This window comes from Budorcas taxicolor, chromosome 14, assembly GCF_023091745.1.
Source record: "Budorcas taxicolor isolate Tak-1 chromosome 14, Takin1.1, whole genome shotgun sequence".
NCBI classification, from domain to species: Eukaryota; Metazoa; Chordata; class Mammalia; order Artiodactyla; family Bovidae; genus Budorcas; species Budorcas taxicolor.
The window spans coordinates 55159250-55223900 of record NC_068923.1 but is presented as its reverse complement, the minus strand read 5'-3'; the positions used below and the strand labels follow the sequence as shown (position 1 = coordinate 55223900).

Here is a 64651-nt window from a genome sequence, read left to right as displayed (position 1 = left end):
CACTTGAGGTTTTATGAAAGTTCTCTTCACCTCTAGATTATGAGGGTATTTGTTTACATGTTTTTCTGAGTGTAGCCAAACCTAATCCTAAGAAAATGGAGACAATTTAAATTCAGAGTAGAGAGGACAACAACATTTTTTTCTAGTGTCTTTTAAGTTATGAGGTAACTCTAAAAATTCAAATAGGAACCAATGCCCAGAACATTTTGAGACTTTGTGAATTTCAGCTTTATCCAGTTTTGCCCTTTGTTGCCAGGAAAGCAAAGTATTTTTAGATGCTCCTTTTCCCACCTGAAGGAAAAAAAAACAGAAGAAAAAGGAAATTTTGAGTTCTTTCCCCCTTCCTTTATTGTTAATCATAGCAGCTTCTCACAACCTTTAAAACAGTTTCCTTTAAGTGTTGTAAAGTATTACAAATAAATATTATATAATGATGATGATGTCAGGGTATTTATACTAAGAACAAAGAAGGAAAATTTTTAAATCACCTAAATGAATACCTTGGCACTCCTTTATGATTTTAAAAGCTTTATGGCTCTGTTTCTTAAAACAATTATTAGATCCTCCAGTTTCCACAGTTACCTTTTAATGGAAACAACTATTTATGAATTCACCCTATAAAAACATGCTAATTATTAATATAATTGATCACTTGGCTTTGCCTTAAGAATTAACAGGTAAAAGTAAAAAACTAAAGCTCTAATTTTCATTGTGGATACACATGTTATTAGAATTATCTGCCTTTAACTATTTATACAAAATGCCTACATGTGCAAACCTATCTTTCTAGAAAAGTTGCTTTTTACAGTTTTACAATGAAAGTACATTATTCTCTTTACTTACTTTTTCCTTAGAATGTATTTCAAAAGCATAGGTAGAGTATATTGTTGACCTAATTTTAGCATATAAATCCAACAATTGTTTGCTTGCTATTGCCAAGAAACAGAATTGCTTAAGCCTATTCACATTTATGTTTCTTAGCAGCTGACAGATAATCAACAAAACAGAAACAAGAATCTCTTCTGGTTCTGTCTCCAAAACATAATAAATCTTATATAAGGAAGAGAAATTCCATATAACAAGATATTAGTATTCATAGGAATTTAATTTTTATATATTAAGGAGAAGCAGTTTTCAGAGCATTTGAATTCTGTAAAAGACTATATGGATGTTAGTAAGTCTGACTTGAGGAGTCAGAAAGCCCTGAACACCTTTGCACTGCTTCTGTTCTTTTTATGAACATCACTGGCCCTTTGTACTAAAGGTTATTGTTGCCCTGTTCTCAGATTCCCTTTATACTGGAAGGTATACCCAGCCCCACTTGTTAATTATGTTGGCTGATAACCCATGGCTACTTTCTTTCCCCTGAGAGGTTATGGTCTCACCATCAGGGAGGCAGCCCACAGCCAGTGACTGACTCTGGGGTACCACAAGTTAACCTTTGACTCAAGGTGGGCTGAAGCTGGTCTTCAGGTAAGACTGTATCCCTGCTTACCTTTCTTCTACCCTATTGCCCTAGCTGCTTCCTTCACTCAAGAAGAGTCTCCTAACAAATCACTGCCCCAAGACTCTCCGTTAGTCCTTGCTTATAGGGAACCTGACCAAAGACTCCTTTATAGATAGACAGTAGTGCCAATTTAATGAACAAGTGCCGTTATTAAAAGTTATTTCAGCCCATGTCCAGTAGTACCTGAGTTGATAACAACTATACAGAATACCAGCTATTTGTTCAGTGCTTTTGATAATTCTCTACATTTTTGTAGGACATTGTTGTTTTAGAGAATCTTGGTTTAATATTTCAATAGATGGTTTTTTATATTTAATAAATATTTTAAAATATTTAATAAATGTTTGCTAAATGAGTAAATAGATGTGAATGAATGATATAGTTTTCAAAATAGCTCTTTTAGGTAGGCAGAGAGTATTTATTTAATACACAATGGTTATAGTTAATATGAAGACCATTTAATATATAATATGAATACCATTTATAATATGAAAACCATTTCCCATATAGTTTCATGTGATCCTCATAACGTGCCTTATCCTTTTGATTTTCATTTCAAAGAAATGGAGAGTCAATTAGAGTAAGTGACTTTTAAAAATTTATAGTAAGTGGCAGGTCGTGGTGGTTGTTGCTATTTCATCATTGTCATGTCCAACTGTTTGAGATCCCATGGACTGCAGCCTACCAGGCTCCTCTATCCACAGGATTTTCCAGGCAAGAATACTGGAGTAGGTTGCTATTTCCTTCTCCAGGGGATCTCCCTGACCCATGGACTGAACCTGCATCTCCTGCATTGCAGGCAGATTCTTTACCACTGAGCCACCTGGGAAGTGGCAGGATTAGAATATGTAAATAGATTCTCTAACTTGAGATACATGACTGTAGCATAACTGCTTTTTCTAAGTAAGGACACTAAGTCTGATGAGAATGACAAAAGGGAAGGCACTAGATTTATGTTCTCTCTCAGATCACGAAAGAGAGGACTGATAAACTGTCCATGGAATGAAGTAAGTGGAAGTCATCTGAATTATTCTTTATTTTCTCCAATGACAGAATGCATGTGCGATGGTTAGTTTAACATGTCGATTTGGCGAGGTCAAATGTTATTATACATATACTACGAAGGTGTTTTCTGGATGAAATTAACATTTAAATTGGTGATTTTTTTTTAGTAAAGCAAATTGCCCTCCATAATTGCCCTCTGACTCAAAGAACGTGAATTTGAGCAGACTCTGGGAGACAGAGAAGGACAGGGTAGCCTGGAGTGCTGCAGTTCATGGGGTTGCGAAGAGTTGGACAGGACTTAGCAACAACAGCTCCATAATGTGGGTGGGCTTCAATACCATCAGTTGAAAGTTTACCTCCCCTTAGAAGGAATCTGGCAGCAGAGTGCCTTTGGACCCAAACTGCAATTCTACCCTGGGTCTCCAGCCTAATAGGACCTACAAATTTTAAACTTGCCAAGCTTGTACAATCACAGGAGCCAGTTACTTAAAATCAGTCAATTAATCAATTGATCAATCAAATAAATCAATCTCTTTCTCCCTTTCTATAGATATAGATATAATACTATTGGTTCTGTTCTCTGGAGAACCCTAATTAATATATTAGGTTTGCCCAGGTAGTTGAGGAACCAACACCTGGAAAGCAGCAAAGTAAAACCAAAAATATTCTCTGGAAGAATTCACACCTTTATATAACCCTAACTCAATTCAGATATCCCACTGACAGCTTCCAAATGTCACTGTTCTCCTTTGTTCCTATCCTCTTTTCAGAGGTAGATACTTCTTTTTGTGTCTCAATTTGGACACACAGAGAGAGGCAAACTATGGCCCAAATGTCAGAAAATAAATCTATAAAATATCTTAACAATCTCCCACAAAAACCTTACTCTAAAAAAACCCAGAAAGGTTTATTAAAAGACTGCCCAACATGGATGGTTGGTTAACTAAACCATGGACTAGAACCCAGGTCTTCTGACTTCTGGTCCTTTGCCCTTTGTATCTCTTTATATACAAATTTTTCATACTGCAGTTCTAGACATTGTAAGAATAAAAGCCTGTGACTTCAAGGAACTTCAATTCTATTTCACTGAGCAAAAACCTATGAAGGCTATAATAATAATGATAATATATGACAAATAGCAAATAACATATTGGATATAATGAAGGGATAAATGAACTCTATAGAAAATAAAAACTAAATAGTCAAAGTAGACAGATTATTTCAGGCTGAGTTTCCAGGGAAAGATTAACGAAGAATCCTAGGTACTAAGATGATGCTGTGAAAGTGCTGCACTCAATATGCCAGCAAATTTGGAAAATTTATCAATGGCCACAGGACTGGAAAAGGTCAGTTTTCATTACAATCCCAAAGAAAGGCGATGCCAAAGAATGCTCAAACTACTGCACAATTGCACTCATCTCACATGCTAGTAAAGTAATGCTCAAAATTCTCCAAGCCAGGCTTCAACAGTGTGTGAACCATGAACTTCCAGATGCTCAAGCTGGATTTAGAAAAGGCAGAGAAACCAAAGATCAAATTGTCAACATCTGTTGGATCATGGAAAAAGCAAGAGAGTTCCAGAAAAACATCTATTTCTGCTATATTGACTATGCCAAAGCCTTTGACTGTGTGGATCACGATAGACTGTGGAACATTCTGAGAGAGATGGGAATACCAGACCACCTGACCTGCCTCTTGAGAAACCTATATGCATGTCAGAAAGCAACAGTTAGAACTGGACATTGAACAACATACTGGTTCCAAATAGGGAAAGGAGTATGTCAAGGCTGTATATTGTCACCCTGCTTATTTAACTTATATGCAGAATACATCATGAGAAACGCTGGGCTGGAGGAAGCACAAGCTGGAATCAAGATTGCTGGGAGAAATATTAGTAACCTCAGATATGCAGATGACACTACCCTTATATCAGAAAGTGAAGAAGAACTAAAAAGCCTCTTGATGAAAGTGAAAGAAGAGAGTGAAAAAGCTGGCTTAAAACTCAACATTCAGAAAACTAAAATCATGGCATCTAGTCCCATCACTTCACGGCAAATATATGGGGAAACAGTGGAAACAGTGTCAGACTTTATTTTCTTGGGCTCCAAAATCACTGCAGATGGTGATTGCAGCCATGAAATTAAAAGACACTTACTCCTTGGAAGAAAAGTTATGACCAACCTAGACAGCATATTAAAAAGCGGAAACATTACTTTTCCAACAAAGTTCTGTCTAGTCAAAGCTATGGTTTTTCCAGTAGTCATGTATGGATGTGAGAGTTGGACTGTAAAGAAAGCTGAGCACCAAAGAATTGATGCTTTTGAACTGTGGTGTTGGAGAAGACTCTTGAGAGTCCCTTGGACTGCAAGGAGATCCAATCAGTCCATCATGAAGGAAATCACTTCTGAATATTCATTGGAAGGACTGATACTAAAGCTGAAACTCCAATACTTTAGCCACCTGATGCAAAGAACTGACTCATTTGAAAAGACCCTGATGCTGGGAAAGATTGAGGGCAGGAGGAGAAGGGGATGACAGAGGATGAGATGGTTGGATGGCATCACCAACTCAATGAACATGAGTTTGAGTACACTCCGGGAGTTGGTGATGGACAGGGAGGCCTGGCATGCTGTGGTCCATGGGGTTGCCAAGAGTCAGACACGTCTGAGCGACTGAACTGAACTGAACTGAGGTTCTAAGAATGAAATTCCTACAGAAGTTTACAATCTAGATGGGGCAATAAGATATTTTTTAAAATGCTAGGAATATATGCTTACATACAGAATATGTACAATGCTAGAATTAAAAATTTCGGTCAAAAAGGCAGAGGAGTTATAGGAAGAGAATATTCCTATGGTTTGGAATTGGAAAATGGATTGTAGTAAGCGGATTTTGTAATTGTTCTTTTAAGATGGGTAGGATCATGACAGGTATTTTGGGTAGGCAGTTGATTACAGGATGAGCCAAGGTCATAAAAGCAGGAATGACAATGTAAATTCAGGGGAGAGTGAGAACCTGTTGAGAATGGAAAATTAATTAGACAAGTATTTGCTGAGCATTTATTAATATTATATGTAAGGAAATTAAATTGGGCCCAGATTACAGAGGATCATGAGTGCTAGGATCTCAGATTAACATTTATTTCATAGACAGTGAAGAGTCTTCAGCCTTGATGATTTTTGAACAGGATTAAATATTTTTTAAATGTAATTAAGATGACTGTATCCGGTAAAGACAGTGAGCAAGGTGATCTCTTAGAAGGACAATGAAATGACCTAAGAGTAATATGATAATGGTTCCTCATATTGCTGGTAACAGAGTTGGTAAATTCAAGGATGTGGTTTTATGACATTTGATATTATCATTCTACAGGAGACAAGTTTATGAATCTTCCCTTGTCCACTACTCCAGCCACCACTGGGCTAACTTAAGTAGATTATACATGAAAAATAGTAGCAAAATATAAAACGAAGTATCACTTTATTATTAGCTGGGCTAATGTCCAATAACTTCATTGTAGAGCTATAATAAAGCTTGGTGGAACTTGATAGTATAAGTATTATGTTAGTCATCTCAGGCTGTTTTAACCAAATACCATAATTTTCTCACAGTTCTGGAGGCTGGAGTTTAAGATCAGGATAGCTGCAGAATTCAGATGAAGACACTTTTCATGGCTGACAGATGCCAGCTTCTTGCTGTGTTCTTACATGGCAGAAAGAAAAAGATCGCTCTATTCCTCTTCTTAAAAGGCCACCAATAATATTGGGGTAGGGCCCCACTCTTAGGACTTCATTTAACCTTAATTACCTCCTAAATCCAAAATATAGTTACAGTGTGGGGTTCGGGCTTCAACTTGTGAATTTGGGGATGAGAGAGAGACACAGTTCAGTCTACAGCAACGTATTTTCAAACATGCTATTTAATATTAAAAGATAAAATGTGACATACAGTATGTATGGCACTGTAAGCTCCATGGCTTTCTGATAGTAAAGGTTAATGCCAACTGAGAAGAAATAAACTGAATCACATGATCTCCTTATCAGATACTAAGATATATTTTGATCCTTCAGGAAACTTTCTCCTAAAATTGAATTATAAAAGCAATTTATGGTAGGACATGAGAATAAAAGTCAAATCAGAAAATAAAGATGACTAGTTTGGAGGATTAGAAGAATAAAAATTCTAATGAAAGAAAAGGGAAATTGGCAAAGATGTTAATTGGAAACAAAAATATACATTTGGTAATTTATAATGATGAGAAAGTTTTACAAAATGAAAAATAAAACTAAATATGACATTTTCTATAATATACAAGATGTATTTGTCAAAGTAACACTTTAGTTTGTATTGCTGTTTAGACATGAATTGTTAAAGTCACTGAACTTTTTGCAGATGTTTCTGTGGCAAGATATAAAATAGTAAAAGTGTTGGTGCTTATTAACTAACAAGTCAAACCATGTGTATTTGGGAGATTATAGAATAAAGATAATGAGGTCTTACTGAGTTAATTATCACATGATTGGTGGGTAAATTTCATCACTTTTTTATAACACAAGATTCAACCTTAATGCACATTAAAACAGACAGTTCCAAAAATACTCTAGTAGTAACAATGTAGCTAAGACATTTAAAAGTGAAAGAGGAGAGCGAAAAAGTTGTCTTAAAGCTCAATATTCAGAAAACTAAGATCATGGCATCTGGTCCTATCACTTCATGGGAAATAGATGGGGAAACAGTGGAAACAGTGTCAGACTATTTTTTTGGGCTCCAAAATCACTGCAGATGGTGATTGCAGCCATGAAATTAAAAGACATTTACTCCTTGGAAGCAAAGTTATGACCAACCTAGATAGCATATTCAAAAGCAGAGACATTACTTTGCCAACAAAGGTCTATCTAGTCAAGGCTATGGTTTTTCCAGTGGTCATGTATGGATGTGAGAGTTGGACTGTGAAGAAAGCTGAGCGCCAAAGAATTGATGCTTTTGAACTGTGGTGTTGGAGAGGACTCTTGAGAGTCCCTTGGACTGCAAGAAGATCCAACCAGTCCATTCTGAAGGAGATCAGTCCTGGATGTTCTTTGGAAGGACTGTTGCTAAAGCTGAAATTCCAATACTTTGGCTACCTCATGCGAAGAGTTGACTCATTGGAAAAGACTCTGATACTGGGAGGGATTGGGGGCAGGAGGAAAAGGGGACGACAGAGGATGAGATGGCTGGATGGCATCACCGACTCAATGGACATGAGTTTGAGTGAACTCCGCGAGTTGATGATGGACAGGGAGGCCTGGCTTGCTGCAATTTATGGGGTCGCAAGGAGTTGAACATGACTGAACTGAACTGAACTGAAAATGTATTTCAAAATTTAAAATGAAGTTTGAATACTTACAGATGAACCTTAGAAATGCAAAAATGAAAAGAGACATTTAATTTTTTTATAATTTTTAAAATTTGTTTCCTTTACACAAGATTTAGCATCTTTACAGCAAATACTTTATAGTGTTTCCTTAGAGACCAAAACAGAAAGAAATTTCAAAATTACTTCTTATGTCCCCACTGAAAAATGAGCACTTTGCTCAGGAATTCTGTGAAATCTGGCTAAAAACTGCAGCAGCATCACAGTGTTTACACAGCTTTAGAAAAGAATTGATTTATTCAAGGTCACTCTGGAAGTTTACTTAAATTGAATTTTTTTTCTTTTTTTGTGGGAAGGCCAAGACTATTGCTAATTTATAGATTGTATATTTTCTTGGTCATATTGACTTTATGGACCGAGTTCTGCTGAAATTAACTTTATCCTTGGTACTTTGTGGAAGTCAGACTCTTTCCTTTGAATCCCTGTATTCCATTCCCATTCCAAATATCTGCATGTATAATATAGTAGATTTGGCACAGTCATAAAGAATCTGCCTGCCAATGCAGGATATGTGGGTTCAATCCCTGGGTCGGGAAGATTGCCTGGAACAGGAAATGGCCACCCACTCCAGTATTCTTGCATGGAAAATTCCATGGACAAAGGAGTCTGTCAGGCTACAGCCCATGCAGTCACAGAATCAGACATGACTGAGCACATATACATAGTCTTAAGAATAATACACTGAATTTATCTCTAATTTATCCCTCTTCCCCCACTTGGTAATCTTGTTCATTTTCTAGATCTATGAGTCTGTTTCTGTTTTCTAAATAAGTTCTTTTGTATCCTTTTTTTTTTTTTTTTTAGATTCCACAGATTTGTCTTTCTCTGGCTTTCTTAGTATGATAATCTGAGTTTGGCATTAAAATACACACATTACTAAAGGACCTGCTGTATTGCATAGGGAGACATACTCAACATCTTGTAATAATAACCTATAATAGAAGAGAATGTTAAAAAAATAAACATTTATATATATGAATAACTGAATTACTTTACTGCATACCTGAACTTTTTTACATTATAAATCAAGTATACTACAATAAATTCTTTTTAATTTCCATAAGCACTAAAAAAGAAAATAATACTGAAATCACAAAGTTTTGTTAGAATATTTAGAAACTAAAATATTAAAGGTATAGTTGAAGACTCTTCTCCAAATCTCTTCAATTTAGATATAAAGTAGCTATTAAAGTTTGGTTTTTAAATAAAAATTTTTAGCAAACTTACTAAACAAGCTGGAATCAAGATTTCTGGGAGAAATATCAATAATCTCAGATATGCAGATGATACCACCCTTATGGCAGAAAGCAGAGAGGAACTGAAGAGTCCCTTGATGAAAGTGAAAGAAGAGAGTGAAAAAGCTGGCTTAAAACTCAACATTCAGAAAACTAAGATCATGGCATCTGGTCCCATCAGTTCAGTTCAATTCATTCGTTCAGTCGTATCTGACTCTTTGCAACCCCATGAACTGCAGCACGCCAGGCCTCCCTGTCCATCACCAACTCCTGGAGTTCACTCAGACTCATGTCCATCGAGTCAGTGATGCCATCCAGCCATCTCATCCTCTGTCGTCCCCTTCTCCTCCTGCCCCCAATCCCTCCCAGCATCAGAGTCTTTTCCAATGAGTCAACTCTTCGCATGAGGTGGCCAAAGTACTGGAGTTTCAGCTTTAGCATCAGTCCTTCCAGTGAACACCCAGGACTGATCTCCTTCAGAATGGACTGGTTGGATCTTCTTGCAGTCCAAGGGACCCTCAAGAGTCTTCTCCAACACCACAGTTCAAAAGCATCAATTCTTCGGTGCTCAGCCTTCTTCACAGTCCAACTCTCACATCCATACATGACCACAGGAAAAACCATAGCCTTGACTAGACGGACCTTAGTCGGCAAAGTAAAGTCTCTGCTTTTGAATATGCTATCTAGGTTGCTCATAACTTTTCTTTCATGGCTGCAATCACCATCTGCAGTGATCACTTCATGGCAAATAGATGGGGAAACAATGGAAACAGAGACAAGGTTTATTTTGTGGGGGTTGGGGGGGAGGGGTGCTTCAAAATCACTGCAGATGGCGATTACAGCCATGAAATTAAAAGACACTCGCTGTTTGGAAGAAAAGCTATGATCAACCTAGACATCATATTAAAAAAGCAGAGACGTTGCTTTGCCAACAAAGGTCTGTCTAGTCAAAGCTATGGTTTTTCCGGTAGTCACGTATGGCTGTGAGAGTTGGACTATGAGGAAAGCTAAGTGCCGAAGAATTGATGCTTTTGAACTGTGATGTTAGAGAAGACTCTTGAGAGTTACTTGAACTGCAAGGAGGTCAAACCAGTCAAGTCTAAAGGAAATCACTTCTGAATATTCATTGGAACGACTGATGCTGAAACAACAATACTTTGGCCACCTGATGCAAAGAACTGATTCATTAGAAAAGACCCTGATGCTGGGAAAGATTGAAGGCGGGGCGAGAAAGGGACGACAGAGGATGAGATGGTTGGATGGCATCACTGACTCGATGGACATGAGTTGAGCAAGCTCCAGGAGTTGCTGATGGGCAGAAAAGCCTGGTGTGCTGCAATCCATGGGGTTGCAAGAGTCAGATATGATTGAGCGGCTAAACTGAATGACTAAACAAGTGAAATTAAAACAGATATCTGAGCCACACTGTAAATTAATACTGTTTTTATCATTGGAAATTTACATTTTAAATCAAATAATTAATTCAAATTTTAAAAACAAAAAGATAAGTATCTACTCTTTATTGTTTTAGATGTACATCTGGGTTGAACCTTCAAAATATCCAAATGATTTATAAGACTTTTTACCTTTCAGTATAATTGTTCACTCTTAAACAGCTGTGCCATCACCTACCTAGAACATTTTACATTAACTTATAGGAATATGCAATATAAAATTGAGTGAAATATAATACATTGTTTTTCCAAGTAAAAGGGTAAACACAGGAGAAGACACAGTAATATGGCAAAGTTTAATATATTTTATGAGTTGCGGGACACTTAAAATCTATAAATTGATAGGATTACATATGAATACTACTGAAAATAATAGGACTTAGGAAAACTTATAAGAGAATTTGGTTAAATGTTTTCTCTGGGAAAAACAGGTTGAATTCACTTTTTTCTCTTCTTTACATTGTCTTTACTATTTCTCAGTTTCTTAAGGCAGAAATTTTATTTGGCTGCTCACTAGACATCAACTTTCAATGAAACTTTGTACTGATATTAAAGAGCATTATTTGAAAGTTCAGAAGGTAATAAAATCAGTGACTGTTTCTGGATAATATTTTCTGGCTGACACTCAACAGTGTCAGAGTTGATTATTTACAATAGAGATTACATGGCCTGACCAGCCTAAAATACTTACTGCCTTGCACTTGAAGAAAAAGTTTGCCTATCTACTCCTGCACCACAGACTTGAATTTGTACCTTCGTTTCCTTGAAAAATAGATTAAGTTCCTCTAAGCCACTCATTTCGCACTTATAAGATATGGACAATAGGAGCTAACTCATGAATTATCATGCAGATTGAATGTGGAAGTTTAGGTAAAGCACTTAGTACACAATAAAGTGAAAGTGACGTCACGAAGTCGCTCAGTTGTGTCCAAATCTTTGTGACCCCATGGACTGTAGCCTACCAGGCTCCTCTGTTAGTGGGATTTTCCAGGGAAGGGTAGTAGAGTGGGTTGCCATTTCCTTCTCCAGGGGATCTTCCCGACCCAGGGATCGAACCCCAGTCTCCCATGTTGTAGGCAGACGCTTTACTGTCTGAGCCACCAGGGAAGTCCCTAGTGTTAATAAGTGTTAGCTGAAATTATGAACTTGAATCAAGGCACACTTTGTTCTGTATTATCTCATAGATTTGTTTACAGATACTTCAGTTGTTGGCCAACACAGTTCATAATCTTCACTAATGTTTTAAGTAATAAGTTGTTAACCTATATGGAATGTCTTAAAACAAAAAAATTCATATTCATTCATAAATTTTAATATACCATACATGGTCATCTTTCTTACCATGTAGCTTTATTCTGATTTAAAACATTTTGAAGAGCCTCTAGTACTGATTAAGATAGAGTAAGGATAGTCCACCCTGTCTCTGCCACTGAATGCAACTAAAAGCTCTGGACTGAAGGCATGGAACATCTATCTGACAACTAAGAAAAATTTATGGCTGCCAGGGAGAGTAGAAAAGAAAGGTACTACTTGGAGTATGCTTAAAGTATGAACAACTTGGTGGTGGGTTTCCTGGTTTCATTTTTGTTTTTTCACTTTCTGACCTGAAGCTGAAGGAGCCCAAATATCAGCAGAGTATACCACCATGGTCCAAAAAAATACCAAAGAGAAGTATTATCTTTCTAGTTTGAGAGGTGAGAAGGGGAAACTATCATGAAATAGAATAGAGAGTGTAGGGACACTTTTTCTGTCTTAATCTTGCCTTCAGGTGAGCCCCAGGCCTAAAACTACAGCCCGTGGGGGCAGGGCAGTAGCAGGGGCCTGGAAAGCACTTATACCTCTCAAGGAGGAGAATCCTTCTCTCTGACTAGAGGGATTGTGGTTGAAAGAGTGTGAAAAGAATCTTTATTGCTTTTGTGTTTTTTCTCTCTATCCACTTGCCACCAGTTTAGCCACTAGAAGTGGATGGTAGAGACTAAAGTCAAAATAACTCAACATAAAAAACACAGGATATTTTGAGAAATTATAAGGAAAATGTCACTCAACCGACACCAACTCTGAGAGGAACTAGATGCTGAAAATATTTGAAGACTTTAAAGCAGCTAACCATGTCTGAGGAAATAAGGAAAAGTACTGAAAAAGAAACAATAGAAAATCACAGGAGAGAAATAGAAGCTATTAAAAAAGAGTCAATGGACATTTTAGAAGACAGAAGCAAAAATCATAATGAAACCACTGAAAATCTTACAGGAAATCCACTTTAAATAAAATGTTTGTTAGTTTCAAAATAAAAGGATAGGAAAAGGTAAACCAGCAAACACTAATCACAAGAAAACTTGAGTATTATATTGACAACAAGCAAAGTAGACTTCACAGCAAGGAAAACTACAAGAAATTGAGTGTCATTACATAATTATTTAAAGGGTCAGTTCATCAAGAACGCATGATAATTAGATTATGTAACTAATAGAAGCGCTTCAAAATGCATGAAACAAATATTAATAAACAAAGGAAAAATAGATATATTAAAAATTAGGGTTGGAGATTTCAACTTCTGTTAATTTCATAAAACAGGTAGACAAAACAGTCATCAAGAATGTTAAAGAGGAATCAGCTGGAACTAATTGATATTTGTAGATGCTCCATTAAAGAATAGCTGCTGCTACTGCTGCTAAGTCACTTCAGTTGTGTCCGACTCTGTGCGACCCCATAGATGGCAGCCCACCAGGCTCCCCTATCCTGGGATTCTCCAGGCAGGAACACCAGGGTGGGTGCCATTTCCTTTTTCAATGCATGAAACTGAAAAGTGAAAGTGAAGTCGCTCAGTCGTGTCCGACCCTCAGTGACCCCATGGACTGCAGCCTTCCAGGCTTCTCCATCCATGGGATTTTCCAGGCAAGAATCCTGGAGGGGGTGCCATTGCCTTCTCCATCAATAATTCTTTTCAGGGTAAATGGAGTATTTACTATATTAGATGATAACATTAAGAATCTTGAAAGAATTAAAGAAATCAAAGCATATTTTTGCCTTAAAGAGATTAAAGTAGAAATTAATTTTTTTAATTATATGGAAAATCCCCAGAAACCTGGAAATTAAATAATATATTTCTGAATAGCCCATGGAGCAAATGCAATATCAAACCATGATGAAATACCACTACACAATCTTACACATTCCTTGGAATGGCTAAAACGAAAACTAACAGACAGACAGTACTAAGGACAGGAATGGAAGCAGAGCAACTGGAAAGTCTCCTATTTTGTTGATATAAATGTAAAGTGCTCTAGTCACTCTGAAAAAAGTTAGGCAGTCACTTATAATATTGAATATGAATTTAACCATTTGACCCTAGCAATCACACTCCTAAGTATTTGTTCTAAATAAATAAAAAACTTTGTTCATATAAAATCCTACACATGAATTTTCTAGCAGTTTTATTCATAATTTCTAAATGCTAGAAAGAAGTTTTTGACTAAATATATAAACAAACAGCTCATACAACAATAAAATGGAATATTATTCAGCAATATAAAAGAATAACTATTGTTACAATATGAATAGCTCAACATTAACAACTCAATAACATGAGCGCACTCAAAGGCATTATGCTGAGTGAAAGAAGTCAGTTTCAAAATGTTTTATTCTATTTAGTTCATTTATATTCTCCAAGCAAGGCTTCAGCAATACGTGAACCGTGAACTTCCTGATGTTCAAGCTGGTTTTAGAAAAGGCAGAGGAACCAGAGATCAAATTGCCAACATCTGCTGGATCATGGAAAAAGCAAGAGAGTTCCAGAAAAACATCTATTTCTGCTTTATTGACTATGCCAAAACCTTTGACTCTGTGGATCACAATAAACTGTGGAAAATTCTGAGAGAGATGGGAATACCAGACCACCTGACCTGCCTCTTGAGAAATCTGTATGCAGGTCAGGAAGCAACAGTTAGAACTGGACATGGAACAACAGACTGGTTCCAAATAGGAAAAGGAGTACGTCAAGGCTGTATATTGTCACCCTGATTATTTAACTTATATGCAGAATACATCATGAGAAACGCTGAACTGGAAGACACACAAGCTGGAATCAAGATTGCCGGGAGAAATATCAATCACCTCAGATATGCAGATGACACCACCCTTATGGCAGAAAGTGAAGAGGAACTAAAAAGCCTCTTAATGAAAGTGAAAGAGGAGAGTGAAAAAGTTGGCTTAAAGCTCAACATTCAGAAAACAAAGATCATGGCATCTGGTCCCATCACTTCATGGGAAATAGATGGGGAAACAGTGGAAACAGTGTCAGACTATTTTTTGGGGCTCCAAAATCACTGCAGATGGTGATTGCAGCCATGAAATTAAAAGACGCTTACTCCTTGGAAGAAAAGTTATGACCAACCTAGATAGCATATTCAAAAGCAGAGACATTACTTTGCCGACTAAGGTCCGTCTAGTCAAGGCTATGGTTTTTCCTGTGGTCATGTATGGATGTGAGAGTTGGACTGTGAAGAAAGCTGAGCACCGAAGAATTGATGCTTTTGAACTGTGGTGTTGGAGAAGACTCTTGAGAATCCCTTGGACTGCAAGGAGATCCAACCAGTCTACTCTGAAGGAGATCAGCCCTGCGATTTCCTTGGAAGGAATAATGCCAAAGCTGAAACTCCAGTACCTTGGCCACCTCATGCAAAGAGTTGACTCATTGGAAAAGACTCTGATGCTGGAAGGGATTGGGGGCAGGAGGAGAAGGGGACGACAGAGGATGAGATGGCTGGATGGCATCACTTACTGATGGATGTGAGTCTGGGTGAACTCCAGGAGTTGGTGATGGACAGGGAGGCCTGGTGTGCTGCGATTCATGGGGTCACAAAGAGTTAGACATGACTGAGCGACTGAAATGAACTGATATTACATAGAGGAGCTAATTCTACAGAAACATAAAATGTATTAGTGGTTGCTCTGTAGTAAGTGTGAGTGGGGGAAGAGTGTATAACTATAAAGGAGTGGCAAAAGGGAGTATTTTGTGGTGATGGAGATGTTCTGTATGGTGGTTACATGAATCTTTCAGTTCAATTCAGTTCAGTTCAGTCCCTCAGTCGTGTCCGATTCTTTGCAAGCCACTGAATCACAGCATGCCAGGCCTCCCTGTCCATCACCAACTCCCGGAGTTCACTCAGACTCACGTCCATCGAGTCCGTGATGCCATCCAGCCATCTCATCCTCTGTCGTCCCCTTCTCCTCCTGCCCCCAATCCCTCCCAGCATCAGGGTCTTTTCCAATGAGTCAACTCTTCACATGAGGTGGCCAAAGTATTGGAGTTTCAGCTTCAGCATCAGTCCTTCCAGTGAACACCCAGGACTGATCTCCTTTAGGATGGACTGGTTGGATTTCCTTGCAGTCCAAGGGACCCTCAAGAGTCTTCTCCAACACCACAGTTCAAAAGCATCAATTCTTCGGTGCTCAGCTTTCTTCACAGTCCAACTGTCACATCCATACATGACCACAAGTAAAACCATAGCCTTGACTAGACGGACCTTAGTTGGCAAAGTAAAGTCTCTGCTTTTGAATATGCTATCTAGGTTGGTCATAATTTTCCTTCCAAGGAGTAAGCGTCTTTTAATTTCATGGCTATAGACACCATCTGCCGTGATTTTGGAGCTCCAGAAAATAAAGTCTGACACTGTTTCCCCTGTTTCCCCATCTATTTCCCATGAAGTGATGGGACCAGATGCCATGATCTTCGTTTTTTGAATGTTGAGCTTAAGCCAACTTTTTCACTCTCCTCTTTCACTTTCATCAAGAGGCTTTTTAGTTCCTCTTCACTTTCTGCCATAAGGGTGGTGTCATCTGCATGTCTGAGGTTATTGATATTTCTCCCGGCAACCTTGATTCCAGCTTGTGCTTCTTCCAGCCCAGCGTTTCTCATAATGTACTCTGCATAGAAGTTAAATAATCAGGGTGACAATATACAGCCTTGACGTACTCCTTTTCCTATTTGGAACCAGTCTGCTGTTCCATGTCCAGTTCTAAGTGTTGCTTCCTGAGCTGCATGTAGGTTTCTCTAGAGGCAGGTCAGGTGGTCTGGGATTCCCATCTCTCTCAGAATTTTCCACAGTTTATTGTGATCCACACAGTCAGAGGCTTTGGCATAGTCAATAAAGCAGAAATAGATGTTTTTCTGGAAGTCTCTTGCCTTTTCCGTGAATCTTTATGTGTGTTAAAAAGCAAAGAACTGTACACTAAACAGAAAAAAATATTTGAGTGCATGCATATTTTTAAAAATTGCGACAGTTGCAATTTCTTTATTTACTTCATTAATTAGAGAGTAACAATTAATAACTAGGAAGCAGGCAGAGGTTAGATCAAAGATGAAGTTTTTGCTTCTTCTAGCAGTGTAACAGACCTAGTTTGTTGACCATTTGACAAAATGTTGGAATTAAGAATTCATTTTTAAATGTTTGAAGGAACAAAATTATGTGAATAACTTCTTAATAATAACTTGATAACATTTTTCTTTCTAGTGGTTACATTTGGGGTCTCTTGTTATAGAAGCTTTTCTATTATAACTCAAGTATTTTACAAAAATTTTTAGTAAAAATTTCTTTATAAAAGCAAGATTCTTCTGGAGTAATTCAGACTTGACTTTTAAGAAGTGTTTGCCAAGATGTTCAACATCAGTGATCCTGTTCCTTTTGAATTCCAGTAAGTCTAATCCAAGTTGAATTACTAATTAACTATGTAAATCTTCAGTAAATCATTGAATAAATTCTGCCCTGTTTCTTCTTTCATAAAACAAGAATTTTATGTTAACTATAGGACCCACAACATACAAAGACATCACATTTTGTGATCCTAGTAGAATTCTGTAGCCATTTATGAAAAGAATAACTCTGGGTAGTCTTTTGGTCCATCGAAAAACATCTTGTCGAAGGCTTACCTAGCCATAGTTTGATTTATTGCTACACTGGGCAGTATAATGCTAAACTCAAGTATTATTAGTAATAACTTAAGGCTGAGCCAAATTCCTAAGGTAGGGTTCAAGGAAGTGAAACGTGAAAGTTTCTCAGTCTTGTCTGATTCTTTGCAATCCATGGACTGTAACCCGCCAGGCTCCTCTGTCTGTGGAATTCTCCAGGCAAGAGTACTGGAGTGGGCAGCCATTCCCATCTCTCCCAAGTATGGTGAAGAGTAAATCACCTAATATATGAACATATCTAACAGAATGCCTGGCGCATACTAATTTATAATTATTAGATTCATGTAAACATCAATTTCTATTTTTTCTTGAAGTTAATGAGAACTCAGAGTAGTTGTCTGTATTTTCAGCATACAGGACTGAAAAGCATAATGTCGTAGGTTCATTATGAAACACATTTACCACCATTTCTACACTTGTGAGAGGAGGGGACAGGACAAACGTATCTGTTAGAAATGTGATAGAACTGAGAGGAAAAAATACAGTTGAGGAAATCAATACCTTAAACTGTGAAAGTTAAATCACAATTTCACCTGTTGTGTGTAACCAACAGCAAACATAAAAATAGAACCAAAGAAAATCTAGGAGCACCTTGGAAAACTCAACTGTCACTGACGCTTCAGTTAGATCATCTTTCAGTTGCAAAGATTATCATCCGTCATGTCACTGAGTCCAAGTTTGTATTGCTTACCACAAAACAGGTCAGTAAATTGAGCCAAGTTGCTAGAAAAAGGATGAGTGACTATTCCAAAACCCAGCAGAGGATATGGTGGGATTAGGATCCAGAAGAACCACCTTATCAGGGTTAGAAATCTTTTATACTGAAAGGGGAGAGGCTGTGACTAGTTGTTGCAACTTTTTGGTGCTGGTCAAACCCTGGAGGAGATATGGTAATACTTAGCAAGAGCAGCTGTCTGCATAGGCCTGGTCATGACGATATTCCTGTTAACAGAGAAAAATGTTATTCTCTCTTCTGCAGCTTTTTATCTCTGTAAGAATGAAGTGTTATACTTCAAAGGTCAAACTGGGAGGCAGAGCCTTGAGATAGGGCTGTATTTTTCAAGCTATAGGCAACATTCTTTTACAAAGGTGTAGAACCAGCATGACTAACGACAGGCAATAGAGCTCAGAGATTAGAGCTAAAGGATTCCATACAATACGGGGTCAGATTTGGTCTTCTCTGCTACAAAGGTTATACACACTTCTTACCTACATCATTCAGTTTTCCGCTGTAATCATCTATATATTCTTTCTTGGTAACTATGGTGATTTGAAAGGAAGCCCTTCCATATCAATTTCCTATGGCTGCTGTAAGTATATTACAAACTAGGTGGCTTAAAAACCAGAAATTTAATTTCCTCCCCACTTGTCCCCTCCCCACTTGTCCCCTCTCCTCTTGTCCTGTCTCCCCCCATCAGCTATTCTAGTTCATTCTCATCTTCCAGGATAGGGACCATGGTTTTATATTTTATTTTAATCTCTCATTGACTGCAGCATAGAGCCAGAACTTAAGTGTAGGTTTATAATCATTACAATTCTATTTTATGATTTCAAAAATTTTGTTGAATTCAGTTGTCCAAAGTCCTTGAAACGGTGTATTTTGAAGAACGTGAAAGGGAGAATTTGAAAGCTAAGGGAGAAAGAAATGATCTATATTAGCGGTCCCCAACCTTTTTGGCACCAGGGACCTGTTTTGTGGGAAACAGTTCTTCCATGGACCAGGGAGTAGAGGATGGTTTTACGATTTTTCAAACGTGTTACCTTTATTGTGCACTTTATTTCTATTACTATTACATTCGCTCCATCTCAGATCATCAGGCATAGATCCTGGAGGTGGGGACCCCTGATCTATATGGTATATAGGAGAGGAGGGATGATCTATAACAGTAATTAATCAGTCTGTGAGACAACGGTAGGAACACTGAGAAAATGATGCATTTTGTCCAACTTGTTCGTCAAGATGCAGAGCTTCTCACATAATAGTAATTCTACATTTATTGAGTCAGAGCTCTGTGGCAGGCATGGTGCTTAATGTGTCATACAGCATGTCTCAGCTAATCCACTGAACAATCCCATGAGAGAGAAACTCTTTATTCTCCCAACTATGGTTTAAAGAAGTTAACTAGTTCTTCCAGGTCACACAATTAGCAAATGGCAGAGCTTGATTTCAAAGCCCAGTGGTTTGACTCCAGAAGGATATTCTGTCTGGAAAATCAGAGGATAGCATTGGCTTGCTTATTTATAACAGCCTGTTTCCATGATTCAAAGACTGGGAGAATTGACTGATCAGTACTTTTATTTTTTTAAACACTTCTCTTTCTGTTGTCCTTGATTTAAATATTCATTCTATTTCTGTAAATAAAAGGCTTTTTTATTGTATAGTTGCTCATTTCAGAAATGTCAATAGATAATTTAATCTATATTTTCCTAAATTTCTTTTTAATAACTTTAGACCTTTAAGATTCAAAACTACTACAACTGCTTCTTTGTAAATAAAAGCATAATTTATCTATATGTGATTGATGTGTGCTCAGTCACTAAGTCATGTCTGATGCTTTGCAACCCCATGGACCTTGCCTGCCGGCCTCCCCTCTCTATGGGTTTTTCCAGGCAAGAATATTGGAATGGTTTGCCATTTCCTTCTCCAGGGGATCTTCCCAACATAGGGATTGAGTCCATGTCTCCTGGGTCTCCTGCATTGGCAGGCTAATTCTTTACCACTGAGTCATGGAGAAGGCAATGGCACCCCACTCTAGTATTCTTGCCTGGAATATCCCATGGATGGAGGAGCCTGGTAGGCGGCAGTCCATGGGATTGCTAAGAGTTGGGCATGACTGAGCGACTTCACTTTCACTTTTCACTTTCATGCATTGGAGAAGGAAATGGCAACTCACTCCAGTATTCTTGCCTGGAGAATCCCAGGGACGGGGGAGCCTCATGGGCTGCTGTCTATGGGGTCACACTGAGTCGGACACGATTGAAGCGACTTAGCAGCAGCAGCAACAGCATGTGAGAAGCCCTCAATATGTGAATGTTAATATATAATTAAAGTTTCTCAAGATGAAATTCAGTCAAAATTAGATTAAAACAAAAATTGATTTGTGCACTGACCAATAGATTTCCTTAAAATAGACTGTTTATTATAGTTTATTATACTTACATTGGGCTTTCTAGGTGGCTCAGTGGTAATGAGTACACCTATCAAGCTGGAGATGTGGGTTCAAGTCCTGGCTCAGGAAGATTCCCCTGGAGAAGGAAATGCCAACCCCCTCCAATATTCTTGCCTGGATAATTCCATGAACAGAGGAGCGTGGTAGGCCACAGTCCATGGGGTTGCAAAAGACTTGAACATGACTTAGCGACTAAACAATAACAACAAAAATCTTCATGTTAGCACATAATTTTTGAAATGCTACGAAATGTTCCTAAGCCTCATTGTTTTCATGTTAACATATTTTATTTTCAAACTTGTGGTTAATTTATGTAATGCATAAACCTAGAGTGAATGAAAAATCCACTTCTGGTGGAATAAACAATTCATAGGTCACATTTGACCTGATGCAGATTTTAAGATGATTGCAACTGTTTAATCAAATGCTTTAAGACTAAACAAAATGGGGGTTTGGAAAGTATTTAAACTTCTTGTGACTAACTTTATTGGATTCAGCTTTGTTCAAACATTTCTAGTAGCTTGGAAGGAAAATCTTCAGGAACACCAATAAATTAATTCATAGTGAAACACTTATACAACATTAAAGTTATATAAATAATGTTAGCAACCAGAACAAGCAAAGAAAAGGAAATGATGTTTGATCTCCCTCTAGTGGTTTTGCATCAGAGTTTAGCTAGCAGAAAATATATTAGCATATTGTTAGTGGCTAAGTCCTATCTGACTCTTTGAGACCCTGAGACTGCAGCATGTCAGGCTCCACGGTCCTTTGCTATCTCCCAGAGTTTGCTCAAATTCATGTCCATTAAGTCAGTGATGTTATCTAGTCATGTCATCCTCTGCTGTTCCCTTCTCCTTTTGCTTTCAATATTTCCCAGCATCAGGGTGTTTTCCAGTGAATTGGCTCTTTGCATCAGGTGGCCAAAGGACTGGAGTTTCAGCTTCAGCATCAGTCTTTCCAATGAATATTCAGGGTTGATTTCCTTTAGCGTTGACTGGTTTGATCTCCTTGCAGTTCAAGGGATTCTTAAGAGTCTTCTCCACTACCACAGTTCAAAAGCATCAGTTCTTTGGCACTCAGCCTTCTTTATAGTCCAGCTCTCATATCCATACATGACTATTGGAAAAATCATAGCTTTGGCCAAATGGATTTTTATCAGAAAAATAATATCTCTTCTTTTTAATATGCTGTATAGGTGTTTCATAGCTTTTTATTTTTAAGTCTTTTTTATTTAAATTTATTTATTTTAATTGGAGGCTAATATAGCTTTTTATTTTTTAATTTTGTGGCTGTGGTCACCGTCCACAACAGTTTTGAAGCCCAAGAAAATAAAATCTGTCACTGCTTTCACCAATATGGGAACTACACAAAAAGAAATTATATATATATAGGCTTCCCTGGTGGCTCAGTGGTAAAGAATCAGTTTGGCAATGCAGGAGATGTGGGTTGGATACTGCACTGATGCTTTTGAACTGTGGTGGTAGAGAAGACCTTTGAGAGTCCCTTGGACTGAAGGAGATCAAACCAGTCAATCCTAAAGGAAATCAGTCCTGAATATTCATTGGAAGGACTGATGATGAAGCTCCAGTACTTTGGTCACCTGATGTGAAGAACTGACTCATTGGAAAAGTTCTTGAAGCTAAGAAAGATTGAAGGCAGAAGAAGAAGGGGATGACAGAGAATGAGATGGTTGAATGGCATCACCAACTCAATGGACAGGAGTTTGAGCAAGCTCTGGGAGTTGGTGATGGACAGGGAAGCCTAGTGTGCTGCAGTCCGTGGAGTGGCAAACAATCAGACACGATTGAGCGACTGAACAACAACCACCACCATACACACAGGGCTTCCCAGGTGGTGCAGTGATAAAGAACCTGCCTACCAATGCAGGAGACTTAGGAGATGCAGGTTGGGAACATCCCCTGGAGAATGAAATGGCAACCGACTCCAGTGTTCTTGCCTGAAAAATTCCATAGACAGAGGAGCCTGGTGGGCTACAGTCTCTGAGATTGCAAAGAGCCAGACATAACTGAGCAACTGAGCATGCATGCACAGGAAGATATATATATGTGTGTGTACATATATATATATAGAGAGAGAGAAAGCGCAGTATAGATTTTTCTTTCCAGCAGAAAGAATACAAAATCAGATTTTATCCTTGCTGCCTTCAAAGGAACTTACAGTTTGGAAGATGGATGTATACACAAATACACAAAGTAATAAGCAAACTTTGTTTATGCTAACAGTGGGAAGATGTTTATGCTAAGCAAAAAATATGCTAACAGTGGGAAGATGAGGGAAGAGAGAAGAGTTTCAGTGGGGATGTTTTTTCCTAATTTGCTTTAAGCCATCAAAGAAAGATATATCTACTACAAAAATATGAATTGTTCACAAATAAGGAATATATCATCAGGGGATATCATATTGGTTTCCTGTTGCCAAAACTATTGCACTAATATGGCATGTTTAAGTGTCCTTCCTGGATTCCTTCTAATAGGGCCTGAGTCTATTGTGGAAACACAGTAGGACATTGAGTTGAAGAAACGATAGCAACAGATGCTGCTAAATATAAACCTGATGTTTAAGCAACTATTATGCCAAGGGTAGAAGTAACTGTTTAATTTCCTTTTGTGGAGCATGTACAAGAATATTTCTAACAAAATGAACTGAGTTTCAATGTGCAGGGGGCCATTCTTCCCAAGTTGATAACTTGGGAAGAAAGAACTAATCTCTGTACATTTATTTTCCTCTTAGATTCAATATTCAAGGCTGCCATGAGGACCAAGTACAGAGACATTTAACGCATATTGGCCTCTCCTGCTTCCTTACTTTTAAAGTTATCCACTTGTAACACACTTATTTTTTTAAAGTTGTCCTTGATATTTCATTTAAGCCTAATTTTATCTGCATACTTGTGGAGACTAAGAAGGAGAACTCTCCCCATAATTGTCTAGCAATACTTGCTGTATGGATCTTTTTATAGTCTACTAAAATTTATAGTCTACATAACTTGTGAAATATTTAATCCGTGATAGTTTCAGAGCAGTGTGACAGGGTACCTTCAACCACAATTGAAATCAAAATAATTGCCTCAAGCCTTCAATATTATTTTATCCCATATCCTCAGAATAATAAATCTTTTGAGGCAACTGTAGATAAGAGTCTATTTTCCAAGGAGATTGTTCTCCATGGACATGTAACTGAAACTTTGTAACTAAACCCTATATTATTCTCAATCATAAGCTTTTTGTTATTTTTTTATGAAATAAATGTGGTAATTCTCAACCAAAATTAGGAAAGAACAATAATTCTGTTATTCTTTAAGTTGCTTTCTATCCCCAAAGGAAATAGCCTATTCTAATAGGCAAATTGGGACTAAAGGGGCCATTTGGTGTCTTGTGAGAAAGACAATTGCAAGACAGCCAGGAGACAAATTTAAATTCTGTTAAGAATAGCAGGAAGTATTTTGGTTCTAAGCAGGATGGCACCACTTGTGGTTTTGCTAAGTACACAAGACAAGTCAGATCAAGTGTGTGGCTTTTTTGTGTGAATGGAAACAACTCCTGTCTGTCCTAGTTCTTCACTGGAATGCTGACATGTGCAGTGCTTGACAATTCAGATCATTTCATTGGAATCAGTCAGAGTTTACCCTGGCACTTGAAAAGAAGCTATTCAATAGTACAGGAGTGTCCATTTTCATTTTAACAGAAGGCATATAATAACATTCAGAAATGTGAGATTTTCTGATTATGTTGCTTTTATGGTGACATAAGTACAGTGTGGTAGATAAAGAGAAAAAAATCATGGTTAGCGATTATATTTCTCAAACCTGACAGAAGTGGTAGACAGAATAATTAGGACATGGTATCCTGTATTAAAATTCTAGAATGTAGAGGATTTAGGAATCTTAGATCAAAATTCTGCATGTATTTCACTAGTACTCCACAAATTTGAACCTTTCAGAGTCTATGACTGTGGATTTGGGTCTTTCAAGTACTTTTAATTCTGTTTATATTGGCTGTCATGGGCACAGTGAAAAATGAAGTGAAAAATGGAGGTATAATTGGCAGTTAAGAATAAAAATTTATTGAGCACTGTTGACTGAAAAAAAGGCACAACCTAAAAGTTGAGAATTAATGTTTTGTTCAGTGGACTTTCTGAGGACTTAAGCCTCTCAGATAGCTTTGAAGGACTGTTCTGAAGAGGTAAGTGAGGGGCCAGGATACATAAGAGTTTTTGAAAAAAAGAAAACAGATTACTGCTAATTAGTACACTCTTTGACATAAATCACAGCAAGATTCTGACCCACCCTCCTAGATTAATGGAAATAAAGCAAAGTAAACAAATGGGACATAATAAAACTTAAAAGCTTTTGCACAGCAAAGGAAACTATAAACAAGATGAAAAGACAATCCTCTGAATGGGAGAAAATAATTGCAAAGAAAGCAACTAACAAAGGATTAATCTCCAAAATATATAAGCCCCTCATACAGTTCAATATCAGGAAAACAAACAATCCAGTCAAAAAAAATGGGAGGAGACCTGAACAAATGTTTCTCCAAAGACAGACAGATGGCCAAATACACATGTTCAAATCAAAACTACAGTGAGGTTTATCACCTTACACCAATCATAATGGCCATCATCAAAAAAAATCTGCAAACAATAAATGCTGGAGAGTGTGTGAAGATAAGAGAAACCTCCTGCACTGTTGGTGGGAATGTAAACTGATAGAGCCTTTGTAGAAAACAGTATGGGTGGGAGGGGGGTCCATGATGGGGAACACATGTAAACCCATGGCTGATTCATATCAATGTGTGGCAAAAACCACTACAATATTGTAATTAGCCTCCAACTAAAATAAATTTTTAAAAAAGAAAAGAAAACAGTATGAAGATTCCATAAGAAAATAGGAATAAATCTACCATATGACCCAGGTGGTGCTGGTGATAAAGAACCTACCTGCCAAAGCAGGAGACAGAAGATATGCCAGTTTCATCTCTGGGTTGGGAAGATTCCCTGGAGAAGGAAATTGCAACCCTCTCCAGTGTTCTTGCTTGGAGAATCTCACGAACAGAGGAACCTGGCAGGTTACAGTCCATGGGGTCCCAAGGAGTTGGACATGACTGAAGCAATTTAGCACACACATACACACACACACCATTCAGTTCAGTTCAGTTCAGTTGCTCAGTCGTGTCCGACTCTTTGCGACCCCATGAATCGCAGCACGCCAGGCCTCCCTGTCTATCACCAACTCCTAGAGTTCACTCAGACTCACGTCCATCGAGTCCGTGATGCCATCCAGCCATCTCATCCTCTGTTGTCCCCTTCTCCTCCTGCCCCCAGTCCCTCCCAGCATCAAAGTCTTTTCCAGTGAGTCAACTCTGCATGAGGTGGCCAAAGTACTGGAGTTTCAGCTTTAGCATCATTCCCTCCAAAGAAATCCCAGGGCTGATCTCCTTCAGAATGGACTGGTTGGATCTCCTTGCAGTCCAAGGGACTCTTAAGAGTCTTCTCCAACACCACAGTTCAAAAGCATCAATTCTTCGGCGCTCAGCCTTCTTCACAGTCCAACTCTCACATCCGTACATGACTACTAGAAAAACCATAGCCTTGACTAGACGGACCATATGACCCAGCAATCCCATTATGGGAAAACCAAAATTCTAAGACGCATGTTCCCCAGTGTTCATTGCTGCAACATTTACAATAGATAGGACATAGAAGCAACCTAGATGTCTATTAACACATGAATGGATAAAGAAGACATGGCACACATATACAATAGAATATTACTCAGCCATAAAAAGGAAGGGGTTTGAGTCAGTTGTAGTGAGTTAGATGAACCTGGAGCCTCTTATATAGAGTGAAGTATGTCAGAAAGAGAAAAACAAGTATCCTATATTAATGCATATACATATGGAATCTAGAAAAATGGCACTGGTGAACCTAGTAGAGAACAAACTTGTGGACACAGCAAGGGAAGGAGAGGGTGGAATGAATTGAGAAAGTAGTGTTGACATATGTACACCATCACGTGTGAAATAGATAGCTAGTGAAAGTTGCTGTATAACACAGGGAGCCTAACCTAGTGGAAGTTGCTGTATAACACAGGGAGCCCAACCTGGTGATGACCCAGAGGAATGGGATGGTGGAGAGGAGGGAGGCTGAAGAAGGAGGGGCTATATATATATCTATGACTGATTTGCATTGTTGTACGGCAGAAAACCAACACAACATTGTAAAGCAATTTTCCACCAATTAAAACATTAAAGAAAAGATTACCACTATTTAAAGAAAACCATATATATCAAGTTAATGAATTTAGTGCTTTTCTGTGTATGGTGAGATACAAGAGTCTGAGTTTATTAAAATTAATCTTCTGGTATGCACCTTAACATTCTAGGGCCAGGTTCCTGTTTTTCTCCATCCTGAATCCCCTCAGGTGCACCTCTGGGGGTGGCTTCAGAGGCTGATGGCTTGGTTGCAGGCAGTCTGTTTTTCTCTATTCTGAATTCCCCCCAGGGTGTGCCACAGGGGCCTGGGTTGATGGCTTGATCATTCTCAGTTTACTGAAATGGCCGGTGACATTCTTTGTTCACAGCACACAGGAGGTGTCAAACAGTTTATATTCAGTAGGTTAGGGTTAAAGTCAATGATACTTACTAAGCGGAACTGTCTACTTGAGAATCCTATTAGGGAAAGAAGTTTGAATGTTGGAGTCACGGGTATCGGTGGTCAGAGCAGTCCTTTCAATTTCACCATTCTATTTGGTTTTACCTGAATCTCTAGTTTGTTGTTTTTGTTTTGTTTTATTCAGATTTTCTATGTTTCACTTATGTCTCAGGCTAGCTTTCCAGGAAGGAAATACTGTATTTAATATGTTGAGAAAATGCATTCTTTCTGACCTCATATTAACTTTCAGAGGAACTTATTCAGAGGGCCTGTGTACAAGGAACATTGCCCAATGTATTCATCTGTGATTTTGTGTAAAAGCTTAAAAATATTTTTTCTTGTGGGTGATTTCTTACATTGTTCTCTCAGTGCTGAGAATTTAAAAACAAATCATAACTCTGAGAAGGTATTTTTTTTTAATGGGAAATTGAGTAACTTGGTTTGAGTCTGTTGTATATTGTACCCCGTCTAAGCTTTTTAGGTCACAGTGAGGGACTATTTCAGGAAAGCCATGAAACAGCCTCTCCTCTATGGCTTATTTTTAAGGAGGACTTTATCAAATGTTAAATTGTAATTCATTATTATTTATATCTTGTGAAATTGAAACACCAATATTCTTTAGAGCTTGAAATGGGATTTTTAGTTTTTCAGAATAAACACCCCTGAAAGATATTTTAAGTGTTAGAAAAATAAATACTAATGTAGAATTATATATCTAATGAAATTATCCTTCAAAAAAATCAATGACAAGTAAAGACTTTCTCAGAAAAAACAGTAGCTGAAGGAATTCAGAGGGAAGGAAAATGATAAAGGACAAAAACTTGGATCTACATAAAGGAAGAACATGAGGAAGAGAAGGAATAAATGATGGTAAAACAAAAGCTTTTACTTTTCTTATTCTTAATAAGATTTATTTCCTTTTACTTATTCTTATTCATTTAATAAGTAAATGTATTTATATTATCTTTTACTTATATTCTTATTAAGAATTATTTTATTTTTCTTATTTTTAATGATAACTGCTTCAAGTGATAATAGCAACAATTTTGGATATGAATAAATTTAGAATATGAAAAAAAGAAATGAATGATAACAATATTATAATGGAAAGAAGAATTATAAATACTCAGTTATACATAATTTAGATTTTATTAAAAATAAAAATTTCTGCTCTATGAAAGACACTATTTAAAAAAGGAAAAGAAGCCACATATTGGGGAAAATATTTGCAAAACACCTATCTTACAAAGGACTTCTGTCCCAAATATAGAAAGGACTCTGAAAACCAAAAATAGAAAACAAACAACCCAACTAGAAAGTGGGCAATAAATCTGAATAGATACTTCACTAAGGAAGATATATAGATGTTATTAAATTAGCACATAAAAGGTACTCAAAATTGTTTGTCATTAGGAAATTACAACTTATAAGGAAGCTGAGAAAGTACTACACACCTATTAGAATAACAGCATTTCAAAAAACTTATAATACAAAATGCTGATGAGGACCCAGAACACCAGGAACTCTCATTCATTTCTGGTGGGAAGACAAAATGTTACAACCACGTTGAAAGATAGTTTGGCAGTTTCTTACAAAGCTAAATGTAGTGTTTATGTAATCTAGTGATTATGCTTTTGTCTACCAACTTAAGGTGAAAATTTTTGTCCACACAAAGACCTTCATAAAATATTTAGAAGAGTTTCATTCATGATTGCCTAAGCTGGAAGCCACCAAGATGACCTCTAATAAGTGAGTGGATGAAGAAACTCTGGCTACAATGCCATATTACTCAGCTATAAAAAGAAATGAGCTATCAAGTCATGAATAGACATGGATAACTGCAGAGTGCTTAAATGCATATTGCTAAATGAATAAAGCCAGTCTGAAAAGGCTTTGTACTATAATACACAATTTCAGTTATATGTCATTCTGGAAAGGGCAAAATTATAGATACAGTCAAAACTTCAGTGGCTGTTTGGAGTTCAGGGGCTGGGGACTTGAGCAGGTGGAGCACAGGTGATTCTTAGAGTGGCAAAACTACTGTATATAATATTGCAATACTAAATATATAATGTTATGCATTTGTAAAAACAGAACTTTACAGCCCAAAGATTGAGGTTTAATGTATGCAAATTTAAAAATCATTACAAATTTAGGAGACTACTGTGGCAATATGCACATTTAGCACCCAGATCTTAGTTTCTAATCCTCTTCTCCCATAAAACAGCCAGGGATTCTTGGAGAAATGAAAGATTTTTGAGACAGGGCAAGAAATACACAAACTATCCCTAAATCATCTTGAAATTTCAGAAAGGAAGAAAGCCCTCAAAAAAAACTCCACATTGGGAAAATAGGTCAAAGAGGCACAGGAGGCAATAGAGAGAATCCCAGGTGACCAAAGCTGGAAACTACTTGAGTAGTAAACAAAACAGTTTTGTTTTGCATTATTTATTATATATAGGGCTTCCCAGGTGGCTCAAAGGTAAAGAACCTGCATGCCAATGCAGGAGATCCTGGTTTGATCCCTGGGTCAGGAAGACCCTCAGGAGGAGGAAATGGCAACTCGCTTCAGTATTCTTGCCTGGAGAAACCCATGGACAGAGGAACCTGTCAGACTACAATCTATATGTTATACGGTCCATAGTTGCAAAGCATTGGACACATCTGAGCACCCACACATGCTGCATTACATATTAAATTATTTAGAATATAACCCCAAATATAAATATATATGACCCACGAGTATGGAATAAATAAATGCATGGGGAAAAAGAGACAAATCTCCATGCAGAATCCCTAAAGGAGTGGATATATCACTCTCCACTCCTTTGCGTGGGCTTGTACATGATGATCACACATCTTCTTTCTAAATATCACACATCTACTTTCTAAAGGGTACAGCATAGAGATGGGAAAGAATAAGAATAACTTTTCAAACGAGAAACCTGACAGAAAGAACTTCTGCCTGGAAATCAAAGTCGACATCAACATCACATCAAATATGTGGCATATGTTGATACGATGTGGTGAAAATGGCACTGCACCTTTGTGATCTTCTCTCTCAAAACCCGGAACCTGAGTCTAACCCCGAGAAAAATGTCAGAGATAAATTTCAACTAAGGGATATTTTACAAAATACCTGACCAGTACTCATTAAAATTAAGTCATTTAAAAGAAGGATAAGTCTAAAAAACTGCCAAAAGCTAGAAGTGCCTCAGGAGATCTGACAATATGTATGCATAATGCTGAGCACCGAAGAATTGAAGCTTTTGAACTGTGGTGTTGGAGAAGACTCTAGAGAGTCCCTTGGACTGCAAGGAGATCCAACCGGTCCATTCTGAAGGAGATCAGCCTTGGGATTTCTTAAGGAATGATGCTAAAGCTGAAACTCCAGTACTTTGGCCACCTCATGCAAAGAGTTGACTCATTGGAAAAGACGCTGATGCTGGGAGGGATTGGGGGCAGGAGGAGAAAGGGACGACAGAGGATGAGATGGCTGGATGGCATCACTGACTCGATGGACGTGAGTCTGAGTGATCTCCGGGGGTTGGTGATGGACAGGGAGGCCTGGCGTGCTGCGATTCATGGGATCGCAAAGAGTCGGACATGACTGAGCGACGGAACTAAACTGAACTGAACTGATACATAATTTGATATCCTGAATAAAATCCCAGAATAGAGAAATGACATTAGGTAAAAACCAGGAAATCTGAATAATATATAAATTTTAGTCCTTAATAATGTATCAATATTTGTAAATTTGAACAAATGTGCCATAATAGTGTAAGATCCAACAGAAGATGAGATTGTTGAATGGCATCACTGACTCAATGGACATGAGTTTGAACAAGCTCTGGGAGATGGTGAAGGACAGGGAACCCTGGCATGCTGCAACCCATGGGGTCTCAAAGAGTCAGTCATGACTGAGCGACTAAGCAACAACAATTGTAATAATGTAAGATGTTAGGTTAGAAACCGTGCTGGTTTTGGACAGGGACTCTCTGTACTGTCTGCTCAATCTGCAAATTTAAAGCTATTCTAAATAATTAAAAAGGAACTTTACGAGACTTCTCAAAATTCTAATATACGAACCTTTTATGAATTCAGATTCAAACTAATGATAGAGTCATTTTATGAGATCATTGTAGAGTGGAATAGTGACAGTTTGATAATAAGACATTATTCTTTTTCTTTAGTTGTGATAATGCTACAGTAATAATATATAAAACAATTTTTTTGTTAGAAATGCAAACTGAAGTATTTAAAATGAAGACAATATTATTTCTGAATCTTCCTCAAAGTAGTTCCATTGGGTTTTAGAGTCTGGGAATGTAGATGAGACCAAATTCCCCAAGAATTGATAATATTGAAGTTGGATAATGACTAGATGGGAGTTCATCATACAACTTCTTACTTGATATATATTTAAATAATTCTATTAACATTTTTTAAATTAAAATGTCAGTTCAGTTCAGCCTCTCAGTCATGTCCAACTCTTTGCAATCCCATGGACTGCAGCATGCCAAGCCTGCCTGTCCATCACCAACTCCCTCATCTACACTCCCAGACTCTAAAATTAAAATGTATATTAAAGTATACTAAAGAGCTGTCATGATAAATGAAAGTTGTCCTTATATGTCAAGTTTATTATTTCTTCTCATGAATTCATTGTTCCTTTAACTGTATGAGAGGACATTCTTCAATGGAAATGCAATCCTTTTATATTTCAAAACAATAGTTTAAAAGACAAACAAATTTCACTAGTGTTTAACAAAATATTTTACATACAAGTAAGTTTAGTAATTTGGATTCAGTTAATTTATTGTGTTTATTACTTATGCTGAAAATGATATCCATTCTATTCTTTCCCTTTTGCAGACCAGCACTAATCAAAGGAATACTGTGAGATATATAGAATAAATTATAAATATTTTCTTTCCCAACTAAACCCTCATATTGCAGAAAAACATGATTTAGGAGTCTAATTAGTCTTGAATTAATTTATATAACAATTTCAAAGTTACGGAACTTTACAGATTAATTTTAGCTGCTAAGATTGTCAATTGAAACATGTTCCTTCTATTCAAAAACCATTTTGTATCATAAGCTTATAAATATTTGTTAATTATTTATTAGTTAAATGTTAGTGACATGACATGCAACATATTTCACTATTATTTCTACTGAGGAAACACTTCAAAATTTGACTCAGCTTTTGATAAATCCTGGTTTTAAAAATCACCTCAGTAAATTTTTATTTTGACCAACCTCCTGCATTTCTAATGTATAGTTTTAGTAAGCAATGCTATGTTCCTGTCAAGGCATGCTTGATATTTCCCAAAGGTTTTATTTTATCGCCAAGTGAAGCAACTTAACCAAACAAAGAAGCATACCTTTCTGTGGCCATATCTGATTGACACAAGAGACCTTACTGCAGGAAAATGCATATAAAGAATATTCCGTAAAGATTATTCCATTTGGCTAAAGGCAAACCATACTGTAACAGGACTGTGAGGCTTAAGGGAAGATATTTGTGATAAATGAATTAGAACTACCAGGTAAACATTTCAGTTTGATCAAAACTGGTTTCCTGAGGACTTGAGTTTATGTGCATATGTTTACAACCTACAAGCCAATGGAGTGAAAAGGGGAGAACTGTGTTTCACGGTGCCCTTGGAAGGCACTCACGTCCTTGGCTGCCGTTGCTGACTTTTTCCCTTCTTAGTACCAAGCTGACCTACCATTGCTTTCCAGAATGAGTAGCCTTTTAAACAAAATTCTAAAACAAAATCTCTTTGTTGTGTTTTGAGACACAGGCTATTTTTTCTTTTAGAACCGCAAATGGCCACCAGGAGGCAGAAATCTATTACTTATCATTTATCGATATTTACAGAAATATGATTCGACAGAAATAAAAATATAGTTATGTCTTATTTTACACTTGAGATTTATGAGTGATGATTTAATTATTGTTAAATAACTTGATTTTCCTATCTGAGGAACATGCTTTATTTAACATAAATATTTATTCAAGGACAATTATGGAAAATATTTGACTAATCAAAATGTCTATTATATAGAGTTTACTTAGGATGAAGAGGAGAATTCTTTTTATTTAAAAATTGTTAACAGTGATAACATTTTAAAAGTCAGCTCTTCCGGTTTAGTAAATAGCTTCATAATCCCTATATATGCTAGCTGTGATTTTGAGGGCTTCACGCCTACTTTGTTTTTAAATCAATGGAAAATACTTCTTTGGTATGTATGAATAAAATGTGAGTATTAATCATGCAGCAAATACTGTATGCTGGAAATAGGTATGTATTAAATATAGCTTTCATGACATATCTGACTAGAGAAGAAGAGTCTCTTAGTAGAAACTGGGATAGGAGGAAAAGTCTATAGATGAAAAGGGAGAATTTTTTGGGTAGTGTCTCACCTATCTTTAGATCGGTGGTCCCCGATCTTTTTGGCACCAGGACTGGTCTCACAGAAGACAGTTTTTCCACAGACCAGGGTGAGGGGAATGGTTTTGGGGTGACTCAAATGAGTTATGTTTATTGATCATTTTATTCCTATCACTATTATATTGTAAAATATAATGAAATAATTATACAACTGACATAATACAGAATCAGTAGGAGCCCTAAGCTTGCTTTCCTGCAACTAGATGGTCCCATCTGGGGGTGATGGGAGAGTGATGGGGAGCAACTATAGATAGCGATGACGCTTCCCTCACTTGCCTGTCACTTACCTTCTGCTGTGTAGTCAACTTCATAACAGCTCACACACCAGTGCCAGAGGTTGGTCACCTCTGCTTTAGAGGGTCTCATGAGTAATGGGTAGGCCTGGAGATCTAGGACTGCAGTTAACCAGATTGAAAAGAAGAAATGTTCCTTTAATGAGCCAATTAATCTATACTGTCTCTGTTTTTCCTCTTTTTGATTTCCTTAGTGTTTATCAGACTCTTTGCCTGGCCTCAGCTTTACTAAAAGGAAACAAAGAGAAAGGAATTTTGTTTGCACTTAAATTAGAAGGCAAAAAAGAAAACATCTCTCAGAGGTGCCAATAAGAAATAAACATCCATCAAATGACTGAGCCTGTCCAGTGATTCCCACTGTCCTCCCAAGGCCATTCCCTGAGGGCTTTGTGCTTTATTGCATTATGAGTATGTATGTCCCCTTCTACTATCTATGACACTGTGAAACTTCAAATGTATCAGTTATAAGGAAAAGTTAGAGCTGAACTTAAACTGACCCTAAGGCAGTCCTGAAGTGATTTTCCTCCCTCTTTTTCTCTTTCCTCCCAATTCAAATTTTGCTTCTCAAAATTTGACTTTCCTACATTAGATTAGAGTACATATTCTAAGTATTTCATTTGCTAGGATCCAATTAAACCAGGTTTTATTAATCAGTAAGCTTCACACAGTTGGAGATTATCCCTATGGTTGAACCATTGTATAGTTAGCATTCTGAAAGAATCTGATGGATAGAAGGAACTTATTCATACTTGTTCAAATAGTAAATAAGTGAAAACCTCTGTGCCATTGAGTAGCGCTGCCTGTAAAGAAGTGTAAGCTGTTTGACTATTCTCTCTGAGTTATCTTAGACTATAAATACATATTTCATAAAAGAACACAACAATGTTAATAGCTAATATTTATATTGAATTGAAGGCACTGTTTTCAGAGCTTTATGTGTATTAACTAATCTTTCAACTTTCCCCTTATCTGTTATTATTCAACATCCTTAAGAGATGCTATATCACTTCCTTTTGCTGATAAAAAACTGGTACTCAGAATAGATAATTAAATTGGGCAAAATTATACATTTTGTCAGTAAGAAGAAGTCTAAGTTCTGGGTCCATGATATGAAAATCAGTCTCTCCTAAGTATATTTGCCAACTGTTTCCTAGAATTATCAGTCATTTGGAGTTCGACTGAATGGATAGATGAAAAAAATCAAAGATCTCTCTGATAGTTGGGCAACTTGTGAAATTTCTGATTTCTGGTGGTGATGGCAGTTGGTATCCTCTACTATCATATCTCCCATAGTTGGTAAATGACTCACTGGAAATCTGTAGTGATAGAGGTGAAAACTGGGGCTTCCCAGGTGGCTCAGACAGTGAAGAATCTGCCTGTAATGCAGGAGACCAGGTTTGATCCCTGGGTTGGGAAGATCCCCTAGAGGAGGGCATGGCAACCCACTCCAGTATTCTTTCCTGGAGAATTCCCATGTAGAAAGAAGTCTATGGGGTCACAAAGAGTCAGATACAACTGAGCAACTAAGCACAGAGGTGAAAATTACTCTTGCCACCAGTGTCATTTATGCATTCTTCCCCTCCACTTTCCTTTATACCCCTGTTCCTCCCCAGTGCTTGTGTTGGTGCATGTGTGCTAAGTCTCTTCAGTCCTGTCTGACTCTTTGAGACCCTATGGACTGCCAGGCTCCTTGTCCATGGGATTCTCCAGGCAAGAATACTGGAGTGGGTTGCCATGCCCTCCTCCAGGGGATCTTCCCCACCCAGGGATCGAACCCGCATATCTTATGCCTCCTGCATCAGCAGGAAGGTTCTTTTACCACTAGAGCCACCTGGAAAGACCCTGTCCCTCCCCAAAACGTAGCGCTTATTTCCATACTTCTGGCAAACTTCAGGTTGATCCTAGAAGCTTAGGTTTGGAGCTCTTTTCCTTTTTTTTCTTTCTCCCACAAAAAGTTAGGTAGTAGCTGAGGAGTGCAGAAAGTGCCAGGCAGAGGGATTGAGGGAAAGAAAAATCTGGAGTTGGAAGAATGGAAAATGGCAAGCAATTAACTTGGTATCCTTGAGGATTATAAGAATCATGAAGTGATAAAACAGAGGAAAGTAGTGATAGGTGAGTGGGAGGAGAGGAATGTGGAGAGACACAATGTAAGTGAAGAAGCTTAAGTGAGAAACTGGTGGAATGAGGCAGGTTGCCGAGTAGGATGGAGTCAAAGAGGAAGACAGTTGTATTAGGATATTGTCAGATTGAACATGAAGGGAGGAACAGATGGTCATGTTTTCCTATTTTCAGCTGCAAGTGCTGTCTTTGCAAAGTCAGACTCATTCAAAATATTCTTGTATGGGCTGGAAGTACAACAAGGCACTGTTCTGAGAACAGGGAGAAACAAAACCCAACACTGTGAAGCAATTGTGATTCCAACAAGTGGCAGGCAGAATACTGTTGGGTGTTTAACACAATGAGAAGTTGTTTACTCAGAATTCACTGTAGCATGGGCCTCAGGGATGCAGTTTGCTTTCTTTGCTCAGGTTGGCTGGAGGTAGGAAATATCTTAATTGATGTGTTTTCCTTGATTAAGCCAATGAAGGAACACCTGAGGAGGACACAAATGTTGGATTTTCTCAGAAATGTATTTTAAATCTCTTGAATTTGCAAGAGCAATGACTAGGAAAAACAAATAGTTTCCAAGGAATTGAATGTATTGGGCCAGAGATTGTGTTTTGTAATGAGAAGTGCTGGAACAAAAGTTTGGGGAATTAAGTACCAAGGAAAAGGGTGTAAGCCTGGGTGGTGGCGGTTTTGTCATTAAATCGTGTCTGACTCTTGTGACCCCGTAGACTGTAGCCCTCCAGACTCCTCTGTCCATGGGATTCTCCAGGCAAGAATATTGGAGCGGGTTGCCAATTCCTTCTCCAGGGGATCTTCCATGGAATGAACCCATATCTCCTGCACTGCAGGCAGATTCTTTACCAACTGAGCTATGAGGGAAGCCTTCTAAGCCTGGGACTTTTATTAAAACCTGTTCAGAAGGAAATTGAAATTAGTGTTACAGGCTTCACAGAATTTCCATTTGATCTGTTGATGATTAGGGTGGTGAAAGGTGAAGCTCAGGTGAGAAAATAGGTGGATCATCTTCATATATATATATATATATATATATATATATATGCTATTGGTTTAGTAGCCAAGTCATATCTAACTCTTGCAACCCTGTGAACTGGAGTCTGCCAGGCTCCTCTGTCCATGGAGTTCTCCATGCCAGAATACTGGAGTGGGTAGCTGTTCCCTTCTCCAGGGGATCTTCCCAACCCAGGGATTGAATCATGGTCTCCCATGTTGCAGGCAGATTCTTTTCTAGCTGAGCCATCAGGGAAGCCTTTTATATGTATATACACCTATATTGGAGAAGTAAATGGCAACCCATTCCAGCATTCTTGCCTGGAGAATCCCATAGACAGAGAAACCTGGCTGGCTAAAGTCCACAGGGTGGCAAAGAGTCAGACACGATTGAAGCAACTTAGCATACACCTATACATACATATAGCTATATACTCCTGTGTCCCCAAAGTGAACCCTTTCTCTTTTTAATCCTTGAAAAGGAGAATATATAATTTGTGATGTTACAATATGGAAGTCAGTCCACTTGAGCTGTGAAAGTGAAGTCGCTCAGTCGTGTCCGACTCTTTGCGACCCCATGGACTGTAGCCTACCAGGCTCCATGGAATTCTCCAGGCAAGAATACTGGAGTGGGTTGCCATTTCCTTCTCCAGGGGATCTTCCCAACCCAGGGATCGAACCAGGGTCTCCTGCATTGCGGGCAGATGCTTTAACCTCTGAGCCACCAGGGAAGCCCTGTAGCTAGCCTGATTTGAGATATGTGTGTAAAGCAGACACTGGATTTTGAAGAATTGGCACCAAAACAAAGCAAAACAAGAATGTATCACTGATTTTTGTATTGATTAGATATTAATGGACATTTTAAAAATATTGATATATTGGGTCATTTTACTGCTTTCTTTTCATTTTAATTTGGCTACTAGAAAATGTAAAAAAAAATTGCAATTTGGCTTGTATTATTTTTCTGCTAGATAGTTCTTGTAGAGTTGGAAAAGCATGGGAAATGTCAGAGAAGATGGACATAGATTTCGGTCTTGGCTTTACAACACAAAAGCTATGTGATCTTGGACAAGCCACCTGACTTCTCTGAGCCTTACGCTGGTCATTCATAAGGAGAGAGAATACTCATTTCAAAGAGGTCATGAGAAATGGGGTTCATGTAATCAAACATGCAGTACATGTTCAGAACATGATAGTTATTATTGCCCTGAGAGAAGATCAACGAGTCTTCTTCCCCCAAATATGGTGCTAAGAGACATTTCTCCCTTGTACTTGCACCACATGTTGTCAGCTGAGAGGTATGGAGTCTATAAAACTGAGGGGTACTTCAGGGCACGAGCAGAAACATGGATAAAAGACAGCGGCAGCTGCTTTCCCAGGCGGGATCCTATCTATGCCTGGTTGCATGCATCTCTCCTGCTTCTCATTTTCCCTCTGACGTCTGTTTCTTTCAGCTGTTGGATTCTTAACCTTGATGTAAGTCCTTGTGTCTGTTTTTATCTTGAAACTCTAAGCCTGCCTGTAAAAACTTAACTCATTCAGAATTCTTCTGTTTCTATGCTAGGCACTTTGGCATGGACCCCAGCTGTATCTTGGGGTCTTTGTGCCTGGGACACGTGCTGATGCCCACCCCCTTCCCTATGAGCGATTTCTTGGAGCTGGTCTGAGTTTTCAGTGACTTTCATCAGCTCCTGGGTCTCCCAGGTTTCCTTTCTGGGGGTCTCAGATTTCTACTCCTGCATCTGTCTCAATATGTCTCCTCAGAGTATGCTCTAGCTAATTTGGATAGTTTTTTAAAAAATATATGATGGCATGTTTTACCTGTAGACCTCGGTTTCTGTCATTTTGTTTCCTATGTAAAATGTGTAATCTTTCTTTCTTCAATACATATTTTAAAAAATCATTCCAGTGCTTCACTTGATCTTTCTTGTTGAGTGACATTTCTCCCTAAGAATCTATATGGGATGTTCCATGTTCACCTACTATTGCTCATTATACTTAGATATTTATTACAGATATATATGTACTTGTCTTACCATTACAATTAAATGAGTACATATCAATAAAACTTAGGGTATCATGTGGCCCTCTCTTTGTGTGGAGCCACGTTCAAAAGAAGTCTCATCTGAAACACAGAAATGATTGAAAGGTATTCCCAATATTTACATTTATCTCTTTGAAAATAGTAAAGGATAGCTAATTAATTGCTATTATAGCTAATAGCCTATAAAAATGCTTTTTTTCTGTTCTTTGTCCACATTACACTGATACAATTCTCTTTTTCTCTTCATTGAAGTCTCTTGTCAAACCCCCCGAACTTCTAGAAACCTAGTTTCACGGCTTTTTCTAATCCTCTATTTCTTAGCTTTTTATTATACAAATTGACTTAAACATATTAGCTGGATAACTTAATTGTTTGTTCTTTTCTTTGGTCTGCTTCAGTCATTAACTCAATAAAGAACAATTATGGTATGGATTCTTCATAAATTTTCTTTTTCCTCTTATCATCACTCTAACCTGTGCTTAGATCTTTTCTCCCACTTTTGTTACAACGGCCTGGGAGTTAGCTGAGCAAAAAGCAGCTTCTCATTAGACAGTGGAAACAGAAGGAAAGTTCTTCCAATGAGGAATGGAATCATGATGGGGAAGTCTGGGAATGCTGATAGAAAAAAACATGGTCACCATCGTGTATTTGTTTTATTGGTCAAAGATTTTAAAAGTTTCTTAAAAGTCATTAAAAAATTTCACTCCTTACAGCATCGAATGCAGAGACTTAAACTTACTAAAAGCTCAATAAATATTTCCTAAATAAATTTGACGACTTACTGAATTTTATTTAGGGCCATCTGGGAAGGCAGGTTCTGTTTAAGTTGTCACTCCCTAGCTATAGCTATTTTTACATAGCTTTTATGCTCTTAAAATTCACAGCTATATATTGTTTTATGGATTTCAAAGAGCATGCAGAGTAAAAGAAAACTTAGAAATTTAATGGGACAGTCATAATAGTCACACCATCCTACTCAAGTGAAATGTGTAAAATGAATCATGGCAGCCAAAGTGCAAACATGTGTTTTGTTAAAAATTATCTACATCATCACCTTGGCCATTTTTATTTCTTTGCTTCACAGTCAAAAAAGTACAGGATACTTCTTTAGTCCTGTTAGGTTTCCAGTGATAATTTAATTACTACTATTTTCCTATTTTTTTTCAAATGATACAGTATTCAGGGAAAATAATTTAAGGTTATATATATGTGTATATATGGGCTTCCCAGGTGGCTCAGTTGTAATGAAGCCACCTGCCAATACAAGATATGTGGGTTCAGTCCCTGGATGGGGAAGATACCTTGAAGTAGGAAATGGCAACACACTTGAGTATTCTTGCTGGGAAATCCCATGGACAGAGGAGCCTGGTGGGCTACAGTCCCTGGAATTGCAGAGTCATACACAACTAAGTGACTGAGCGTACCCATATGTGTATATATATGTATGTATCAATGTGCTTTTTTCTTGAGTATACAAAAACATGTTTCTTACATTATTTCCCACTTTTTTCTATGGAGTTCTGCCATTGAAATTCATCATATTCTTATCAGAACTCCTTTGTTAGGCTATTAGTCTATATTAGAGTACACTTCTGTAAAGCATATTCTTAGAAATTCCAATGTACTCTTGTTCAAAGCCCACAAACATATCCCCAGAGATCTTCCTCTCTGGCTAATGAGTTGCCTAGGTCTGGAGACTAAGATACAACCTCCTTTTTTGGGTAATCTCAATTCCACAAACTGAAGGAAATTCATACAACAGAATGCCAATAAGTACCTTTACCAAGATAATTGCTTAGCTAAATGACACACTCTGACTTGCTCATTTATTTGTACATTGTACTGTATTAAACAGCTCATCTCTGTAAGTTATATCAGATCTTCATGTGTATGTATGTGTGCAGCATAATTTGGGAATGAAATTTTAAAACTTTATTGCACTGATTAGGTGACAGAAATCAAATGTTTATTTTCTGCAGTGAAATTTTCTGCAACTTTTACTATTTTCAAACATTAACTTTATTTCTGAATTGCATTTTTCTCTAATAGATCTGTGTGGAAATGTGTCTCAACTATATTGTGAGCTTCAGGAGGGCAGACATTTATTCTAAATATTTGTTGAGAATCTAATAGTGAAGATACAAACATTAATAAAAGAGGGCTGCTGCCCTCAAGGAGTTCATATTCTAGTTTGAGAGATACATATGAAAACAAATAGCTGTGGTTTAGTGAGATATGTTTGCAGACCAAGTGTTAGGGGAGCAAAATCCATAGAATAGTAAGTTTCCTAGGGAAACTTATACATAGAATAGGAAGTTTCCTAGGGCTTGGGAATGGGGAAGCAAGGCCAAAAGTCTCTTTAAAAAGGGTGAAGTTAGGCTAGTCTGAAAGATCAATGAGAATTTGCTAAAAGCATGAAGAACATCTTAAGAATAGGAAAAACAGCTAATATAGACCAAGGAGTTATATGAAGATAAAATATGGTACTTATACCAAAAAAAAAAAGTGTTGGGTTGGCTAAATTGAAAGATTTGTCAAATTAGAGGAGTGAAACCATGTGACTTTTTTATTAGAAAGATACTTATGGTTGTAAGATGGTTAGAAAGAGTGTCAGACAAGGCAGGCCATTGCTTAGACATATTTGATAGGAAATGATTTAAAGCTTTAAAGTGTAGACAAAAGGAAGTGGGCAGTTTCAAGAGGTAGTTAAAATTAGATGGACTGAAAAAAAATTAGAGGAAGAAGAGTTAAGAGACGTTTGAGAATTTTGATGTAAGGTTGCTGGGAAACCAGTAGCACTATTATATGGGATCTGTAATACAGGAAGGAAGTCAGGTAAGGGAATGGTGACATATCCTGGAGTTAATGTTGTAATGTTGAATTTTAAGATGCTTTTGGGAAACCCATGTTAAGCTATCCAATAAGTCAGGTAATTATGAGTGACCTCTGGGCCAGGGATGAGGACATGGGAATCATGATGGCTAATACGGTGACTAATGATGTTGGAGGGGAAGAGGAGTATAGAGTGGGGTTAGGTAAGAGGAATAAAGATGGAATTCTAGGGAAGCAGTGGGGACGTAGAAAAGAAAAGAACTCATCAAGGAGAGTGAGGAGTTGCCAGAGAGAAAAGGACAAACGATAACAAACTAAATTAAATAGTCCTGGGAAAAAAAAGGAAGGCAAATGAGACGTCTCAAAAAACCAAAAAAACCGTGGTGAATAAGATTAATTTCCATAGGGCTGGCTAATAAAATGTACATAAACTATCCATTATATTTAACCATTAGGATTGATATATTTGTTTAGGAGGTCTAATTCAGAGGACTAGGATGGGACTGGGTACAAAGATGTTAAGTGTTTTTACATGTATGTGACTGCTGTTGGAGGAACTGGTAATGTCACTGACAGTTATCCCAGGGTATAATTAAACAGAGAACTCCAAAACATCACAGGATGATATTGCCCATCTCTGGATGCATGGGCCCCAGGTTAGTACCTACTAACAACCACTCCTATGAAGAAACGGACACTGTAGGATCAGAGGATGTAGCTGAGAAACATGGAGAGAATATGGTCAGAGAGAAAAGACACGCACATACAAAGATATGAGCCTGGTGGAGAAAACAGACTTTTTCTTGGGATATGCAGATTCCATCCTCAAGAAGACTTGTATTATATAGTTATATACTGTGCCATGCTAATATCAATCACAATTATAAAATCATTAATTTTGGTTTTAGGTGACGCTTGAGACCTCTGTAACATCATCACTTTTTAATTTTCACATTGTCCAGGGCTTCTTTGACCGTTACTGAGAGGTCAGATGTCATTAGTAATGGGAAAAAAAATGAGCTGGAAGTCAAACTGCAAGAGAATAAAAAATGAGGAGAAGCATCAAAACAGGGAGTGTAGATTGTTATTTTAGGAAGCAAGCAGTGAAGGAAATAGAACTTGAGAACCTGAGCACATTTGTGGAAAAGGGTAAAGTTGGTGAAAAGGATAACTAACAGACCTCCTGTTAAGGTCAGAAAGAAAATGGTTTTAAACCTCAGATGAAGGAATAATCTTAGGAAACGGTTAACTTCCTCTGTTCCCAGGGACAGGAAAAAAGAGCTGTGCAGCACTCTGTCTAAACTGAGGTTGCAAACAATGAATAAACATTGTTATAAACTTTTCACAGTCATCCAGAAGACAACCAGGGAGAAGGGAGATGGTTTGGTTGTGTTGGTTTGGACAGGAGAGAAACTAAGACAAGAAAGCAAGGAAAACTGAAAACATTGAAGAGAAAGATTGCCAGGGATTCCAGGCTAAGATAAGAGTTGCTGAGAAAATATCTATCTTGATATGATCAGAAATTAGATGTGGTACAAATTAGAAAGATAATGAGTGATAGTCAGATCGTGGTTAATTACAACTTTACAATGAGAGATGGCTGGGACCCCAAATCCCCATATCCTGGACTGCTGCTGCTGCTGCTGCTAAGTTGCTTCAGTCGTGTCCGACTCTGTGCAACCCCATAAACGGCAACCCACCAGGCTCCCCCGTCCCTGGGATTCTCCAAGCAAGAACACTGGAGTGGGTTGCCATTTCCTTCTCCAATGCATGAAAGTAAAAAGTGAAAGTGAAGTCACTCAGTCGTGTCCGACTCTTAGAGACCTCCATGGACTGCAGCCCACCAGGCTCCTCCATCCATGGGATTTGCCAGGCAAGAGTACTGGAGTGGGGTGCCATTGCCTTCTCCATATCCTGGACTAGACAGATGCAAAACATTTACAAGAGACACGAGAGACTAACGCAAACTGGTTGCATTGTTTGCTAGTATTCTGTCCCAAATTCCTAGGTAGTTATTTTATCCTGGTGACCTGAGTAAGAAGAACTTAAAGGTATACACCCTTTATTGCCTTTGGCTTGTATCTTTGCCTGAATTCAGGCTGAGTGCTATTTGGTGCTTGTTTTCTCCTAAGCCCTGCCCTGGTCTCTGTACTCGGGAAAAATACTTTGAAAAGAAAGCAACACTAAGATAAGAGTTATACTCTTCTATCCTGTTATCCATAATATAGTAAAACCCTGTTTCTGTGAGCATTCCTTCTTCCTTCTTGTTGATTCATTTTAGTTTTTCAGTGAACAGGGTGGGTTCATCAGAAAACCTTGAACTTCTTCTAGATAAGTGGTTCTTAAGGTGTGGAGGTGGGGGTGGGAGGGAAGCAAAAAGATATGAAACTCTCACAGGGAATGTTTCCAAGGAGAAGAGGGTATTTGTGCATGAATGTATCTGCGTGTGCGCAGAGAGGGAGCCCTGTAAAAACTTTCAGGAGATTCTGATAAACACCTGTGTTTCTTTTGATTGAAAATCACTGTCCTGCAGGTGAGCAAGTAAGAAGACAGCAATGATACTGGAGTTTAATATTTGGAGAGGTGGGATGTCTCTGATAGGTGATAAAGTTCAGGAAGTGGGCTACCAGCATGGGATGGAGGTGAAAATTATTGGCATAGAGGCCAGGAAAAGTGAGGCTGGAATGCTGGGTATGTCCACTGTAGGGTGACTGAGCTTTGGCCTTCTCCTCTGTCACCCGCAGCACTTTCCGGAGCATCATGTACATAATGCGTGTTCAATAAATACTCTTAATAGACTGCATACATTTCAGAAAAATGTATTATTTTTAATATCAAGTATGTGAGCATGCAACATCGCTAAATACAAAAGTCATACAAGCTCACAAATGACTTCAGAGACTGCCACTCATAATTAAAGAACAATTTAGGGCCTATTAAGACATCATAAACATAGTTCCTTTCCTGTTTTCACTTGATGATTAGACATTTCCACCCTATTACTAGTGACTTCAGTCAGAAACCACTGCCTGCAGTTACATTTCTTTACCTCTTATTGCTTCTCCAAAGAGAACAATATCCTTTATGTTCTAAACCAGTGCATTTCCACTGTGTCTGAGTAAGACACAGGTGTTGAGCATTTACTGTGCACAGCTCTAGGGGTGCTATCTAAAAATTAGAGGCTTCCTGCCTCTTATCTGCTGAAAAACATTTCTATGAATTTATGATATCAATATGTCAGCACAGGATGCTTAAAACTGACAAAGGGTAAATTTGAAAAGTTTACACCTGTTGCACATCAGTTGAAAACCTGAAATTTTCACATTTCTAGTTAAACAAAATGAGTAGCATGGAACATAAAAAATCTAAACCATGCTACATTAGCAGACTTCATTTCAGAAAAATGTCTTTGGGGAAGTATAACTCAAAAAAAGTTTTAGTTAAATCTATTATTATTTTTTAAAAATACAATTGCTACTCACATCTGTTATTGCTCATCTAGATAACCTTGAGAAAAACAAATGCCCTTTTCAGGACTGTTTCCTCCTCTAAAATATGAAGACTGATCTAGTCCATCCCTAAAAGTTCCCTTCCAGATAAACATGCTCTGTAACTGGCTTCAGATTTATGGCATGTATAGCAGAAAACTCCCAGGAGTTAGATAAACACAGGTTCAATTTTTATTTCATCATTTATTAGCTTTTTAAGCTTGTAAAACTTATACCTTATTCAATCTTAATTTCCTGATTTGTGAAATGGAATAATAGTACCTCTTTAAGAGAATTGTTTGAGGATTAAATGGGAGAATATGTGCTGTGAAGTGAACAGCATAAAGTCAGTTGGTTAACAGGCATTCAATGTGTATTATCAGATCAATGTCTTAGTTTTCTACTCTTTCCTTCTCTCCTTAAAAAATCAATTCCATGTATATTATTGACTTTCAAGTAAGAGATATTATGGTAAAACTTGGAAGATACTATGAACTTTTACTGAGCAACATTTTAGGATGTGAATCCTTTGGTAATTTTCTGCCTTGGGAATATCTCTGGGTTTGAATATAGCATACAAAGTAGCAGTAAGAGGTCAAAAATAATTCAAAGGCTCCATATGACTTCACAATTTAGCAACTATAGATATTCAAAGACGAGCATGATACCACATGCATTAATAATATATCACACAGGAATAGAAATCCTCCACATATACTCAGCACTAATCCTAAACTTTACAAAATCACATGAAATCAATTTGGAATTCCACAATTTTAAGGATGAAGAGAACTTTACCTACATTCACAAAAAAGCTACGAGTATAATAGAGTATAATAAATAAGGATACTGTAAAAGTGATTGTATGGGTTGAATGTGTTAAACGGACTACCAGAAATTGTCTACAATAGCCTCAGGAGTTTCTTTTCCCACTTGTGAGTGTAATAACAGGTCGATTTGTTTGAATATTAACTGGATATTTTGGATCCCATTGGGTTAAGCAGAAGGAAGTTCTCTAAAATGGAATCTTTCCTATTTTCTCAAAGACTTACACTGTTAAATTTTTTTTTTTTTTTTTTTTTTACTATATGCTTGAGGACCAAGTGATATCCATGCCCCTATCCCACTCATTCAGAAAGTACTGTAGAGAGAGAGATGAGGGCAAACTTACCTTTCATCCTTCATGTAAATACAAAGGAGGGCCGAGTTCCTGGTGTATCCAGGTAGATTACCCGTTGAAACGCTGCTTAAACTATTTCATATGAAATGGTATCTAAGACCTTGAGGACAGTTAACTGGGGTCTTTATTGTAAAGGGTCTTCCTTTTGCCTTCTATGTGTCCAGTAATTCATGAGCCATTGGCATATCACTGGTGCCTTATTTATTACCACTGAGAAATGATTCCATAATACTGACCAGAGTGATTACACAGCTCGTAGAAACTTTCCATTTAAGAACCACGATGTCAAAACACAGCAGAGGCCATCAACAGTATTAATAAGGATTTTGTCAGCTTCTAATGATGATTATTATTGTATCAGATTGCAATTCACACTAATTATTAGTAAAAGTTTACAAACATTAAAAAGTGCATAATAACATTTGGATCTGATAGGGCTGAAAAAAGACATGAAAAATACAACACAAGGGCTTTACTTTTGTGATTGGTGTCCACATGATTGCAAGGTCATTTTCTCCGTCTTTTTCAGCTCCATGGAGATAAGCTGTCCTCCAAATGTTAGTAGTATCATACAGCACTGTAAGAAATTTGATTCCAGAGAAGAAAATATTTCCAGTGCTTAGTATTATTTTCTATTCTCTTTCCCATATCCCCAGTTCTCAAAAATTCTCACAATGGGAAATAAAAATATTAGTCGGAAAAAGTTCTCCATTTGGGAATAAGACAAAATTTGCAGACTGAACTCTGGTCTGTGCAGACACCAAACAGACTGAATTCAGGTAATATTCACATTAATGGATATTTTCAAATGTCTGTATAATAAGCAAAGGAGTCCTGATGAATCTTTTAGACTTAATTCATCAGCAGTGAATTAAGGGGATAGATTGTTTTAAAAAAAAAAAGTGTGTCCTATCTTGTGTACACCACCACGCTATGGAGCAGAATTTTTAGGCAGCCCTTTAAAAAATGAGTGGTATAAAAATTCACAGTAATGTGCATCATTTTTGTTTTTCATAAGCAATCGAAGAAGGGGGGCAGTGCTGAGCATCTATATTGTACAATACAAAACAGTGTAAATAACAAAGCAGGAACACACAGATACATGATGCTAAAAACAGTACTTTCTGGATGGTTCTTTTACTGGGTGAATACTCAGGCCAGAGATATTTAAACTCTGGGGTTCAACCAACCCTTTGCTATTAGACACAATTAAATCCTCTGACATTGTGAGGGGCCAGATGCTACAGGAAGAATCATCATCTAGATCACTGCTACTCTCTACAAGCATTTCATCATATGGTCAAGTGAAAGGATCCGTACAAAAATGACATCCAAACACAAGCCACATGATTTCAACCATTGCTAATGCCAGAGGTAGAGAAAAGTCTGTCTGCAGCCACAGCCTCTGCCCCCACTTTTAACATAACAAGCAGGTTCCTGCAAAGCAGTACAGCCATTTTCTTCTTCCCCTTTTCACTCTTGGAAATAAATGCATTCCAGCCAGGTCTGGAGATTGGAGACATCGTCAGGTGTTGAAGAAGGTCAAAGTGGAGTGTTAACTTTCAGATTTTGCTGCTTCTCCCTGGGCTTCCCCACTTTGTTCTGTTGAATTTCGCTGTGCATCTTCTTCCCCTTCTGTCAGAGACAAAAACAAGGATAAAGGCAAAATAAAAACGACTGCTTTTATTTACTGACTCTCAACATATCTTTTTGGAAATGTTAGAAATCCTCTATTCAGAAATCCTCATACAGACAAGTACGTTTTCTTGGTAATCAACACCCCATCAAGAAAACAGCTTATGACTTCCCTTAGGATTTTTAGCCACTGGTGGCTCAGTGGCTAAGACTCCATGCTCCCAGTGCAGGGAGCCTGGGTTCAATTCCTGGTCCAATCCCTGGGCATGTGGCAACTAAAGATCTCAATTAAGACCTGGCACAGCCAAAATATACAAATAAATAAATAAATATTAAAAAGAAAGAAAACAGCTTAAATGTTTTAGTGCCAGTGCTAAGCCGCTTCAATCGTGTCCGACTGCAATCCCATGGACTGTAGCCCACCATGCTTCTCTGTCCATGGGATTCTCCAGGCAAGAATACTGGAGTGGGTTGCCATACCCTCCTCCAGGGGATCTTCCAAACCCAGGGATTGAACCCACGTCTCTTATGTCTCCTGGATTAGCAGGCAAGTTCTTTACCACTAGCGCCACCTCGGAACGCGCTACCTCGGAACCCCTAAATGTTTCAAGGGAAGATTAATTCTGGTTCTGGGAGAGCATGGCTCAAAAAGGCAAAAAATAACTGAGTTTTTTAAGTGATTAGTGATGCTCTGTGCTTTTGATAAATAGCTGGGAAATCTCATGGCCAGGTCATGGCATGCCACTTGTAATTTCACCAGTTACGGAAATCAAATGTGTCTTTAGGCAGAAATCAGAAGTGGGGAACAAGCTTACCTTTTGATGTTTGACTATCTTATTTTAAGAAATATTTTAAAATTATGCTTTACATTATTTTGAACACATGATGATAACCTAGCTGACTTCTCAGAGGTGTAATTAATTTAAATTAAAAACAACAGTGGAAGGATATCATGTCAGGTGGTTACCCCCTAGTTGGATAGTTATGATGGCCTCTGGCCTGCCCTGATGGAACTTATGTACAAATCCAATAAAACCACCTTCATAATTGCACCCTTAGCAGCAATCTAAACACCAAAATGAAAAAATGCTTTCTCTCCATATTGGGTTACTTTAATGGGTGCAAGCTGCAGGCAATTCTTGATTCAAAGATTTAAATATTTACACGTGTTTACTAAGCAACCATGGCTTAGTAGACAAAATATTTGGAGGTCTTGCAAATTTTTACTAGGAATTTATTACCATCACTCAAATTCATAGAGGTAAGTAGGCTGTTCATTATTTAGCTGGAAACGTTGAGGGCAATTTCTCCTTTACGCTTAACAAGTACATATAAGACACCTCACCATACACCATACTTTGTGCTGTGCTTAGTCACTCAGTCGTGTATGACTCTTTGCAACCTCATGAACTGTGTAGCCTGCCAGGCTCCTCTATTCATGGCATTCTCCAGACAAGAATACTGGAGTGGGCAGCCATTCCCTTCTCCAGGAGATCTTCCCGACCCAGGGATGGAACTCAGTCTTCTGAATTGCAGGCGGCTTCTCTCTACCGTCTAAGGCACCAGGGTAGCCCACACCATACTTTAGGGAAATTTAAAGCAGTTTTTCCACATAAAAATCATATTCTGTTCTAAAGGAGTTTCAAAAATATGATGCATTATATAGAATGTTCATGTACTATTTTCATTATTAGAGCAATGAAGATGCCCCCAAGGTGTGCAGATAGCCGAATCTGAGATGTGTAGATTAGCATATGAAATAAGAACTTGATAAACAGGAGAAGCTCTTGGCAGCCAAAATAAAGAAGTCACATTAGGGCGGATGCAAGACAGTAGAATATTAAAGATGAAAGTGACTGCATAAATACAAGATGAGGATCTTGACTCCATAGGGCTTGGGACTTTCTGGGTATCCAGGGACACTTCTCAGGGCTCAGCATAATGCTGCAGACACAGAGCTGTGGCTAAATAGATGCTTGTTAACAAATCAAGATAAACATGAGACAATAATATTGTTGAACGAAAACTTAAAAAGAAGCTGAAATATTCAGGAACTACAAAGGAAGTCCCATACTATTCTCAGCTAGTGTTATTTAATTTGTCACTGTATAGTTGTCATTTTTAAAATATTTTAGACTTTTGGTCATAGTTATTATTTTTAGGTCTTTGTATTTAGAATAATAAAGTCAGTGCTATTTATACTTTGCCTTAGTCTGGACTTTGATTTTTAAGAGAAACAAAATTCTTTCAGAGTCCACTGAATTTTTGCAATTAACATGTAGAAATATTTTAACATCTGGAAGCATAAAGTTTTCTGAGTTATTTTAAATTGTTAATATTCAATTACAGTATATTAACATCAAATACAAATGTATTTATGTATTAATATAAAATTTCAATTTATTTAAATTTTAACATAATCTATATAGATTATATTGAGACTATAATCACTGTTATAAGAAAGGTCTTGTGGCTAATGCGTCTTAATTTCAGTGAAAACAACAACAACAAAAATAAATTAAACTACACTATGAATAAAAATATCCTCATGTTCAGTTTAGTTCAGTTCAGTCGCTCAGTCGTGTCCGACTCCTTGCGACCCCATGAATTGCAGCACACCAGGCCTCCCTGTCCATCACCAACTCCCAGAGTTCACCCAAACCCATGTCCATCAAGTCGGTGATGCCATCCAGCCATCTCATCCTCTGTCATCCCCTTTTCCTCCTGCCCCCAATCCCTCCCAACATCTGAGTCTTTTCCAATGAGTCAACTCTTCGCATGAGATGGCCAAAGTACTGGAGTTTCAGCTTTAGCATCATTCCTTCCAAAGAACACCCAGGACTGATCTCCTTTAGAATGGACTGGTTGGATCTCCTTACAACTGGTTGACTCTCCCAAGAGTCTTCTCCAACACCACAGTCCAAGAGCATCAATTCTTCGGTGCTCAGCTTTCTTCACAGTCCAACTCTCACATCCATATATGACCACTGGAAAACCCATAGCCTTGACTGGACGGACCTTTGTTGGCAAAGTAATGTCTCTGCTTTTGAATATGCTATCTAGGTTGGTCATAACTTTCCTTCCAAGGAGTAAGCGTCTTTTAATTTCATGGCTGCAATCACCATCTGCTGTGATTTTGGAGCCCCCCAAAATAAAGTCTGACACTGTTTCCACTGTTTCCCCATCTATTTCCCATGAAGTGATGGGACCAGATGCCATGATCTTAGTTTCCTGAATGTTGAGCTTTAAGCCTAAGAGTGGCTAAATTTAGATTATTTAAAATAGAATATTTATATAGAATACAAATTTAATGAAAAATTTTAACAAATTCTCAAAGATTGATGGAAAAAAATATATCTACTTCTTTATGCCACCAAATTGGAATGATTCCCTACAGGCTTTCTCAGAGTTAGCAGTTAATTTTAAATATTAACTCCCAGTACTAAAGATAGAGAAACAATGAAAACTAAAATATACTTCAGTCTGTGTGCTCCATAGAAGTGATTGTTATGGTTTTATTTTCAACCTGAATTTGAAAAGACCAAGGTATAACTTGCTGACCTGTAATCACTGAATAAAGTTCTGTCCCTAAGCATTTTAAGATAGTGTTACTGAGCTATTTCATTCATATATGTATGTTCTGACTCAGTTTTCCAATACTATAACTGGAAGGCTTTGCATAAAAATTCTAACAGCATAGAAGTTACAACAACAATATCAAGTTGTTATCACAAGTCAGAAATTGATCAGTGTTTTTCGTATGTATAACACTATGGTTCCTTAATCATGAACTGCTTTTTACTTTAAAAGATTTTTTGCACAAATTTTTTTTTCAGAGAAATACATTCAGCTTTGATACTTGCAAAAGCTATGGATGGAAGAACTATCAGGGGATTCAGAAGTATTTTGACATGTCAAACTTGTTTTACTTTTTCATTGGTAAAGCTAGATTTGGTGGGTAGGACTTCGGGGCCCAAAAATAAGACAGCTTTTCAAACTCAGTCTATGATTCAAGGAAAACTAAAAGAACTTCTTACCTAAAATTTGTTTATGTAACCAACTATTTTACTTCCATTCTCAACAAAAATGGTCCTGGAGACCCTTTTATTTTGAAATGGTTCTTGAAATTGAGGTCTGTCAGACTCACCTGTGAATCTTGTTAAACATCTAATGTTGTTAAATGTTAGAGGTGGCCAGTATTGTCCTAGCTCCAGCTTTGTTAAATGTTCTCACATTTAAGAGCTTTTATAGAGATGAGGATTAAAAAAAAAAACAAACAGTCATGTGTTTGAGTGCACGTGATTAAGAGATTAGTACCTGCCTTTTACCTTACCTTATATATAAAACTGTTTATGACTCTATTAGGTTACTTCCAAAGGTGTTTTTTTTTTTTTCATGCCTTAATCCTACTTAGTGAAATGCTGTAAATCACTCTATTTTCACAGAGAGATGTCAAACAACTCACCTGTCTTGTTGATATCAAGACCTGCTAATTTCAAGGCTAATTCATTGCTGTTGCCACTTGCAGAGGAAACCAGGATATCATGTATTGCATTTCTTCTACCCGTTCTTCCTGAAGCAATAAAATCTGCATATGTAGTTTCCACATCAGTCATTGCTAACAAATATCCACATAGCAGGGGCTACAAAAAAGAGAAAAAATGATAGGTAAATATAATGGTAGACAATGGTAAACACTTAATAAAAACACTTGTTAAATTACTGGCCTATAATACAAATGTGAAATAACTGTCTTGCTTACATGTCTACAAAGCAAGTAATACTTTGATTACTGACAGTAAGGGAATGTTTTCTGTGAAGAGCCTGATAGTAACTATTCTAGGTGTGGAGAGTATATAGTCTTTATCCAACTACTGAACTTTGTGATTGTAATGCAAAAGCAGTCAGAAAGAATACATTAAATAAAAGTAATAAACAAACTCTATTTATAAAAATAGGCATACGGCCATATTTGGCCTGCATGCCATAGTTTGTGGCCGCTGGAGTAGGAAATGGCAACCCACTCCAATATTCTTGCCTGGAAAATCCCATGGAAAGTGGAGCCTGGTGTGCTACAGGCCATGGGGTCACAAACAGCTGGACACACTGAGCAACTGAGCACACAGTTTGTGGACAACTGGTTTAGATCCTAAAATTCTCCATCTCTAATATCATTTCAGTCAGTCTTCACCCCAGAGAGGAGAACTTGAGATCAGTAGCATACCAAGGTAGTGGGAGTGGAGTGGGAGGGTTCCCTCCTAGAGGTAAGTAGTAAGCAAGGGTGTTGTTTGCAGAGAATCTAAGAACAATAATGAGACTGGCCAAAATCCAGTTTGTTTTTTATTATCACCATGCACCAGCAATTCTAAGCTATACCAATGATCAAATACTTCTCCCATCCAGGGCAGGAGGATAGCTCCCTCGTTGCCCCTTTGGTAAGTTGTTCCTTGTGAAGAATAATAATCTTTCTTGATTGAATCTTTGAAACAAAACCTTCAAATTTAAAAAGGAGTCAATGAGAGTTTGTTTTCCCAAACAGATATGGTAACACACATACTTAAATATTTAATGATGAAATATTTTCAAAGTAGAATATGAGATACATGTAATTACAAAAGATCACCAAATGTAAGTCTTTAAGTTCATTTTCTATGTTAAAAACCCATGTCTTTTCCTGAAGGTCAATGGCAGATGAATATTAATTTTGTTTAAACAGAAATCTAAAATAACACAATTTCTCTCCTACTCCTAGAGATTCAAAGTACATTTGATGACAGTTTAAAATTAAAAACACATAACCAATAATCAAGAGGAAGGAAACTTTTCAAAATATATGAAATGTAGAAGAAGCTAAAATTGTGGAACCCATCATGGACATGCACACTGTCACTCTGAAATAAATTGATGCCATTTACAGTGTAATTCAGGATGGTAGTCAGGCACCTTCCTTAAGACTTAGTTCTTCTTCTAGTGTGTAACTAGAGAGCTATTAATTTAATCTGGGGAAATCTTTTATACTCTCCTGTAAGAGCAAGCTGAAAGAGGAAAAAGGGAAGAGCATAATACAAGCTTTGAAATAGGCAATATATGAATACTGCACGCTTTACTGTGACTATATTAAGGATAACATTGGTTTCCAATCACTTGACTATATTTACCATTCTTCTTTATGGCAACGTGATTTAATGGAGATTTAGTAAAATCTCCAAATGCTTCTCAGAAGATCCTAGGTTTAGTCCTGACTTTGCCACTGGGTCATGGAGTCATAGTCAAAAAATCACTTGACCTTCTGGCCTTCCATTTTCTAATCAGTAAAGCAGGACAGCTGGATGACATAATCATTAGTGACACTTTAAGTGAAAAGTTTTTAAAAAATGATCATTCAAAACTCTCTCATTTCTAGAATCTTGAATTTGGAACTCCCTTCTGTGACCATTACCACGTTTTGTTTTTTTTTCCCCCCCTTACTCTCAATGAATCTATTCTTCACACTGGTCATATCTTTAATTTCTTTAACCTTCTTTCCTTTTAGTTCCCTCTTAGCCCAGCATGGATCAATTGCCCACGACTTCATGTAGTGTCTTATTAGCATCAAGAAGTGCCTTTGCTCTACTGTCACCCTGACTTTCCTAAACATCACCCGGAAAACAGCACGGTGCACTTTCTTTGATCTCATTACTTGGTGGTTGAGTGTTACCAGAAAAGGCTACAAAATTGTGCCAATTGGCTCAACTAAACATTTTTTACTCAATTATTTGCATATATTATGAGTTGTGCAGAAATTCTTTTGTTTCACTGTGGTTGACTCTTTACTATGCTGTTCTCTGTGGGAAGCATTGCAAACCCTCTCTACTCCACACAGCCAGATACTACCTGCCTTAAGAGCTGACTCTGAATCTTTCTTCTTGGAAAAGATTAGGATATCTGTTACAAGTTCTCTTAATTTTTTTCTTATCTCAAATATATTTCTCTGCAAGTGACTTTTTTTTTCTAGATAAACTAGCTGCTTTCTTTTTTAAGGCATGCTACTGATTCTATGAAATTAAAAGATGTTTGCTCCTTGGAAGCAAAGCTATAACAAACCTAGACAGCATATTAAAAAGGAGAGACATCACTTTGCTGACAAAGATCTGTATAGTCAAAGCTATGGTTTTTCTGGTAGTCATGTACAGATGTGAGTTGGAACATACACAAGGTTGAGCACTAAAGAATGGATGCTTTCGAATGGTGATGCTTGAGAAGACTCTCGAGAGTCCCTTGAACTTCAAGGAGACAAAACAAGTCAATCCTAAAGGAAATCAAAGCTGAATAGTCATTGGAAGGACTGATTCTGAAGCTAAAGCTCCAATACTTTGGCCACATGATGTGAAAAACTGACTCACTGGAAAAGACCCTGATGCTGGGAAAGATTAAAGGCAGGAGAACAGGGCAACAGAGCATGACATGGTTGGATGGCATCACTGACTCGAGGGTCATGAGTTTGAGTAAACTCCAGGAGACGGTGGAGGACAGAGGAACCTGGAGTGCTACAGTCCATGGAGTCACAGAGGCAGACACGACTTAGCGACTGAACGACGACAAATTGATTCTTTCTTATTACCTCCGATAGGACCTTGCTGAATCCCTTCCCCGCCCCCCCCGCCCCCCCACCCCGCCCCGCCCCGCCCCCCCACCCCGCCCCGCCCCGCCCCCCCGCCTCAGTAATTTGTGTCTTGTTTCTCCTCTGGATTTCTTCTTTAAGTTTATAAGCATGTTCAAGTGTTACTTTACTTAAAAAACTGAAGCAATGATTCAACTCAATACCCTTTCCTCAACCTTTATACATCTTTGCACTAACTTCTCTTTCCTTCATCAAACTTATCAGAAGGGTTCAGCTACTTTTATTTTCTCATTTTTCTTGACCCAACCTTTAGAATTTATTCCATTGGCCTTTGTGTGGGATTTTCTTTTTTTTTTTACAGAGACTGCTTTCTTATAGATCACTCAATGATCTGTATTAACATGAAATAACTGCTTCAAGGTTCTTGTGAGGGTCCATCTTGTTTGAGCTCTCTGTGACATGATACTGCTAGTTGCATTCTCCTCGAAACTCTTCCCTAGCACAAATTAAAAGGTGTAGGGGCAAACCAGGAATCATGGAATCTAGGGTTTCCATTTACTTGTTATGTCATGTCTAATCCCTCTGTACTCAGTTCTTTATTTATAGATATGATAATATACTTAGTTCCCAAGATGATCATGAAAATTTACTTGGATTATGTATCTCAAGAGCCTAACACAGTGTTTGGCACATGGTGGAAAAGTGCTGATTGAAAAAGAAAAAACAACAGCTGTCACTTACTTAGCTTTCATACCTTACTGTCCTGGTTCCATCCCATTTGACCTTAGTATTCTTTACAGATTTCCCTTTCTAGGGTCATCTTTAGAAATAAGGGCACATTTTGTGGAGATTTAGAATCAGTCATCGACCTTGTTTACTTACTGACTTGAATAACTCATCTAATTTCAATGCTTCTAATTTCTCACTATGAATAATACAAAAGTATGCATCTCCTATATAGAATGTTCTCCCAAGCTCCTCACACACAAGAGAAACTGGCTGCTGAATAGGGACTTCCACTTGGTTTTGCAAACATTTCACATTCAATAAAGAAAAGTTAGACAACAATAAAACACACAAATAGAGAAAATCTGCTTCATTAATATACCATGTTGACCATGTGCTATGCTTTGCTTAGTTGCTCAGTCATGTCTGACTTTTTGCTACCCCAATTTTTTAGTTATTTCTTTACTTAATATCCATGTCTAATCATTTGCCAAGTCATGTTGGTTTTTATTTGATGTCACTCATAATTATTCTCTATAAAACATAAGAAAAACTCTCACCAGGATTAGTGCTGAGTTTTCCCATAACCTGGGAAGAACCCACTTCTGGTGCATTAACTTTAACCACTCACTCTCACACTTTGTATGTTACAGAATAATACATTTATCTTCCCAGATCTTCTCTGATGGTACATTTGTTCAAGGCTGTTAGTCTGCTTGTTTTTTGGGGTGGGGGAGAGGGCAGCATGCATGGTCTTAATCATCCTGACCAGGAATTGAACCCATGCCCCCTGCATTGAGGGGATAATCTTAACTACTGGATCACCAGGGAAATCCCCAAACTTGCCTACTGAAATGGATTTAGCCATCAAAATTCAGCCAAATCCCATCTTCTCTTTGTCTTCTTTCCCCTATCTCATCAGTTAGTATTCCCATTGGCCCTGATTTGTGCCTGTTTAAGAGCACTGAAATTCTAACTAGCATTATGGTTGACTCACCTTCCAGACATATCACAAGTTCTGACAAGACAGGAACTGCATGTTGTTAGTATTTTAACTGCAAAGTATTCCTAGTAGAGCCATTAGCACATTATAAGTGCTGAATAAAAGAATGTTGAAAAGAACTGAACAATGAGGAAGAAATATATTGATAACCTTTCATCAGTAGCCACAGAGCACATCCCTACTCCTGATGGAACCTAGGTCTTCTGCACTGCAGGCAGATTATTTACTGTCTGAGCTACCAAGGAAGCCCTACACTAAATTACCAAATTCTAAAACTCTGGTAAGTTTTATAGATTAAGAATTTGAGGACCAGAGAGTTCAGGTAATCTGCCAATTTTCACATAATTAATTGTTTGGAATGAAGGTCTGCAAATTCCCAGTCCACTCTTTCTGTTCTCCCAGGTTGCTTGTCTATGGGTAAGCTACGAATTTGGATAGTTTTTGACCTTTAAGTAATTCAGTACCATTAAATATAACAATATTTTCATTACTTACTTCACCACCATTAACAAACATAGTACTTAGTTTCTATTTTACTTTAAAGATTTATAATTGGATATCTTTACAGATATCTTTCTATGGTCATGTTTTGAAATAAGGACACATGCTGTGGAAATTAAGAGTCAGTCATTGATCTTCTTATATCCAGCAAATATATCTGATAAAAAGAGTTACAGGAATAAGTTAATCTCACATCCACTGTTATTGTCTTTCATTCTTAGTCTCTTTATGACTTTTTAAAACATAGGCTTTAAAAATAGCACAACTGCTATTATTTCTCGTCTAATAACAATGCTATGAAGCAGGCGAAAAAATCCTTTTTTAATTGATGAAAGTAAGTTTCAGGGATGTTAAGTGACTGCTAAATGGAGCACAGACTATGGCTTAAACCTAGGTCTGTGAGTTTTGCATAGAGTATTGTATTCTGCAAAAAAGTTCCTTGTTTTTTGTCATTATCATTTTTTCAAAAACAGACTGTGATAGTAATACTCATGTATGCAGGAGTTTACTTCTAATTCACATTGCTGATAACAGATTTAACAAGATTTGAAATATCAGAGTGAGACACAAAAAAGTGGTGACATTTTCCATGCGAAGATATGCATTTAAAGGAGTACTCTGCTATGACTTATAAATCTGGGGATGTTAATTCCTAGGGATGGTGGTAACTCTACTTGTAAGAGGGGAGCCAATGACTAAATTTGAATTTTCATTAGGGTACTCCTAAAAAAATGAGCTCATGGAAGAAGAAACAGGTTTATGAGTGATTTATTGATACACGTATATTGTGTTCACCTTTGAAATGTATATGCCTAGTTTTCAATTGGATTAAGTAAAGACAATAATGAGAATTGTAAGAGAGTACTTCTGTAAACTTCTCTTCTCCTTAAGCACTTATGAAATATATTTGCTAGACTGATGTGCATCCAATTATAAACCTCAGAAACTAAGTACTGGGCATTCAGTTATGGCACCCATTATAATCATTAATATAATAGTTATTTTTGTAAAGTAGTATACCACTCTTCTTACATTTTCTTACAACAGCTGACAAATAATGCATATGTAAATACATGAAGGAAGAATATAATTACATTTTGAAATAAGATATACAGATGCTAGAAACTGGATCTTTTTTTTTCCTCTCTCCATGATTACACTTCCTTAGTGAGTTCCCATTAGGTGCTCAAAACAGTATTTTTTACATGCATAGCAGCTATCTTTCCATGTCCAACTAAACATTTAGACACAGGTCTTAAATTTATGGAAATGACTACCAGAGACTGGAAATAACTTTTACAGCATTATAATCACTGTATAATGAGTTGTTGTTTGCTTAGACATTCTTGGGAAACTGTTGCCAAATGTTTTGTCTGACAGGTATTCACCCAAAAATGACAACAAAAAATATCTAATAAGTGTCGGCAGCTGGTAGAAGTTTAACAGAGTAGCAATGAGCACACATTCTGGCCTTATACAAAATAAACTGGGAAGAAAATTTGGAAAATTTACCAAAGGTGGGCCTTGATTCTTCATTAGACTTTCCTGTTTATGTTGCTATAATTACAATTTTCTAGACATGACAAAAATTGTAGTATTTTGTCATGTCTAGAAAAGAGAATATTCTTTTATTTAATATCTAGAAAAATATAATATGCTTTTTTCTAGTTATACATAAGAGCTATTTATACTAACATCCAAAGTCTGATTAGAGAAAGGAAAAGACATTTTATTATTTAACTATTGCACTGTTTAAAATTAGATTATATTTTAAAGCATGTCTCTAAATATTGATATCTAAAAATCCAATCAAAACTCATGACTAAAAAATAATCTTGTTTTCTTTTCACCCCTCTTAAAAAAGTCTCACTCTCCCTTTTTAACAAAGCAAACAGTATATTGGTCTTCTAAATTTTATTTTGTTTGTCTAATGAATTTCTAAAGTGAGATTATTCATGTTGGACTTTCCCTTATTTATGCCCTTGATCCTTTTAAATATCATTTACACAAATTGAGAGAATAAACCAGAAGATTTCACCCTAGCAGAATTTATAGATTTAAATAGATTGTACTTACGTCTCCTATATTAAACAAATTAAAGCGTCCACACAGATGTATCCTAAGAGAAGTTGGGTCTATGAAGCTGCTTAAATGATTTTTATAGTGACATTGAGTCATGAGCCAAATGGTGACTGGATAACATGCTAATTTTACTCCTGTAAATGGGGACATATGAAATGAGACTCACAGACTTGGAAGAAAGAATGGAGAGAATGTCATCACAGGCACTGAAGTCTTCTAATATAAATGGTATGATTGCTTTTAAAACAGAAGGAAAATACTTCCTAATTATCATTTATAAATGCAATTCCATGACTTCCCAATTGTTACTTTATAAAATAATGTTAAATTTGTTAAAAGTCCTTGAGTAGTTTACTGTGTGCTTAGGGCTTGCTCTATACATTAGTGTTTCTGAAACATTTTGGTCTCAGATATCCATTATATTCTCAAAAATAACTGAGACTGCCAATGAGATTTTGTATATATGGTTATATCTGTCAATATTTACTATATGATAAATTAAGACTGAAAATTTTAAATACTTATTAATTGACTTAAAAGATAAATAACAAGCCCATTACATGTTTCCACAAATAATATATTATTTGTGGAATAAAATATATTTTCCAAAGCCAGAAAAAGTGAAAAGAATGCCATTATTTTACATTTTTAAATTCTCTAGCTTAGTTTCGCAAATGTCTGGCTTAATAAAAGACATCTGGTTTCTCATATCTGGTTTTGCATTCAATCTGTCTCAATATGTTGTTTTAGTTGAAGTATATTAAGAAAATCTGGCATCACACAGATTTCTTAGTTGGAAAAGTGAGGAGAACTTTAATAGCTTTTTCAGATAATTGTCGATATTTAAATTTTGAAATGGGGAATCTAAAAACCGTATCAATATGCTTCTCATACTGCTTTATTAAAATCTATTGTCTACTTTGCACTTTAAATGGATCTTTGGACCACATATGTTTTAAAAAATATCATTTGGAAAAATATTCGTTCACTGGGTTACACAAAATTTCCAAATGGTACCATAGATCATTATACAATATTTCATTTGTTAGTAATGCCATCTATCTCATCAGAAAAGTTTTTAAGAATTGGGAAACTGACAAGTTCACAGGAGCAGCTAACACATTTTCTAAAATTGTAATTTTTGTTTGAAAGCTCAGCCTTTATCATTGGCAACAGATACAGTTGGATTTTTCCTCTTTTGAAGTGACAAGTTCACTCTGTTCATTTTCAAGAAAGTCTCTGCCAAATACCCAAGTTTGAAAATCCACAGTTTGCTTGTCAGGTCTTTCAAGTAAAAATGGTGATTCATGAGAAAAGTTGCAAATTCAGCTCTTGACCCAAGCAGTCATACAAATATGTAAGACAACCATGCGGTTGGTACCCTCTTTAGTGATGTACCAGCTCATCACATAGAATATTAAAAAGACCTCTACTCAAAGGTGGAGATTGTATATATTTTTAATATATTAAATATCTTTACTGTTTGATCATGTACATTCTTAGGTAAATCTTGCATTTTAAAAATACTAACTCTTGAGTGTGTGGTGGTGAAGAATACCAGGCTTACTAGCAGAGTTTGCCACTGCTGACTTGATTCATGCTAAGGTATCAGCAGTTTTCCCTACTATGGTTCTGCACCGTTACCGTGAACGAACATCAGTTAATTAAGTGAAAGAGGCAAATATCATCAGTATTAGTATGAAAATTATTTTGAACTTGTGAATCCAGTGGAAGTATCTCAGGGAATGACTGAAAGGGTTTGTGGGACATGCAGGAGTTGGGGGACCAAATTTTGAGTACTGCTGATCTACACAGTAACAGAAAGCTGTCCAACCAACACTGCAGAGAAGGGAACCCTTTAGTAAAGAACTTCATTAAGCAAGTTTTTTGATTCCTAAAATATTTTGGAAATATCAGCTATTTCCATGCTAAGCACTATCTTTTTTTCTTTTCCTGTATAAGGTATTACTTATTTATCTAATTCAGGCTTACAAAGAATCTAGTAACTTTTTCTAAAAACAACCCCCCAGTCTCACATATCAGAGGGTTTCAAACTAAGTCTCAGGAGCTTAGAACAGGGTGCCAGAACTTAAGCCTACTTTAATCCCCCTTTTTCTTGAACTGGTTTATTTCCCAGTGACACTTTGGAGTGAGTGACAGTAAAGAAATCAAGAACAGCACTCTATTAATAGCAACAATTTGAAAATTTCCACAAAAGTCTTCCTCTGCTAAAGCACAATTATAATTCCTGCACTAGATTATGATACTGCATGCTCTGGAAAATCATTTACTATAATGGGACCCTTATTGTTATAAGAGTTTGGATAGTGTCCTATCAAAAGTACACTTTAAAAAAGCAATCTCGTATACTGAGTTGTAACACACAATGATGTTGACACATATTAATGCTGTCAAGTCAAACCCTCTTTTGTTCTAAATCCAAGGCACTGACTTTTTTTTAATGACAAAGTATTGGCAGAATGAATTTTGCCTAACATGAGGAAAAAACAGCTAGTCTTTGACGGTTTTTCACAGTAACTTTTTTACTAACACTACTAGAAATAACCCATCTACATTTGTCAGGGGGAGTTCTTTATATCATCCCTGATCTTCAGTGTATAATAAAAATTCTCAAGTTCAAGAATTTCCAACATTTGATACTAACAATAATTCTGTTTTTCTCTATTCATCATCTCTGATCTCCCAGTCATGTGATAATTGTGATCCTTATGCCTTCATTTAAGATTATATATATACTTCCTTAAATGACTTGGGCATATCTTCATATTGTTTTTGTAAATTCATGACCTAGTTCATTGTATTATTACTTAACTTCTTCTCTCTTCCTTTAGCCAGATTCAAATCCTTTTTGTTTTCTTTCCACAGTACCTAACAAAACTTTGTAATGGGAAATCTGAGCCTAAAAATGTTACAAAGCCAGAAACACAGGCTGCCTTACTTGAGGAAACATTTACAGTATCTAATTAGGCAGCAAGTGACCTCAAAGCTACTCATGAATTTCTTTGCTCCTTTCTAGCTGACCTGTTTACCATCCCTAAAAACAACAATTTATTGTTTTGCATTTCTTAAGTCTTATTTCATCTTCTTACTCTCCATAGAAAATCCTGCCTATTGACTTTATGGAGAATGCCAAGGTCATCCTCCATAAATTCCTTCAGTTTCTCTTTCTATATCGTCACATCACAACTACCATCTCTTTATCTGAGTCCTTTTGTCAGCACGAATACTCGACTGCTGCTGCTGCTGCTAAGTCGCTTCAGTCGTGTCCAACTCTGTGCGACCCCAGAGACGGCAGCCTACGAGGCTCCCCCGTCCCTGGGATTCTCCAGGCAAGAACACTGGAGTGGGTTGCCATTTCCTTCTCTAATGCATGCAAGTGAAAAGTGAAAGCGAAGTCGCTCAGTCGTGTCCGACTCCTAGCGACCCCATGGACTGCAGCCCACCAGGCTCCTCCGTCCATGGGATTTTCCAGGCAAGAGTACTGGAGTGGGGTGCCATTGCCTTCTCCATTTGCCAACATGAATACTTGACGAGTGCCCCTATTATTGTTCCTTCAATCCTCCTGTGCCCTCCTGCCTTTTCTCTCCTTCTCCAATGCCTATAAAATTGCTTACATTTTACCTGTTATACAATATATTTCATCTTTTAACTCTTCATGTTCTTACAACACTCATCTTTTACTTTCATTTATTCGTAAACTTACAGGAGGTAGATACTAATTTTCCCGCATCCTTTACATTCAGTTCGGTTCAGTTCGGTTCAGTTCAGTTCAGTCGCTCAGTCGTGTCCGACTCTTTGCGACCCCATGAATCGCAGCACGCCAGGCCTCCCTGTCCATCACCACCTCCCGGAGTTCACTCAGACTCGCGTCCATCGAGTCAGTGATGCCATCCAGCCATCTCATCCTCGGTCGTCCCCTTCTCCTCCTGCCCCCAATCCCTCCCAGCATCTGAGTTTTCCAATGAGTCAACCACCTTTTGGTTTTTGTGGAAGACAATTTTTCCACAGACCAGTGTGCGGGTTAGGGGGAGAGATGGTTTCGGATCATTCAAGCGCATAACAATTATTATGCACTTTATTTCTATTATTATTACATTGTAATACAGAATGAAAGAATTATAAAACTCATCATAATGCAGAATCAGTGGTAGCCCTGAGCTTGTTTTTCTACAGGTAGACTGTCCCATCTGGGGGTGACAGGAGACAGTGATACCTAAAGCATATTGCTCATGTGCAGTC

The 64651-nt window shown here is 37.4% G+C and overlaps 1 protein-coding gene across 1 annotated transcript; it reads right to left on the bottom strand.

The window, feature by feature from the left end:
• Positions 1–44979: 44979 nt before the first annotated feature.
• PKIA (cAMP-dependent protein kinase inhibitor alpha) lies at positions 44980–60463 on the bottom strand. Its single transcript, XM_052651643.1, has 3 exons — positions 60386–60463; positions 52945–53122; positions 44980–48479 (listed from the first exon to the last, which is right to left on the bottom strand). The coding sequence occupies exons 2-3, from the start codon at positions 53093–53095 to the stop codon at positions 48400–48402; spliced, it is 231 nt and encodes a 76-aa protein (XP_052507603.1). The 5' UTR covers positions 53096–53122; positions 60386–60463; the 3' UTR covers positions 44980–48399.
• Between the last annotated feature and the right edge of the window lie 4188 nt (positions 60464–64651).

Excerpts from the sequence above, each read along its gene's own strand:
- PKIA (XM_052651643.1), bottom strand. The coding sequence starts at position 53,095 with ATGACTGATGTGGAAACTACATATGCAGATTTTATTGCTTCAGGAAGA. Across the intron at positions 48,480-52,944 it reads TCTTGATATCAACAAGACAG|AAGGGGAAGAAGATGCACAG; the intron begins GTGAGTTGTTTG and ends TGTCTCTGACAG.